Source organism: Aquarana catesbeiana, linkage group LG03 (assembly GCF_042186555.1).
Source record: "Aquarana catesbeiana isolate 2022-GZ linkage group LG03, ASM4218655v1, whole genome shotgun sequence".
Lineage (NCBI taxonomy): Eukaryota > Metazoa > Chordata > Amphibia > Anura > Ranidae > Aquarana > Aquarana catesbeiana.
In genome coordinates this window covers 715,774,075-715,846,163 of record NC_133326.1, presented here as the reverse complement: position 1 = coordinate 715,846,163, position 72,089 = coordinate 715,774,075, and the positions used below count along the sequence as shown (strand labels likewise).

Here is a 72,089-nt window from a genome sequence, read left to right as displayed (position 1 = left end):
AGCATTATCTTCCGGGATATGGTGCAGCTGAGTGACCAGCATGCACCGCCCATTCTCGCACACGCGCAGTATGAAAGGCTTGCAGCGCCCGTAAACTTTCACGTTGCCATCACAATGGGTAGCGTCATCGGAAGTGCCCGCCCCGAAGATATCTTGCGATGGAATCTCGCAATGCTGAGCGGTGGCGATCCACACTGACTCCTGGGAATTATGACACCAAGCTCTCAGGAGACAGAGCGCCGCAGGAAATTACGGGATTAGCTGTGGGTGGGAGAAGGACAGCTTACAATCATGGTAAGTTGACTGAAAAAAAATTAAAATAACGATCAATGAAGAAAATATTGCCATTTATTTAATAATTAAGATTAAGTTAAAAAAAGTGGGTGGAACTCCGCTTTAATATTTTTTATGTAAAATCAGATGAATATCTGCTTTTGATTTGAGTACTTTATCACTGTTTCATATATTATTACATATATTACATTTGTAATGCATATATTGTATTTTTTGTTTTGTTTTTAAATTAGGGGTAGTCATTTTGCTGCTTAGTTTCTTTAATTAGTGCACTTTATCACTGTTTCACATATTACCGCATATTAACGCATAGCACTGCATTAGGGATAGCCATTTATGCATATTTGTCTATTTTTTCTGCATATCTTCTTATATTAGCGCATTTTATCACTGTTTCACTTATTATTGCATATTACTGCATTTTTTTAGTTTTTTTTATATTATGCATAATCATTCATGCATATTTGTTTATTTTTATTTTATTTATTTTTGCTGCATAGCTTCTTGAACTAGCGCCTTTTATCATTGCTTCACAACATTATCGCACTTTATCGCTTATTACTGCATTTATGCCTTTTTTTTGTTAAATAGTTCCTTGAATTAGCGCACCATTTTTATTATCATTATTTGTTTTAGAGTGTTGAGGTCGCTTGCTAATGGTTGCAGCTTTTTCATGTGTATTTTTAGGGTTATATATTATTCTTTGTTTTTTTATTTTGTATATCAGTTTTGGTTGGTTGTGAGGTCCATAGCAGCACACAAGTACTTTATCTTTAATTACACTCACACTGACTGAAATACAGTATCCCTAGATTCACACTAAACTGATATTCTACACTGACAATAGAATCAGAATAGCACACTATAGCACACTAAAGCCTCGTACACACCCTTAGATTTTCGGACGACCGCTCATCCGTTTTTTGTCGAAAGCTAGTCTCATGTCAAAAGTGACATGGTTACGCACAATAAGAAAATTTTTGTACGACAGAATACCACTTCAGAAGTGACGTCATGTGTTGAATAGTTTTGTATGTATTCTTTCATTTCTGAGCATGAGTAGTCTTGCTCTTACGATTTTTCTTTAATGAAAACCGTACTTCGGATGAAAATCGGATGTTGAGTTCACGCCCGACAAAAATTTTATAGTCTGCACATCCAGCTTTTGTCGGACAAAAAAAATGAAATTGGCTGTCGAAAGCACCGTACTAAGGATACGAAAATCGTCAGATCGTTCATCAGATTAAATTTTTCTTCCGATTTTCATATCGTGTGTACGGGCCTTAACTGTGTATTAGCACTGAACAGAGCCCTGTTCTATCTCGCTCCATGCCGATATCACACTGCAAATGGCCGCAATTGAAAGAATACTTTTATAGTATTAAGAGCAATCAGCCATGATTGGATAGTTATGACAATATCCAATCATGGCTCTTAGAGTGCTCTGTGCCCTGGTTGGGCAAAGCTTTAATTGCTTTAGGCCGAACAAACAGTCAAACTCCCCGGCAATTTGGGTGTTTGTTGAACGGGCAAAGAGCCAATGTTCGGCCCGAACTGATGCTCAGAACGATCCCTTCCCCCAACTCTAGTCACAAGTTGCCATGGTGCCATCAGGCTGGCTGCCAACAACATAGTAACAATTGACAGTGTGCATACTGGACTTTCATTTGTTGTTATGGTGCTGGTGCCCGCCTGCCCCATGGCAACTAATGATAATGATGCAGGGCAAACTGGGTCCCATTCTTGTGCGCCCCAGGGGAAAAAATGAAACCCCAATTGAGGAACATTCGTGTCAGGGACTGGATCATCTGCTGGTGGCACTGCGGTTCCTGGACCCAGTGGCGTAGTGTATGTTGTCAGCGCCCAGGGCAAGGCAAGTAATTTGCACCCCCAAACCCGTGGACTCCCTGAGTCCCTTCCACTAGTACAGTAATAAACCCCATATGGTACATTTTAGGATTATTTATACATACAGTATATATGTGGTCTGGGGATGGGCGAACGGTTTGGCCCGAGCATGAGTCCGGGCCGAACATTTGCCTGTTCGGCCGTTCACCGAACACTCGAATTTGCAGGGTGTTCGTCAGGTGTGCACCCCAACAAACACCCTACAATGCACTGAGCACCACACAGTGCTTTCTGCGCCCTGATTGGGGAAAGCTTTGCCCCAATCAGGGCGCAGTGTTAGGAGCAGGGCCGGTAAGTCAGCTGCGGTGTCCTTAACAATGGATGAGTCATCAGCTGTCAGTGGCTGAATAATAATTTTTAAAAAAGTAGCGGTTAAAAAAATAAAGAAAAAATGGGTCCCCCCAAGTTAATTCCAGGCCTTTCGCGTCTGGTATGGATTTTAAGGAATCCATACCAGAACCTTATCTGGGCATGCAGCCTGGCAGGTCAGGAAAAGGGGGGATACGAGCGAGTGCCCCCTTCCTGAACCGTACCAGGCCACATGCCCTCAACATGCAGGGGTGGTTGCTTTGGGGCAGGGAGGGACAAAGGCCTCATCCCAACAACCGTGGCCGGTGGTTATGGGGGTCTGTGAGCAGGGGGCTTATCGAAATCTGGAAACTCCCTTTCAGGGGGCCTCCAGATCCTGCCCCCCCCACGTGAATGAGTATTGGGTATATTGTACCTCTACCCATTCACCAACAAGTAATAAGAACACAGAAACAGTTTTTGACAATTCCTTTATTAACAAATAAAAAAACAGTGTCCCTCGTAAATCCATCATCAATCACGTCGCCCGCCGCACCTGAAAAAAAAGAAAAGAAAAAGATGCTCTCTCTAACACGGAGGCCACTCCAAGTCAGTACATCCAACACGCCCTCTTTGTGACATCACGTCCAGCCAGGCGCCATCTTGCATTTCATGCTGGTTACAGCAGTGTTTGATCATTTCCTAATTTCATCCAGGAGCACAGATTGTGTCCAAGGCTGCAGCAGCATAAGGACGGCTTGGAGAGGCTCCCAGAAGGACGCTCCTACTCCACTAATACTACGCCTGTATTACTCAGCCACTTTGTGAGTTGCTATTTGTTGTTTTTTTATTAAATCATTGGTTTTAAATGCTGCACTTAGTCTGGCGCCCCTCTGTTCCCTGCTTTTAACCCACAGAGTCTACTGCTTCCTACTTCCTACTGCAAGAGAGCTGCTTTCAAGTGCTTAACCAATACCTCCCTACGGACTTTTCCTATGAACTGATAACACATCGTGATGTGTTTTTAATTCTGTGATTCACTATTCACCATTTTATGGACTTTATATGGACTAAGGCAATACATGATATTGGTCATTTAATATATGCTCTTATACACTCCTCTAGCGCCACTATATACTCCTTTCTTATATAGGTAAGGTGACATAGCCAGGTGGCCCCACTCCTTAACTATATGAGAACTGTTAAGAGGCGGAGCCTGCAGTAGGCAGCCAGCCTCCGTGTTGATGAGAACGTTTTTTTTGGGTGCGGCTGGCGGCGTGATTGACGATGGATTTACATCAGGGGATGTTTTTGGGGGTTTTTTTAATAAAGGAATTGTCAAAAACTGTCTCTGTGTTTTTATTGCTTTTTGATACTTTTTTGGTGAATGGATACTGATTCACATAGGGGGCCGGGATCTGGGGGCCCCCAGCTGGCAGGCACCACAACCACCAGCCATGGTTGGTGAGGCCCTTGTCCCCATCAACATGGGGACAAGGTGCTTTGGGGCGGGGGGAGGGCAGGTGCGTGATGAATTTTTGCGCCTGGGGAGCCGCACTGGCTGCCCCCCTGTGCCATGCCACTGCCTGGACTAGAAGGTTGTAGTTCTGGTGTCCACCAGTAAGTATGCCCCAGCAGACCCCAGCAACTAGTCTTTACCTGATTCTGGCTGCTGGGAGGGTAGTTAGTCCCTCCTGTACATTTCCAGTGTTATGTCAGAGATACCAACAGCAGGCATCCAGCAGTAAACATGTGCAATTCGTTTAGTTACAAATTTTTAGTTCCAAGTTTTTTAGCAAATTTTGACAAATTTGTTAATTCCGAAATTTCCGAATTTTTCAATTTTCTAAATTCCCGAATGTCTGAAATTCCCGAATTTCCGATTTCCGAATTTCCAAACTTTTGAAATTCAGAAATTTGAATATTCGAAATTTAATAAATTTAAAAATTCGAAAATTTGGAAATTTGAAAATCCAAGAATAAGGAGGAAATTCTGAGAATTCAAAAGAATGAAAATCTGAAAATTCAAAAACCCGAAATTCTGAAATAATAACTAACTAATAATAAATATTAAATTATAGGTATTGGAACTTCCTTTCAAATTTGGCTGTTAGTGAACGTAACAAGTACAAATTTATCCGAAGTTACGAATTATCTGAAATAACGAATGCCAAACAGCCAAATTTGAAAGGAAATTCCAATACCTATAATTTAATAGTTAAATATTATTTTGAATTTTACTGATTTTCTTTCTTTTTTTCAGATTTTCGAATTTTTGAATTTCCAAAAATCCGGAAATTCGTAAATCCGAAAATTCGAAATTCGGAAGTCCGAAAATTTGAAATTTGGAATTCGTAAATTCGTAAATTCGAAAATTCGTAAATTCGAAAATTCGTAATTTCATAAATTCGTAAATTCGAAAATTCGTAAATTTGGAAATACGAAAATTCGAAAATTCGAAATCCAGAAATTAAGAAATCCGAAAATTAGAGATTCCAAATTTTCGTTTTTCCACATTTCCGAATTTCCGAATTCCGAATTTCTGAGTTTCTGAATTATCTAATTTCTGAATTTCCGAAAAAAGCAAAATAACAAAAACAAACAAATTTTTTGTCAGTGCACATGTCTATCCAGCAGCAAGGATGACCAGGATTGTGTAGCTGCACTTTGGAAACTGAAATTAGATTGTGTATGATAAAGTAAGTTTATTAATAATGAAACAAAACTTATACAAATGTAGCATGGCCCCCTTAAGGACTGCTTGGATTTACCTGCTCATCTGCATCACCATGACCCTGTGAACCTTCCAACCCACCTGACACTCTATGTTCAGACATCTTTCCACAAGCATCTTCAAATGACACGTCAAACAAGTCAAAATGTTTATATTATCTCAGCTTTTACTGGAGTAGGAAGGTAATATGAATTTACAAAGGAAGGCATTCTGAATAACATCCCAGACTCTGTAGAAGAATTCCACAAAACAGCTTAAGAACAGTTTAAGGGCATGAAGATACAGTATACATATGTACAACGAAATACCACCTGAAGCAAAACCTGTAGGACAATAAAGGATTAAGTGTTTAAAGGGTTTGTTAACCCATATAACTCAAACTCTGCCACACTCTATATTAGAGCCTGGCAGAGCACACTGTACCTTTGTTATAGAAAAACGAGCGTTGTAAATACTGCTTTTGAGCAGTCTGCAGGCCGGTCACATGACTCGCGGCCGCTGTACAGCTCTGATGAATGGATACTGCAGGAGGGACCGTGATCTCCCTCTGACGTCAGCCGGGGAGATCACATGGCCGCTCAGTCTCTACTGCAGTAGGCATGGAAACCAGCCAAGAGTCATGTGACCTGCCTGAAGACAGCACTAAAATGGTATTTACAGCTCTCGTTTTTCTAAAAGAAAGGTACAGTGTGCTCTGCCAGGATATAAAAGAGTTGCTGGCAGTGAGCAAAAAAAGATTTTTAATTTTACTAGAAGCAGCGGGGGGGAGACGGAGACACAGACAGGAGCTGACATGCAGGAAGGAGGGGGGTGAGGGGGGAGACAGGAGAGCAGAGGGGACAGCAGCGTATGACGGAAGGCCGCAATTAGACCACGGTGATCAGGGAGGAGCTGCCCTAATTTTCGTGGCCTGTTTGGAGAGGGGATACAGGAAGTGCCAGATTCAGGGGGGTTTACAGTTTATAGGGGAGTAGAGAGTGGTCTGAGGTCCACTCTCTGCTGACGTCACTGCTATCAATCGAGGCAGCGCGTCATCCCAACTTCCGAAGTCTGGATCCGCCAGTTTCCTGGACTGATGGCAGTCTCAGCGTGCCACTGAGACGGCCGCTCCCTGCCCCTCCACAGCTCAGCGCTCCAATGAGCATGGAGGAGCAGAGAGGAGAGCTGCTGAATAACAGTCAGCAGCTCTCCTCTTGGAGATCTGTGAGAACTGAGCCATCAGCAGTGTTCGGTGCCTCGGTTCTCAGTGCAGAGACGGCGGAGGACAGTTGCAGCATAGGTCTGATGCTGCATCCACCTAGGTAAGTATGAATCTAAAAAAGTAAAAAACCCATACTTCTCTTTTAAATACAAGCTGGCACACTCTGTTTGCAGTAGACTGAGAAGATGAGCTCACAGTGCCTCTCCTCACTTCTTGTCAGAGGCACTGAGCTCAATGGACAGCTTGGAGCCAACTGTGTCCATAATATGCAGCCAACTGTGCCCGTCAAATGCAGCCAACTGTGCCCCATCAATTGCAGCCTTTGTGCCAATAATATGCAGCCACTGTGCCCCCCCGCCCACCCGCTGTCTGCCCGGCACTTACCCCATCGTGGTGGCAGGTCAGGCGGCGAGCTGTGGGACGGGTAACGCGGCGATGGCTCCTGTGTCCTCTGTGCGTGTCTTCTTCCTGTTCTGCTAGGCGGCCAATGGGATTGCCTCTGCTTTCAGCCAATAAGGGGACCGGTATTACATCCGCGCCTCCTGATTGGCTGAGAGGGAGTTCTGTGTTAGCAAAGCAAATATGCAGTTGCTTTGCTAACACACCTGGGTGGACTGTGAGCGCAATGGTTTGCGCTCGCAGTTCACCTTTTTTGAAGCCTATTAGAGCCTATGGCTCTAATCAGGTGCTCCAAAAACACCCCCCGCCGCTGTATTTCAGGCGCACAGCATCTGAAAAGGGTCCGGACTCCTGAATAGGAGGTGGCTACAGCGCCCATGGATAGATTCGTGCAATACATACTGCCCACTGTCTTACCCTCCACACTCTTCTCCTGTACATACTGCCCACTGTCTTACCCTCCACACTCCTCTCCTGCACATACTGCCCACTGTCATACCCCCACACTCCTCTCCTGCACATACTGCCCACTGTCATACCCCCACACTCCTCTCCTGTACATAGTGCCCACTGATATACCCCCCACATTCCTCTCCCTCACCTGCACATACTTCCAACTTTTATACGATCCATACTCCTCCCCTATGCCTCTTACCCACAAAAACAGTTCTTTAAAATTATATTGAATATCCTCAATGTTACCAGTTCTAGAGTGGGCACACTTTTGTTAGTTCAACTAAAGGAAATCTTCTCAGTCCTCATATTTATTCTGCACATTATTATTACTCATTTAATTCTTTGATTACTACTGTGATGTATAGAGGAACATAGGGGATCTCAGCTACTCTAAATATACCACTGGTAAAAAAAAGTGTCCCTGAAAATATTTTTGAAATGTTGGCAACTATGCACTTGGGCACTGCCCAAGGGCCACCGGGTCAGTAGGGGGCCCCATGAGAGGCTCCTGGGATCCTGTGATATTAAAGCGGTAGTAAACTTTGCTAACATTACTACTTTATAGAGGCCCTGAGGTAGGTTATGCCATAATGTATAAGTATGCACAGCATATTAGCACATTAGGGTACACATACCTGTCAGACTGAGCCCTCTGAGCACTTCCATCTTCACCCGGTCTTCCTTCAGAGTTCTGTGCCTTCGATCACGTGCCTTGGCTGGGCTGCATTGCTGTCACTCCCACGCATGCTATTGTGCATCCTCTCTCTCATCCTCCCTCCCTTACCCCTCACCCCTCTCTCATTCTCCCTCTATCTATTTAATTTAATTTGTTATAGCAAAAAATTGTTTGCATTTTTATTTATTTATTTTTTATAAAAAGCCCCACCAAAATCCTCAGCACCAGGCCCATGATGTTCTTAGATGATGTCTATGTAGACGCAACACGTTGGGATGGGCTCCACTGCCACCATACATATTTCTAAAGCGCTGTTTACTCTTCTCAAATGTGAGTTTTTTTAACCTCATTAAATTCTTTATTTTTTATACGGAATCACTCTATGTGGCCTTCCTTTTTTCTCCTTTCTTTGTGAATATATGGGAGAAACCATCCATTTGTCTGTGTGGAAATACCTTCTATGGAGATCATTACCTCAATGACTGTATGAGGATTTAGCTTATGTGTCCAAAGTCTCTAGATCCGATGTCTTCAACTTTGGCATTTGCCAATACAAGCCTGTTTGACTCATAGGACGTTTGTCCTTTTGAGTTCAAACCATCTGGTAAGCCTTCATCCTATCGGTGGCGGACTACTCACTTTCACATATTGTCTCATTACCTATTCACCAATTTTTTGATGTCCTAATGATGTTAAGAACACTTGGCGTTTGTCCCTTTAAGGGCCATTCAGTTTCATCACATATTCCATTTCACCTATGGACTTTATGTTTATTCAACCAATTTGTTTTTCTTTTGATTTATTCATACCAAATCACTGTGTTTCTATTTCATTAGAATCCCACATTGTTTTTACTAACCATTGTGAGACTCACCCAGTGATCTTTGTTCACTTAAAGGTTTTAGCGCTGCACTTTTTACCTTTATTACCATATTGCAATTGTCTGTTTGCCGTGTTAGCTGCTTTATTTTAGGGCGTAGCGCGGTGTTATATTTGCATTCTTTCACTTTGTTCTTAATCTGGCCCTGTGTATCATGGACTCTCCATATATAATGAAACAAAGTGCTCCAAAAGTGCAATATTGTTGTAAAAAGTTTATTCTATTAAAACAGCTTCAAACATTGCACTCACATAAGCTCAAATCAATGAAGCCTCGAGGCATCCACTTGCAGCAACAAGTACTGGTGTAATGTGGTCTCAGCGGACACAGCATAGGTGAACTGAATCTCACCAACAAACGATCGTGATCCTCTGAGCGTCACTTCTGGCATAGCTTCAAGCGTGAACAACTGGTTGCCGTACAATCACATCCTGTCATAACAATCCCATGAGTAAGTCATTATGATGAAACGTCGGGATGTGGCTGTACGGCAACCAGTTGTTCACGCTTGACGCTATACCTTACCTCAAAAGGTCACATAACTTCAAAGCTACGGTGAGTTTGTTTATCTGTGCCGGGCTGACAATGCCATGAAATCCTGTGTTTATAGCTCTAAGGCACAGGTGTCAAACACAAGGCCCGTGGGCAGAATCCGGCCCTCCAGGTCATTTCATATGGTCCTCTCACCTCTCCTGCAGCTGCAGGAGAGCTCCAGTCCTCCTCTGGTCCTCCTCCAGACCCTTACTTTTTGCTTTCAAGCAATGCATCCAGCTTCTTCCCACCAGTAGCATAAGGAAAGGAGGGTGCACTGTGATGTAAGGGAGAGTGGGCGACTCAACTTCTGATGGTGGGGTGGCTCTTAACTTCTAATGTAAGGGGAGGGGATGTGCTGGACATCTAATCTTAAAGATACAACCGGCCCTTTTGAGGGCATTGAGAATGCTGATGCAGCCCACGATGAAACTGAGTTTGACACCCCTGCTCTAAGGCATTACTGGCCCTGAAAGAATTCATGCCCACCTACCCCACTAGATGTTCAAACAGACACACCTGCTGGAATTTGGTGGCCATGTAAGTGCTTGGAAAAAGTTCCTAAAAAAAGGTAATTACACTGAGATTTGGTTCCCTCTACTTTAAAGGAAGATTACACAGAGGAGGGTCCTAGGTGCCCCTAGGTGTCTCGTCCAGGAATGAGGTTTGAGGTCATTGCCTCTATGGGTTTCTGTTAAATCATTTGAAGGAGTGGACAACTATATTGTCAGTGTTTGCTGGAGCTGTTAAGGAGAGCTGACAATATAGAATAGACATGTGCATCCGTTTTCATCCGAATGCATTTTCGTCCGAATTTCAGGTATTTTCGTTATCGTTTTAACAAACGATAACGAAAGTGCAGAGTCCGAAAAACGAAAGATCCGACATAAACAAATGCTTTATTTTCGTTTTTGTTGCTACAACAGTTCGATATAGATAGGAGATTCGACATGATGATGACAATAACAATCTGTGTCCATCAAACCTGTGGTCGAATGTGCCTAACCTTAGCTCTATTAGTCCAAGATTATTCTACATAGAGAGAAAAGATTCGACCTAGAGAGAAAAGATTTGACGTAGGGGAGAAAAGATTCGACGTAGGGGAGAAAAGATTCGACGTAGGGGAGGAAAGATTCGACGTAGGGGAGGAAAGATTCGACGTAGGGGAGGAAAGATTCGACGTAGGGGAGGAAGGATAAATAAAAATAATGATGATGATGAATGTTATTGGCTGATTGTAACCAAAGAGGTGGAGCAGTAAAATAGCTAGAACTAAGTACACACGTACTTTGGCTTATGGTGTCTGTTGAAAGTTCTAAGAAGATTTGACGGAGCAGGTAAACTATACGGCATTGTACAGTTTAGCTGCTCCGTCGAATCTTCTTTGAACATTCGACAGACACCATAAGCCTTCAATGACAGATTCGACCTTAAATTGGATTTTCGGACGAATGCAATTTTTAAACGAAAAATGAAATAAATAAAAATGAATTTCGGGAGTAACTAAATAAATTTATTTTTCAGACGAAAACGAAATTCCGAAACGAAATAATTCAGTGTGCACATGTCTAATATAGAAGAGATACTTTTCTTTTTCATTTTGGCATTGGTGCGGTCCCCATGGCAGCCCCCAACTTCCCATGCCTTGTGTTTGACATCAGCTTGCTTCGCCAAGCATGATTCCCAAACTGAACAGAACCACTCATCCCTAATCATGTCCTTTCTGTAGGTCTAATATACTTTCTGGTATGAGCACGGGACAATTGTACATCACGCCCATCATCACTATTATTATTATTATTATATACTATTTCTACAGGTGTTCAGAGAAGTGTCTGGTATGGAATTTGGGGGCCTACACAACTTTTTTTCTGCACGAGGCTCCCCCTTAACACCCATACCACACCCTCACCAAAGAGAAGGGTTTTGCATGTATTTTTAGGGTGGACCCCACACCATTATTTGTGTAGGGGTCATTCATTAAAGGCCGGTTCAAACCAGAAATCACACAAGAACACGCTCACATTCCTGTGCACTTCCTGTGTAATTGAGTACAAAGAGTTTTCAGCTCATTATTTGAATGGGCTGAAATCACACTGCACCTCACCAAAGGCAGGACATGCACTACTTAAAAAAGTCACACTGCAACTGAATTGCATGGTAATTCTGTACCACGCAATCTGGTGTAGGGAAAAGCACTTCATTTGTGACCTGCAATTTTTGTGTCATTAGCTGCATTGACACCCGCTGCAGATCGCTAGTGCACTGTGTTTTGAATGCGATGCCATGGAACATGCATTCTGGTATGAACGGGACCTTACATCTATAGCAGACCCTCATCTAGGATAAGGGTCTGTATAGATGAAGGGAATCCCCGGCCATTTGTCTACAATCAGAAGGCAGAGGCCGGGAACTGCCATAAAGCTGTCTCCCCCAGGGTTGAGGTGGGGACAACCCCCCTCCCCAACAACCAATGGAGACCGGAGAGGGGGCCATGGGGAACAGCAGCCATGGAGCCGGCCGGACGCCCATGACGCAGCTCCAAAGTATGAGGTGTGCACACATCGGACACATGCCCAATTCTGTGAAAAAATGTGAAAAAAGAAAATAAATATAAACTAGATAAACAAGTGATTGAAAACGAGTGGAAAATTTGAAAATGAGTAAAGGATGGGCGGTGTAGAAAACAACAATTAAAACAACTCCGTGTACCCGCAGTGAATGTGTGTATGCATTGCATGGTATGTGTATATCTACACCAGTGATTGCACTTGAACTTATAATAAATGTTAGCAAAAAGTAAGTAAAAAATGGAAGTGATTGAATAATGTGTACACTTCTAAGGATGGGGTGCCAATATATTGCCAATTCAGTAGTGTATGTATGTATGTATGTATGTGTGTGTGTAACTGGGGGGTCTCACAGGACTACACTTACATACACACATACATACATACATACTCTTACATGGGCACACACACACTCTTACACACACACATACACTATTATAAGTTCAAGTGCAATCACTGGTGTAGATATACACATACCATGCAATGCATACACACATTCACTGCGGGTACATGGAGTTGTTTTAATTATCATCCTACATCACCCTTCCTTTACTCATTTTCACATTTTCCACTCATTTTTCCACTGCTGTTCTCCAGGGCCCCCTCTCCGGTCTCCATTGGTTGTTGGGGAGGAGGGGGGTTTGTCCCCGCCTCAACCCTGGGGGAGACAGCTTATTCAGGGCCACCGTCCTATTCCATCACGGGAATTGCTGGGTCATACCTATGGGCTGTTCCTTAGGTAATGTATAAATCGCTAGCTCCTGTTCTCTCTTTTGGAAAGCATGGCACATTATCTGAGACTCTATTTACCCATTCATTTATTTATTTATTCCATTTTGTAGCCATAATTCATGTATCCTCCTCCTGATGATTGGCTGTAAATGCCATGAAACGCGTCGAGTCTTCACTCAAGGGTGCCAAGTCAAGCTTGCTCAAAATCATAAATTCTGTCAATGGCATTTATTGTTTGCATTTATTATGAACAATATGTCTATCTGATTTGTATATTTATTTAATTCATTAATATTTATTGTGTGTTTCAATCATGACTATCTATCATTGATATTAAATATGTCAGTATGATTATTATTATATTTATTACGTCTTTTCTCACTTACAATATGTATTATATATTATTTATATTATACATTATATATTATATTCATTATTGCATTTTATTAATTTAATTTAATTTATTGGATTCATCAGTTTATTAATTCATTATGATTATATGGACCACCCTACGGGGATTGTGACATCCATTCTATTTTCAATTAGGTATTTCTTATAATATCATTCACATATACATGCCTCATGTAAAGTCCCAAAACCCATTCCTTCTTTTTTCCCTTTTTTCAAAAGCAAAAAGTAAAAAATATTGTGTTTTTTTTTTCAAAATTATGGGTCTTTTTTTTGTTTATAGCATAAAAAATAAAAACTGCAGAGGTGATCAAATACCACCAAGATAAAGCTCAATTTGTGCGGAAAAAAATTATAAAAATGTAGTTTGGGTACAGCGTCGCATGAACATGCAATTGTCATTCAAAATGTTACCGCACTGAAAGCTGAAAACTGGCCTGGGCAGGAAGAGGGTGAAAGTGCCCGGTATTGAAATGGTTAAAAAAAAGCATTCCTATACTTCTCTTTTAACTGTTTCCTGTAAAGACTAGAAATTCAGAAAAGCAGCACTGAGGGAGCAGGAGACAGAAGCAGCTGGAGATTGGAAACTACAAGTGCTGCGGTCAGAGTTTTACAAATAGTTTACTAGGGAATGTTTATTTTTCTGTTCTCTATGTAATATGCTAAAATTGCTGAGGGTTTATTATCTCCTAATATAATAATTTTAAGATTTTTAAATTCTCCACCTGGTAACACCCCCCACATCCATCATCACAGACACCTCCCCCCCAACACCCCCCACACTGATCACCACCACACAAATCACATATCATTCATCAATAAATCTCCATTTTATTATTTCTTTGTTATATCACTTCATATATACAATAGAGAAAAACTTAATTCACATTAACATCTCCTTTCCTAATTCTCCTCCCATCACCACATCTAGTGATTATAAGATACACCATCACAATGATACATTATATTAGGATCCATTATAAAAGTGACCCCATAGAATTCTATTGGTGATCCATTCTATGGGGACACATTATATTAGGATCCATTATAAAAGTGACCCCATAAAATTCTATTGTGATCCATTCTATGGGGACACATTATATTGGGGACACATTCAAGTTCAAGTAATCATACATTATTATAGTAATATTATTATATTAGTGATAAATCACATTTTTTCTTTCACTAGTAAATCTCAGGATCATTTCTTCATATGTTTCCTCTGAGATTTTTCCATCAATTTTCATCTCTTTCTAAATGTCTCCAGGATCGGAGGGGGAATCGGGCGTTGATCGCTCAGTTCTCTGCACACGGGGCCTTTCCTTTGCTCCTCTGAACACCTTTTATCACGGCCGGAGAAAAGCGGCGTATCGCTCGCACGCGTTCAGGTGCATCAGGTGTTTGAGTGATAATGGATTCCATTGGCCAGAATATTAAAGGCAAAGTTCACCTTTAATAACATATTACATGTCTCATCCATCCACAAATCAGGGGTGCAATGCTCTGCAACTGGCTTCTGTCAAGTAGTCCTGCTGGAAAGCCAGCACTGGATGATCAGCACTCACAGCCAATGACTGCAGCCCTGATCTGTGTATTCTGGTGGGAGGAGCCTCCGCGGAAATTCAAAAATTCGAAAATTTGGAAATTTGAAAATCCAAAAATAAGAATGAAAATCTGAACATTCAAAAGAATGAAAATCTGAAAATTCGAAAACCCGAAAATCTGAAATATTAACTAACTAATAAAAAATATTAAATTATAGGTATTGAAATTTCCTTTCAAATTTGACTGTTAGTGAACATAACGAGTACGAATTTATCCGAAGTTACGAATTATCTAAAATAACGAATGCCTTTTCTAAACAAATGGAACGTAATGATCTAATAATAATAAATAACAATAATAATAATAAAACCTTTTTATTATTATTATTTATTATTAATTTGTTCCATTCCATTTGTTTAGATGCGGCATTCGTTATTTCGGATAATCCGTAACTTTAGATAAATTTCTATTCCTTACGTTCACAAACAGCCAAATTTGAAAGAAAATTCCTATAATATAATAGTTATTATTTCAAATTTTACTGATTTTCTTTCTTTTTTTCAGATTTTCGAATTTTCGAATTCCAAATTTCTGGATTTTCGAATTTCCAAAAACAGCAATAAAATGAATATAGAAATGTAAAAAGGCTATGGGGGTACCTCATCCTATATAGAATTTATAAAACAAGACCAACAAAACGGACTATCACGGTACCAATGAGCGCATGTTCCGAACTTGTAATGATATTTTTTCCATGTCTTCCTATTAAAGGTATATGTCACACGTAAATGGTTCTGAGGAAGCGGATATGTGAAACGCGTCAACCATTTTTACGGACAACTATTTGAGAAACATGTATTTATGAACCTCAAGAGAACATCTAAATGGTTTTATGTATATTTTTTTATATGTTTAATTTTGTATAAATAAAATTATTGAAAATGATTATGTATGTACTCCTCATTGGTACCGTGATAGTCCGTTTTGCTGGTCTTGTTTTATAAAAGCAATAAAACGAAAACGAACACATTTTTTGTCAGTGCACATGTCTAATATTTGGGCCCCCGGCTTCCATTGGATGATTCCATAAAGATAAAGTAAGACATTAACCCCGTGTTCTCCTTTTCCCATAATACATCTCTTCTTATACAGCACAGTATTGCAGAGTGTGAGTCCCGGAGCAACCAATCAGATGGTGTGACTGTTTGCAGCACTGTGATGTATATTGATGTTCAGCGTGTTCCCCGGTCTCACCTTCCCGTGTATTCTACATATTACCAGACTAATGTATGACGTGTCTCTGTAGAAGATTCCCATTGTCAGTAGACACTTCCTGTCCTGATGACATTTAACCAGACAGGAAGTGATGGGAAATCTTCAACAAGACAGAGATATATAAAAATCTGACCTGGTTTCTGACCCTCCCCCACTCCATCCACAACTAAGAACAAGGTTTTGGCTGGAAATGTGATTTCTATTTAGTATAGATTGTATGGAATAGGAGGAGGAAAGGAAGGAGAGGTGACCACATCCTATCCAATCACAGTGCCCGCACTGCACCCCGCACAGAGCGACTGCATGTGGGGGGAGGGGCAAAGAGTAGGGGGAGGGGCAGGAGGAGGGAGATTGTGGAAGCAAATTGTATAATGTATGGCCAGCCTTATATGTCAGATTGTCATGGGATAGATAGATAGATAGATAGATAGATAGATAGATAGATAGATAGATAGATAGATAGATAGATAGATAGATAGATAGATAGTCCCACCCACTGCTTTATCCCATTGGCTGAATATTCTACCAATCCCATCCCTCCTCCCTGTGACATCATCAGTCTCTGGGACGAGTTCTCACATCTCCTGATTCCCCCCACAGATCTTTACACAACCTCCCCATACACCTATCCCAGCATGGAGGGGCTCAGTGAAGGTGGTGGTGAAGGTGTGGAGATGTCGGATCGGTTCACACAGATCATAAAAGGAGATCCGCCCGGCCTCATAATCCAGATATATCCTGACTCTGTTACTGGAGGGATTGGTGGGTAAGAGGATCTTATTACAGTCGTGTATCTCTGAATACTGATCACCAGTCCTGTCCAAACCCCAGGACTTCTTATTCCTTCCAATCCCTGACTGCTCTCCTCCCCTGTCTATACTGGGGTAACACATCGCGACTCTCCAGCTCTCTGATCCCCCGACATCCACTTCCCAGTAATGTCTCCCTGAGGAGAAACTCCGACTGCTCAACACCTGATAACACTGAAATCTCTCTGGTGTTTTGGGGCGATTCTGGTATCTATCTGACCTGGATACAGTTTTCCTGTCATCTGATATATGAAGATCATTATGAGCTGTGTTTACATCCAGTGATATGTCTGCAGCTCCCTGTATGTAGAAGTATACATTTACCTCTGTTATTATATCAGATAAACCAGTGTGTAAGACCCCAGCCACATCCAGACCCCCTTCATCATGGAGGAGTTCCTCATGTCTCTCTCTGTCCTCATTATCTCCATCCTCAGTATCACACAAGTCACCTGTGTCTGATTCCTGTAAGACAGTCAGTGGATCCCTCATGTTACACAGCTCCTCAATGTGACGTATCTTCCTGGACAGCTCCTCCTTCTTTATTTCCAGATCCCGGATGGAGATGGAGATCCGCTCTGCCTGCACAGATATCTCCCTCAGGACTCCCTTCTCCAGGTCTTTCAGACGTCTCCTGAGATCTCTAAACAGGACAGTGACTCTCTCGGTGTCACCAGCTGCTTCTTCTTCTACTTTCCTCCTGTGTTCCTGCAGACTCTGGACTCTTTCCTCCGTCTCCTCTCTCTTTGTCAGAAGTTTCTGCAGAACATTCCTCAGTGTCTCCTTCTTCTTCTCAGAAGCCTCATCCAGTGTCTCCACCTGGTGTCCCCGATGTTCTCCAGCCAAACTGCAGGACACACAGATACGGGCATTATCTTTGGCGCAAAAATACTTCAAAACTTCCTTATGGACAGAGCATTTCCTGCTCTCCATGGACAAGGTGGGGTCAGTTAAGATGTGTTCTGGGGACTTTTTGTGGACTCTCAGGTGTTTATCACACAGAGAAACCTCACAGAGCAGACAGGATCTAACAGCAGGTACAGGAGAGTCCACACAGTAAGTACAGAAGACCCCGGACTCCTCCTGATCTGGCTGAGCAGACAGGAAATTCTCCACTATGTTACACAGTGTTATGTTCTTCTGCAGTGCAGGCCGATCCTGAGACTTATCTCTGCACTCAGGACAGGAATATTCTCCAAACCCCTCCTGTGTATCCAGCACACGACCAATACAGACCCGGCAGAAGTTGTGTCCACATCTCAGGGTTACAGGATCTGTATAAATGTTCAGACAGACGGAACATTTCAGCTCAGCTCTCAGATTAGCAGACGCCATCGCTGACAGCAGGAATGACAGTGAAGGTCTCGGACACCGGTGAAGAACACAGTTGGGTTGGTCACATCCTCCTACACAGGGTGAAGGTGGACGATGTCTGTAATAATTTACCAGAGATCAGAGTACACAGGAGGGAGGATTTTCTTGCAGTAATAAAGATTAGTATAGAGAAGAAATGCGGCACACTCAGTACACTGAGGTGAAAGGTGGACGTGGCTACATCATGCTGAAAAGGGGTGTGGTTTCAGAGAGCCTCCTCACACTATACATGGCACACATATACTCCAATACTTGTACCCCCAAAATATAGAGAGGGCAATCCTGCACTACCTGATAATATGTGCTCCTTATACTACAAATGTAAATAACACTCCCAATTCTGATTGCTGTGAACAAATAATTGTGTTCCCACAGATTACCTCAAACCAGGATGCACCTGCTATAAAGTCTCAATTTCTATTCACAAATCTTATATGTGCAAATAAATCAAATCAAATCAATCCAAAAGAAATGTGTTTTTCCGTAAACTGACTCAAAACAATAAATAAATCGGTCTCTCGTGTTGCATTCCTTAACCGATTCCGGACCAGCCGCCGCAGTTATACTGCGGCAGGTTGGCTCCCCTGCAGGAGCCGTCGTAGCTGTACGTCGGCTCTTTAACTCTTTAAGACGCCTCCAGCGACACGCACGTGCGCCCGAAGCGTGTCCCTGGAGCCAATGCGAGTGCACGGCAGACATGATGACCGCCGGACACCTGCTCGTTACAGAACGAGAACAGGGATGTGTGTGCGTAAACACACAGATCCCGGTTCTCTCAGAGGAGAGGAGACAGATCGTGTGTTCATACTAAGTATGAACACCAATCTCTCTCTTCCCCTAGTCAGTCCCATCCCCCCTACAGTTAGAACACACCAAGGGAACAGATTTAACCCCTTGATCGCCCCCTAGTGTTAACCCCTTCCCTGCCAGTGACATTTATACAGTTATCAGTGCATTTTTATAGCACTGATCGCTGTATAAGTGTCACTGGTCCCAAAAATGTGTCAAAAGTGTCCAATTTGTCTGCCACAATATCCAAGTCCCGATAAAAATCACAGATCGCCGTCATTACTAGTAAAAAAAAATAATAATAAAAATGCCATAAATCTATTCCCTATTTTGTAGATGCTATAACTTTTGCACAAACCAATCAATACACACTTATTGTGATTTTACCATAAATATGTAAAAGAATACATATTGGCCTAAACTGAGGAAAAAATTAGTTTTTAAAAAAAAAATTGGGGATATTTATTATAGCAAAAAGTAAAAGATATTGTGTTTTTTTTTCAAAATTGTCGCTCTTCTTTTGTTAATAGCGCAAAAAATAAAAACCGAAGAGGTGATCAAATACCACCAAAAGAAAGCTCTATTTGTGGAGAAAAAAGGACGACAATTTTGTTTGGGTACAGTGTCGCACATCCGCGCACTTGTCAGTTAAAGCGACGCAGTGCCAAATCGCAAAAAAAGGCCTGGTCATTGAGCAACCATATCTTCCGGGGCTGAAGTGGTTAAAACCGTTTTCAGTTCTTCTTTAACATATATGTACATCCTCATGTATAAATCAGTCTCTGGTATAAATATCCTCTGCAGGGCGGGGATAAGTGGTGGGCAGGAGGGGCGGCTGCCCTGGGCACTGTGGTGTCATATGAGGTGGGAGGCACCACAAGGAGATTGGGGGGGATCTGTGTTGGACAGGGGAAGTTCGGCAGGGGGTAAGTATTTTTCTAGGAGGGATTTTTTTTGGGGGGGTGCTTAGTGTGGTGATTTAGGGGGATTTGTGTTGGGAGGGGGGATGGGGGAAGAAGATGTTTGCCAGGAAGGGGCATTTGTGGGGAATTTGTGCTGGGAGGGGGGATTTGAAGAGGGGGAAATAAGATGTGCACTAGGAGGGGAAATTTTTAGGAATAGAGGATTTGTGCTAGGAGTGAATTTTTTTTGGGGGGGCAGGCTTTTGAGCTAGGGGGATTTTGGGGTGTGGAGGGGCAAAGATTTTTGCTGAGAGGAGGGATTTCAGCAGGGGGGCGATTTGTGCTGGGAGGAGGGGGGATTTATGCTTAGGGGTAAGCATGCAGAATAGTGCACTGTGATTTTTGGGGGGTTACTGACACATAATGCTCATACATCTTGGGGGAGCATGTTTGCCTGGGCTGTAGATGACCTTGTCCTGGCACTCATCCTCTGTACCATGATTGTTCAAATTCCAACCTTTGTGTCTTCAGAAATCAATCACACAATGTGTAGTGACTCGAACCACCTATCCACCAATGTGCTCAACTTCATTCATAGACCATAGACCTCAAAGTGCACTTTCCCCTTTAAAGGGTCACTCCCAGACTCTACTCCTCTTAGCTTCCCTTCTTGTGATGCCACTTTTTACACATCCATATTCCCCGGTGTATGGTCCTTTAAAAGATCGAGTGTCCCACTACTTTGGTTCTGCAATTCAACTCACATAACACAAGGACTCCTCGTAGTGTAGTATGCGGTAAAACAATTTATTAATATAGACATGCACTTACACTTAAAACATCAAGTATCCCTTTTTAATTACAGAAAGCTGGACTGCGGCTCCCACATCACTTCTGGTTCCAGCTTGTGTCACCTCCCCGTCCTACAAGTGTAGTCACGTGACTTCCTCAGGATCCCCTATGTGGAGCAAAGCTACAGTATTGACCCTGGAAGTATTTAAAGCTTGAAATCAGTGGGCCTATGCGAGTCATGGGATAAAAAGTGTAGTGGGTGCCCCATGGCCCTGCAATCTGCTCTGGCCGCCGCCGCAAAATGTGCAGGTTCTCCTGAGGGAGAGAGTCTGTCAATCCCTGCAGGGAGGAATTTTCCCCCCTCCTTTTTCCTGCTCACTGACTCTGTGAATGTGAGTGGTGCTCACACAGGCATCATCCCACTCTCTGGTTAAGCAATCACAGTGTCCATCTTCATTATTCGGATACTGTCAGTATACCACAGATACACTTTGCCAAGTAGGAGTTTAAGTGCACCAACCAAAGTGGCTAGCCGAAGATCCAAGGCCTCATCCTTCTTCCAAGGGACTGAAGCTACTGGTGTCATACGTGCATGCACACACATGTTCAGGGCTCTGTATATGTGTGGGATAGTTTACCTTGGGAGTTAAGCCATTGAATGTTGATTTGAGTACAGTGTTTGTAGTTGGGCCTGTGGTGTCAGCGGACAGAAGAGAGAGGTCTGACATAAGAGAAGGTCATTATTCTGCTCTCCTCCTGCACTCATAGAACCAATGTATGTAGAGGAAAATGATCTGATATAGAGTTGCCATTACTAAGTGTTTTCCTCTGCTCTTGGGGTTATTCTCAGGTTGGGAATCCGCTAAAAGCAACCAAAACATAGTATTGAGTAGGGATGAGCTTCGAGTTCGAGTCGAACTCATGTTCGACTCGAACATCGGCTGTTCGCAAGTTCTCCGAACAGCGAACAATTTGGGGTGTTCGCGACAAATTCGAATGCCGGGAACACCCTTTAAAAGTCTATGAGAGAAATCAAAAGTGATAATTTTAAAGGCTTATATTCAAGTTATTGTCATAAAAAGTGTTTGGGGACCTTGGTCCTGCCCCAGGGGACATGGATCAATGCAAAAAAAAGTTTTAAAAATTGCCGTTTTTTCAGGAGCAGTGATTTTAATAATGCTTAAAGTCAAACAATAAAAGTGTAATATCCCTTTAAATTTCGTACATGGGAGGTGTCTATAGTATGCCTGTAAAGGGGCGCATGTTTCCCGTGTTTAGAACAGTCTGACAGCAAAATGGCATTTCAAAGGAAAAAAAGTCATTTAAAACTACTCGCGGCTATTGCATTGCTGGTCCGACAATACACATAAAAGTTCATTGATAAAAACAGCATGGGAATTCCCCACAGGGGAACCCCGAACCAAAATTATTTAAAAAAAAATGACGTGGGGGTCCCCCTAAATTCCATACCAGGCCCTACAGGTCTGGTATGGATATTAAGGGGAACCCCGGCCAAAATTTTTAAAAAAATGACGTGGGGTCCCCCTAAATTCCATACCAGGCCCTACAGGTCTGGTATGGATATTAAGGGGAACCCCGGCCAAAATTTAAAAAAAAATGATGTGGGGGTCCCCCTAAATTCCATACCAGACCCTTCAGGTCTGGTATGGATTTTAAAGGGAACCCCGCGCCAAAATGTAAAAAAAAAAACGGCGTGGGGTCCCCCCAAAAATCCATACCAGACCCTTATCCGAGCACGCAACCTGGCAGGCCGCAGGAAAAGAGGGGGGACAAGAGAGCGCCCCCCCTCCTGAATCGTACCAGGCCACATGCCCTCAACATTGGGAGGGTGCTTTGGGGTAGCCCTCCAAAACAACTTGTCCCCATGTTGATGAGGACAAGGGTCTCATCCCCACAACCCTGGCCGGTGGTTGTGGGGGTCTGCGGGCGGGGGGCTTATTGGAATCTGGAAACCCCCTTTAACAAGGGGACCCCCAGATCCCACCCCCCCTGTGTGAAATGGTAAGGGGGTACAAAAGTACCCCTACCATTTCACTAAAAAACTGTCAAAAATGTTAAAAATGACAAGAGACAGTTTTTGACAATTCCTTTATTTAAATGCTTCTTCTTTCTTCCTTTATCTTCTTCTGGTTCTTCTGGCTCTTCTGGTTCTTCCTCTGGTGTTCTCGTCCAGCATCTCCTCCGCGGCGTCTTCTATCTTCTTCTCCTCGGGCCGCTCCGCACCCATGGCATGGGGGGAGGCTCCCGCTCTTCTCTTCATCTTCTTCTCTTCTTCATCTTCTTTTCTTCTTCATCTTCTTCTCTTCTTCATCATCTTCTCCGGGCCGCTCCGCACCCATGCTGGCATGGAGGGAGGCTCCCGCTGTGTGACGCGTCTCCTCTTCTGACGGTTCTTAAATAATGGGGGGTGGGGCCACCCGGTGACTCTGCCCCCCTCTGACGCACGGGACATGACGGGACTTCCCTGTGGCATTCCCCGTGACGTCACAGGGGAGTCCCGTCAAGTCACCGTGCGTCAGAGGGGGCGGGGTCACCGGGTGGCCCCGCCCCCCCGTTATTTAAGAACCGTCATAAGAGGAAACACGTCGCACAGCGGGAGCCTCCCTCAAACTGATCTAATCACCCTTGCTGTATGCCTGCATATGGCATCACTGACAGCTATAGAGCTTCCCAGTGGCATGTAGCCCAAGCATGCCTTGGATAGCAGATGACAGCCCAATGGAAGGCTTTGGCTACGGCGGCCTGGGACAGCCGGGAAACTGTCAAGGAACCCTAACTTTGGGAGCGATCTGGAGTGGCAGTTGGAGGGAATAATGGATTCCAAAGAAGAGATGCTGAACATCTTGCAAGTGCACTGGGCACTGGGCACTGGAAGATATGGAGTTTCTGGCCATTCAGGAATGAGAGCTGGAGATCACCTACAGACAGCTGTTAGACTCTGCTCAGCGCCAGGGCTGGGCTCCCTTTACCTGGGACTATCCACAAGTACCCACCGACAGTCCTGAAATCTCGGCTGAAGTGTCGGCAATGGGGCAGAGTACCAGTGCAGGCAATCTCTGCCTGCAGCTATGGAAGAGGAGGTCTTATGGTAGATGCAGCAAGTGTTGACTGACCTTGACGAACCTGTTTCGGCACAGGATGAGCTTGGATGGAGAAATGCGTCTGTCCAACGACAGTTCAATTGCTGGGGAGAAGAGGAAGCTGTCCTCATTCCCCAGCCATGGATCATAGAAAGCATGGATTTACTTGACTGTTCATCGGAGGATGTTATGGATGATGAGTTACCTGCCAAAGTGTGGGCACTGGGCCCAATGGCCACCAGCCCATGCCCTGGACTTTCAGCAATTCCAGAGACTGGGGATTTAATAGACCTTTCTGTAGAGGAGGAACCACCTAGTGAACCTCCAGTAGAAGTGCTGCCAGCAGGACAGAGTACTGCAAACCCCTGCTCCACACCTGTGGCAGTTTTGGAAGCCCAAAGTGAGAAGGTGGTGGTTTTTCTTCCCCAGTGGATTTCAGAGATGCAGGGAGGGGAAGCAGCCATTCCCCCTCCGCAACAAGGATCCGTGCACCTGGGAGACAGTACCAGAGAAAGGGCATCCTAGCAGCAGACGGCCCCCCAGAATGATAACACCAACCCAGCAGAAGAGCTGGCATCAGGACAGAACATCACTGAGCTCTGCCCAGCACCAACAACAGCTTCAGCCCTCCTGAGAGAAGAGGCAGCCGGCCTTTCTCCCACAACTGACAGGGGCATTGGATTTCCTGCCAGCAGCATCTGTGGAGTTACAAGAAACTTCTCCAGCTGAAGCGCTGACAACTGGACAGAGGGTCCAAGACCTATGACCCTCACCTGCGCAGTTCTGGAGGCCCAGGGTGAGAAGGTGGCAATCAATCCCCAGCAGCAGATCAGGATCAAGGGATAGGAGGTTGTCATCCTCCCTCTCCAACAGCAGAGTAGGGACTCAGGAGGGAAGGAAGTCGTCCTCGCTCTACAGCCAGAGACCGGGAGTCTGGGAGATGCAACAATCAGCTTATCTCCCCAGTGGCTGATCCACAGTCTGGGAGTGGAGGAAGCCGGCCTACCTCTTCAACAGTTAACCAGAGCGGATTATGTGGGGTCCCCAGCAGAAGTGCTGGCAACAGGGCAGAGTGCTACCAACCTTTGCCCAGTACCAGAAACAACTACAGAGTTCCAGGGAGCTGGTGCAGTCGGCCCCTCTCCTCAGCGACAAGCTGAGGTAGTGAAGCTTCTACTCCCGCTGGCCTCTGCCTAGCACCTACAGTGTCTCCACAGCTTATGGTAACTGGGGCAGTCAGCCCCTCTGCCCAACCACAGACCGAGCCATGGAATGGTAAAGACCACCCAGCTGAAGTGCTTGCGGCCGGACAGAGAGTCAATGACCTCTGTCCCACACCTACTGACGGTAACCCTTCCTGCAGCCAACAATGGAAATCAGGTTGTCCACCTATGTGAGTTCACTCTGCTCGAGTAATGCATGCCCAGACAAGGTGGAGGTCTGGGACCTACTTAGTTGACTTTTGATGGGGAAGAAATCTGACAGACCTAACCAAGATAGGGGCTTCTGAAGAGGACTAGGAGCAAGCCTCTTACTGACTATGGCCCAGGGAGAGAGCAGATCATTCTCTAATGGTGGACCACTACTTAATGGACACTGAGAACGTGGTTTGGATTACTTCAGATGGGACAGTAATATTTATCCACAATATTTCCCAGGAAATATATAAAGACTACTCCTGGCTTGTTTGATTCTGAACTATAATTGTTATTGAAAGAGCTGGTCACATTTGCCTCTGAAACTGTGTAGGAGCCAGACAGTCTGCTACTGAGGTCTCCTGCTATTGTCTGAAGGTGCTCTGTGTTTATACTTATGTTAATGTGTATTGTAACTTCTGAGCTTGAAGCCGCCAAGTCTGACCTGCAATGAGACATCTGAGTAATCCAGGTGGCTAATTAATGTAATGTTTATAGTATGTCAGTTGTTGTAATGTATGTTTCTGGTTACAGTTTATATTGTTAGGGTAATATGATCAGGAGGGGGGATGTCCTCCTGTGGGTTATAAAAGTATGTGTCTGAGTTAAAAATAAAGTGTTCCAGTTTTGTAACTGGGCTAGTCTCGCCTGGTTCCTGGTTGCAATATGTGGCTGTAATATCTGGTATCTGAAGGTCCAGACTGGAGGAAGCAGTGTACTGACGGAAGTACTCAAGCGGAGTGTGGGAAGCGATTCTAACGCTTTCCTGTAGAGCTGCACAATTCTGGCTAAAATGAGAATAACTTTTTTTTGCTTAGAATAAAGATCACGATTCTCTCATGGTTCTTGGGGTGTAACATCATCTTTCATATTATACCAAAAAACATTATTTTTTTTTAATTCAACAAAGTGTATTTTTTTCCCAAAAAATTGTGTTTGAAAGACCACTGCACAAATACAGCGTGACATAAAATATTGCAACAACCACCATTTTATTCTCTAGGGTCTCTGCTAAAAAATATATATATAATGTTTGGGGGTTCTAATGGTTTAGTGTTTAAAGGGGCTGTAAAGGTTCATGTTTTTCCACCCTAATGCAATCTATGCATTAAGGTGAAAAAACATCTTGCGATCACTGGCCCCCCAGCCCCCCCATTTTACTTACCTGAGCCCTGGAAAATCTCACGTCGCAAATGCGCTCTTCCTTTGCTCGGTCTTCTCGGCTCTTCATTGGATAGATTGATAGCAGCACAGCCAGTGGCTCGTGCTGCTGCTAATCAACTCCAATGACGCGAGGGCCGGGGGGCAGGGCTGAGTCTGGCATTCGTGTCTATAGACGCAGAAATCTAATCTTGTAAACAAGGCATTTCCCTGTTCTGCCTAGTGACAGGACAGTGATCTACCTGTGAATCTCCCTGTGATCAGGAGCAGTGATCAATGTCATGTCGCTCGTAGCCCAGCCCCCACACAGTTAGAACACATCCCTAGGACACACTTAACCCCTTCTCTGCCCCCTATTGGTTAACCCCTTCACTGCCAGTGTCATTTACACGGTAATCAGTGCATTTTTATAGCACTGATCGCTGTATAAATGACAATGGTCCCAAAATAGCATCAAAAGTGTCCGATGTGTCCGCCATAATGTCACAGTCATGATAAAAATCACAGATCGCCGCCATTTCTAATTAAAAAAAATTAATAATAAAAATGCCATAAATCTATCCCCTATTTTGTAGACGCTATAACTTTTGCGCAAACCAATCAATATACACTTATTGCAAATTTTTTTTACCAAAAATATGTAGAAGAATACATATCAGCCTAAACTGAGGAAAAAATTTGTTTTTTTATATATTTTTTGGGGATATTTATTATAGCAAAAAGTAAAAAATATTGTTTTTTTTTCAAAATTGTCGCTATTTTTTTGTTTATAGCGCAAAAAATAAAAACCGCAGAGGAGATCAAATACCACCAATAGAAAGCTCTATTTTGGGGAAAAAAAGGACATCAATTTTGTTTGGGAGCCACAATTGCACGGCCGCGCAATTGTCAGTTAAAGCGACGCAGTGCCGAATCGCAAAAAATTGCCCGGCCATTGGGCAGCCAAATCCTCAGTGGCTGAAGTGGTTAAGAAAAGACAAGAGCTGATTAATTTGTCTTATTCCCAAATTCCACCTAAGTGAGAGCCCCTGGGTCTACCCTGTAGTGCCTCATAAACGTGTGCTGGAAAGACCAAGTCGCTGCTCTACAAATAGTCTCAAGAGAGACATTTGCACTAGCTGCCCATGATGCAGAGACTGACCTGGTTGAATGTGCTTTTACCAAGGAAGGAGGATCCAACCCATTAGCCCTGTATGCATTATGGATCAGTTTGACTATCCAGGATGCAATAGTTCTTGAGGTTGCCTCTTTAGGCTCTGTTTCCACTACTGCAAGACAAAGAAATAATTCTGAACGGCAGCACTTCCAAAAATCCTTTTTTTGAAGCTTCATATGACAAGTGGTTGACAGATGGAGCAAGGGACAAAGAGGTAGACGAGCTACTGGTAATGACTAAGCGCTAACATTTGTGCAAAACGCGTCTACTTCTTTGTCCCCTGCTCCATCTGTCAACCACTTGTCATATGTAGCTTCAATAAAAGGATTTTTGGAAGTGCAGCTGTCCAGAATTATTTTTTTATGTTACACAGCATGCAAGCTGGGCTAGCACCTGACTAGTGTGTGTGTGGATTAACCAGAGACTCACTCACCTGGACCGGCTTTTCTTGATCCACTACTGTGAGTTGTCATGCGACTTGACACATGTGAAGTCGCATGACAAGTCAAAATCCATGTATTTAAAGGTTTTTGCACTACTTTGTTCTGCCTTCGGTGCAACTTGTTCTCCACAGAAAGTAATTAAGTCGCAATGAAGTCGCATGTAAATGTCACTGCGACTTTGTTGCGACTTGGAGAGAAGTCTGCGGAAGCACATGATCTCTGCTCCTACCAAAGACATCACTTCCTATATGTACGTGAGTGTGGAAGACAGCAAGAAGCATGCCAAGGCCTAGAAAGAACAAGCGACAAGTTCGTGACAATGAAGAAATCATTCGGCTTGTCAGACAACGTCTGGCAATATATGACCTCAGAGACCCATGTTACAAAGATCATGTAAAGAAGGAGAGAGCATGGTTGGAAGTGGCTCGCACATATTATGAAATTATTATTATTATTATTGGGACTCTTTATTAGCTACAGAACGGTCAGCAAAAAGTAAGTGGTTTATATAGCCTGCTTAGCACTTTGCAGCTTGCACCTCTTTATTCTTATAGCGGGGCAGGACCAAAGCTGCTTGGAGGGGAGGACACAGGGTGAGTTGCTGGCAATCGGTGAGTAGTAATAATGTGCAGTAACATCTAGCAACCAATGGGTGTGGTAATAATGTGCAGTAACCTCTAGCAACCAATGGGTGTGTGGTAATAATGTGCAGTAACCTATAGCAACCAATGGGTGTATGGTAATAATGTGCAGTAACCTCTAGCAACCAATGGGTTTGTGGTAATAATGTGCACTGTGTTCTCTTGGTGGGGACTGCTTCACCTGCTTCACCTGATCACAATGGTTTTGCAAGAGGGAATCCCCGATCAACGCTGTCTGTGTTGATGGGGGAATTTAGCTAGTTTCTTTCCTGCAACTTGTGGCTGCAGGAAAGAAACTAGCTCCATCTGTGTGTGTAATAATATTTCCCCAGGGTCCAAACAATATTAAAGATGGCCCTGACCCCATTCTTCAGCAGATTATTCTGCAGGTGTCATGGATATATAGCTTGTGATTTTTGAACTTTGTATTGTCTTTATGTTTTGCACTCTCATTACAAACTCGCTGGAGAAGTCTCAAAGACTGTTACAACCGGTAGCTATGAAAATTAAAAGAAGTAAAGATTAGCCCCATATGCCCATGCCCGGGATCTCAAATTTTTAAAACCGGTGTTGGAAATAAAAGAGTAAAGCCCCATACACACTATTAAATTTTCTTCAGATTTTTTCCTTAAGATTTACCAAAACCATGAAGTGCAAGGGCCTGCCTGATTGCATACAAATTGAATCTCCTAAGGTTTGACCTCATATTATATGGTCTTGGTAAATCTGAAGGAAAAAAACCAAAGGAAATTGGATAGTGTGTATCCAGCTTAAGTTATCAGCAGGCATATTTCAAGGTATTTGACATATAAAACTGTAATGCTTCCTTTAACAATTTGTTATTTGTATTTCAGAACCCAAGCAAGCTAGGAAGACAGCACACAGGGTTTGCCACCAGAAGAGGAGTCAGAGGACACTGCTGCGGAGGAGGAGGAAGAACATTTCCAAGACACTGTTGACCAGGAACTGTTCGTAGATGAAAGAAGGTCAACAACAAACTCCATTAATGAAGAGGAGGCTGAACCAGGACCTAGCAAAGTCTCTAGGCCTTTTCAAAGATCTACAAGGGGAAGTGCTAGGGCTCGGAAATCAGTGAGAGGTCCACTAAAATGGCCAGTGAAAAGACACAGCATTTCTCACTGTAATTTTAGGAATATGTAAACAGGTCTCCCGAGAGAAAAAACTATGCACTCAGGATGGCTATAAAGTCAACTGCTCAATCCTTTATGGGCGAGGAGCCAACAACATCCTTAGCATTTATGCAACCCCCCCATATCCCCTTTATCACCAGTACCCACCCTTTCTAAGTACACAGTATGCCCCACCAATAAGCGGCCCCATACTGTGACAAGTATGGTAATATGCTAAATCCCTCATGGCCACGCATGTTACATCCAGTTCCTGTCCCCACTACCTCCACCCTTGGCCCCCCCCCAACGACTCACCAACTCATGCAACCTACACCCAGTCAGGTTCCGCCTTTTCAGGAAAGGCAATACTACCCAGGAACATCAGTGGATTATCCTGGACCATCCACTAGTTCAGGTTCCGGGACCACTGAACCAAAAACATACCAACAATTGTAAGTTGTTTTTTTTTTTTGGTGTTGTTTTGATAACTGTGAATTTATGTTTTATTTGTTGTGGTTGCCAAAAAACAACCAAAAATTGAAAAATTGGTGTAGTTCATCGAAAACAACTTTTTTTTGTGTATTCTTGCAAAAAGATTTTGCAAATAAAAAATATTCAGATTACGGTATATATTGGGGTTTTTTTAATGCCTTTTTTTTGGTGTTGTTCAAATTGATATATGTTAATTTATTTTTATTTGTTGAGGTTGGCAAAATTAACAACCAAAAAATGGTATAGTTCACCGAAAAACAACTTTATTTTTTATCCATTCTTACAAGAAAAGTTTGCTCTTAAAAAATAGTCTGGTTACATTTTGTGTTTTGTTATTGTCATATTATCATTATTATTATCAATAATATCATAATGACTGCCGACCCAACATATTGCATAGTCAATATGTTTGCTAAGTACTATACAACACATGACAACGAAAGAGGAAGGGGGAAATGATTGAGCAGGAAAAAGAATTATGTCACTATGACGAAATCGCATAACATCAAAGTCGAATTAAATCGCATCAAAAATCGCATTGCAAAGTCGCATTGCAAAGTCGCACTGAAAATCGCGTGACTTTGGGGTCGCAATAGTGGAAACCTTGCCTTAGGCCCCTTTCACAGTGCTGCAACTTAAAAGTTGTGTGATTTAGATGCAATTTCGACGTGATTTCAGGGATTGCCTGTGTAAACTAGAGGTCTATGGCTCTTAACTCAGTACAGGGACTACTTTGAAGTTGGCATGACTTGAAGTCGCAGGTATATGAATGGTTATCATTGGAAATCAGGGGGAACGACTTGTCATGCGACTTTGCAGTCCCAAGTCGCAGGACAAGTCGCACAAGTGCGAAAGGGGCCTTACCCCTGTGTTTGTCCCAGGGAATGATGATTACTTTTACTGAATCCCTGAATGGTGCTGTAGCCTGAAGATAGCATCTTAAGATGTTGGAAACATCCAGTTCATGCAAGGAGCCTCTCTGGTTCCGAAAAGGTTGGTAGTCTGCAGAGTTCTGTAAGATTGGAGGAAGAAGAGACTTTGGGATCGAATCCTTAAATAGTGCGTAATTCTACCCTATCCGGGTAGAAAAAGATATGTTCATCTTGCTTGTAACTCTCAAACGCTTCTGCCCAAAGTGACTGCTATTAGGATTACCATCTTAAGAGTTAAGATTCATAGGGAGGCAGACTCGGATGAGGCAAACAGATGTTTTGCCAAGACCTCCAGAACAAAAGAGAGATCCCAAGTGGGAAAAAAATAGGATTTTTATAACAGCTTACCTGTAAAATCCTTTCCTTGGAGTTCATCACGGCATCCATAGTAATTACTATGTGGGTTATACGCCACCTATAGGTGAATGGACACTGGTACACTCAAAGACAGGAAGTCCCACTCTATATAACCCCTCCCATACAGGAAGTAACTCAGTTTTTGTAGCAAGGCAATATATATATCCCAATAAGAGGGGAGGGACCTCTGTGTCCCGTGATGTACTTCAAGAAAAGGATTTTACAGGTAAGCTGTTATAAAAATCCTATTTTCTTTATCGTACATCACGGGACACAGAGCAGCCACAGTAATTACTACATGTGGGATGTCCCAAAGCAATGCCTTCTGAGGGGAAGGAATCACAAATAAAGGAAGGCCTCCATCAGACGTGAGGACCTATACTGCTGCCTGCAGTACATTGTGCCAAAAAGCGCCATCCTCTTGCCGTCTTACATCCCCCTGATAGAATTTAGTGAATATATGCACTGACGACCAAGTCGCGGCCTTGCAAATCTGAGTCACAGAGGCTTGGTGATGCACCGCCCATGAAGCACTCACTGCTCTGGTAGAGTGCGCTCTAACTTGAAAAGGCAGAACCTTTCTTTTCAAACCATAAGCCTGAATTATAACCTGAGGAATCCACTTTGAAATGGTTGATTTTGACGCTGCCTGCCCTTTCCTGGGCCCTTCCAACAGCACAAACAAAGCATCAGTTTTCAGTATCTGATCTGTCACTTTCAGATAGATCCTAACTGCTCTCACTACGTCAAGAGAGTGTAACAATTTTTCTTCCGCAGAACAGGGTTCTGGAAAAAAGGAAGGCAGGGAGACATCTTGATTCAGATGAAAACTGGATACTACCTTAGGTAAAAAGGTTGGGTGAGGACGCCACACCACCTTATCCTTAATAATAAGTGATTATGGCTCTTTACAAGAGAAGGCTGCCAATCCTGATACTCTTCTTGCGGAGGTTACTGCAACTAAGAACACCAACTTCCTTGTCAAAACGATCAAGGGGATGTGGTGCATCGGCTCAAAAGGCTGTCTTTGTAAAGCCAACAAAACTAGATTCAAATCCCATGGGCACAAGGGTGATTTAACTGGTGGATTTATATGCATTACCCTTTGTATAAAGGCCTGGATCAAAGAATGCAAAGCAAGCGGCCTTTGGAAAAACACTGACAAGGCCGAGATCTGACCCTTGATTGTACTCAGGGCTAGCTTCATTTCCACTCCTAATTGTAGGAAGGCAAGAACTCTACCTATGACATACTTCCGAGGATGCCATCTTTTTGTCTCACACCAGGAAACATAGGCCCTCCAGACCCTATAGTAAATGGTCCTAGAGGCCAGCTTTCTTGCATTAATCTGGGTAGTTACCACTGAACCTGAAAGCCCCTGATTCTTTAAAACGTGGGCTTCAAATAATCAAACCGTTAAATTTAGCGACTGTAAGGCAGGATGGAACACTGGTCCTTGCGAAAGCAAGTCCGGAAGAGTCCACGGCTTCCCTACTGCCAACCTTACGATCTCTGCATACCAGGATCTCCTGGGCCTTGCCAGGGCAACTAGTATCACCAGCTTCCCTTCCTCTTTGATCCTGCGTAGTAGCCGCAACAGCAGCTGAACTGGGGGGAACGCATAAATCAGTGAAAACTGATCCCAAGGGGTTACTAACACATCTGTCCCGCATGCAAGTGGATCCCTTGTCCTTGACACAAAGTTGTCCAACTTCTTGTTAAATCTGGAAGCCAACAGATCTATGTCTGGGGTCCCCCATTTTTGGCAAATGGCTGAAAAAACGTTGGGATGGAGAGACCATTCTCCCGCGAATAATTGTTGGTGGCTCAAGAAATCCGTCTGCCAATTCTCCACTTCCTTCTCTGCCCAAACCAGAATATGATTCACCTCCCTTTGGGCTGCGTGACTACTGGTGGCCCCTTGGTGATTGATGTAAGCCACTGCTGTGGCATTGTCGGATTGTATCCTGACGGGTCAATCCTGCAACCTGAATGTCCAGGTCATTAGAGCCAGTCATGCCGCCTAAATCTATAGGATGTTGATGGGCATGGTTTTCTCTGACTCTGACTACTTCCCCTGGACATTGCTCTCTTCCAGGACTGCTCCCCAGCCCAAGAGGCTGGCATCCGTCATTACTACCTTCCAGGTTACCGGCATGAAGGATTTTCCCTTCTTGGTTATCAACCACCAACTGAGACTCTGGCGCAACCCCGGGGCCAGATACACTGGGTAATCCAAGGCTTGGATTTTCTTGTTCCAAGCAGATAGAATACTGTTTTATAACAGTCTTGCATGGAATTGAGCATAGGGAACCACTCCGAAAGAAGCCACCATCTTTCCTTGCAACCTCATACAAAGGCGAATAGAAGGACCCTTCTTTGCCTTGACCACATGGACCAGATCTTTTATAGTCCTGACTCTTTCCTGAGGCAAAAAAACTCTTTCTTGGGCTGTGTCTATAATGAGACCCAAGTACTCCAGCCTTCTTACTGGTCGTAAGGCTGACTTTTCAAGGTTGAGAATCCAACCTAGGTGTTCCAAATACTTGACCGTGCTGGACACACTCTGGTCTAGCTGTGCAACCGACTAATCGATCAAAAACAGGTTGTCTAGGTATGCCCTTATTGCTTTACCCTGGCTCCTTAGTCTTGCTAGTACCAGGGCCAGAACTTTTGTGAACACCTGAGGCGCGGTAGCTAACCCAAAGGGTAAGGCCACGAACTGAAAGTGGCGCGGTTCTACCCCGAATCTCAGAAATTGGTGAGCGAGGAAAATTGGCACATGCAGATATGCATCCTTGATGTCTATTGATGCTAGAAATTCTCCTCCCTGCAGGGTGGACACAACTGACCGGATTGACTCCATGCGAAAAGAGCGAATGCTTAGAAACTGATTTAGATCTAGAATGGGCCTGACATCTCCATTCGGTTTTGGCACCATGAAGAGATTTGAGTAAAACCCCATGCCCTGCTCTTCTGAGGGAACCTCTATGATTACTCCCTGAGACATCAATCAGTCTAGCGCCTTGGAAACGTTCGATTTTAGGAAACGAAACTGTGGAGATTTCCGAAACTCTAGTTTGTAGCCTAGAGATACCGTGGAGATGACCCATCTGTCCTGGATCTCTTCCTGCCAAGCCCCTGAAAACTGCAGAAGGCTTCCCCCCACTCGATCGAGCGGGGGCGGCCCTTCATAAGGAGGCATTGGGACTCTGTTTTGCAGGCTTCTGCCCCAAGGGCTTCTTCTGGCCTTGAGCTTGGCCTTGAGGCTTGCTTCTCGAACCTGGCGACAGAGGCCTGGAGGCTGTCGCCCCTGGTACTGGAGAGGAAGAACGCTTAAATTAAGGGCGTCTACTCCTTCTTTTAACTGGTAGAAGGGCACTTTTACCACCTGAAATTTTTTGGATGTATTTATCCAAATCATCCCTGAACAACTGTTCCTCATGAAAGGGAAAACCAGCCAATAGCTTTTTGCATGGCAATTCAGCCGACCAATGTTTTAACCAGAGAATTCTATGCATATGCACTGATAGGAGAGCAAGGCGTGACACCTGATGAATAGAATCCTTAATAGCGTCAACTGCAAAACATAAGGCCCTTGGTAGCACAGCTAACTCTCGGGCTGCTTCTCCTTGAGCAGGAACACTCTTAATAACCTGCTTAATTTGGTCTTTTAGGGATTGGCAAAATGCCAATTGCTGCTACTGCAGGCTGTGCTGCTGCACCGGCCACAGCAAATGAGGCCTTCAGTAAAGGAGCGTATATGTATAACCCACATAGTAATTACTATGGCTGCTCTGTGTCCCGTGATGTACAATAAAGAAACTTGTTTGACGGGGGGAAATATCTTCTTCACAACCTTGAAGAACTGAACCACGAGACTTAGACTTAGACCTAGGCCTAAATTTGGGCCTGCCAGGAGAAAATCCAATAGGTGAGAGGCAAAGGTGTAAGACAGAATCAAAACCTCTGCCAACTGCCAATGCTTTAAATTTGGCCCAGATTTAGCATAGACAATGTTTTTTGAAGGCTTTATGGCCTTAAGGAGAGTTGAGAATACTTCTGAGGAACAGCCTTGGGACTGGAACCTCTTTCCATATTTGGAGGTTCAATCTGTGAGGATTCAGATGCAAGGTAATAGACAAGAAATGCGCGCAATCTTGACCAGAGGGCATATGCTGAGGTGCATTGCCAGTGGAAACCATGGGCATCTCGTTTAGTATAGTAGTACCACTTTTACCATCATTGTTTCTATCAAAAATCTCAAGCGAAACCTTAATATAGGAGGCCAGAGAGGGAAGACACAGGCCAGCTTGCATGACCATGGACTAGAGACACTTCTTCTGTCTGAGGAGGAGGCAGACACAAAATTAATCTTGGCAGCTTGGTATTGGTTGCCATAGGGAAAAGGTCTATTTTGGGAAGTCCCTAGAGAATCACAATCTATTTGAACACCAGTGGACGGAGAGACCATTCATCGTTGTCTTGTAACTCTCGAGATAGGCGATCAGCCTCCAAATTCAGGCAACCTGGCAGGTAGACTGCTCTCAATTACGTTAAATTCCTTTCCGCCCATAGCATGACAAGTTCTACTTCCCTCAGTAGAGACCTGCTTTGTGTTCCCCCTGAGGCCAGATCTATGATACCTCTTTGTTGTCCATCTGTAGAAGTACTGGTCTGTTTCTGATTTGAGAAACTAAATTTATCAATGCTAGATATGCTGCCCAAAGAGAACTGGCTGCAGTGTGCCCCCCAGCCTAACATGCTGGCATCTTTTGTAATTATGGCCCAGGAGACATACAACAACATACACAATCTTTAAAGGACGGTTTCCTCTGTCCACCAATGGAGACCTCTGAGCATAGTGCTCATAAACCGTATGATTTGGGACAGGTACTGTTTCTTCCATTGAGACAGGAATCCCAGTTGAAAGTGTCTCAGGTGCCAGTGTGCCCATGGCACCATTGGGATACATTAATTCTATTAATCTTAAGTAATTCAAAACTGTCAAGTGAGAGCGTGATCTCACTTTTCTCATCTTCTGCATGACGGTCAACACCTTGTGAGGCAGAAGAGATACCATTCCCTTTGAAGTGTTCAACAAAGCTCCCAGGTATATCATTTGAGGAGTTGGGCGTAAGATGGCTCTTCTCCTGGTTTATTAACCAGCTGAACTGTATTAGCATTGTCATCAGAAACTTCCTGTGCTCAACCAGCTGGCCGGACTCTGCCAGAAGCAAAATATCATCTAAATAATTATATAATCTGAGTCCCCTCTCCCTTGGAGCTGCTAGAACTGTGATTAGGACTTTGGTGAAAACCCTTAGGGAGGTACACAACCCAAATAGAAGACTTGGTTGACTGCAAACCTTAGATACTTCTAGGATTGAGGACATTGAAATGGGTATCTTGCAGGTTCACAGACAACATCCCACTTGGATGATGGTTTGATAGGACATCATCTTGAAACTTTCCAGTTGTATGTGATGATTGAGCCTTTTTAAATCTATTACTGGCCTCCATCCTCCATTCTTCATGGGCACCAGAAAGAGGGTGGAATAGAAGCCCATATATCTTTCGGAACTGGGAACTGGAATCATCACCTGCTGAGTTTGAAGAGGAAATGTTGAAGCACCTTTGCTTTTTGAGAGACTGTAACTCTTGTAGGTGTAAAGAAATTGTGAGGCGGGTGGCCTGAAAAGTCCAAAAGAATCCAAAATGGGCTGTCAAGACTACCCAGGGATCCTCTGAGAAATGCTTTAGTCTGGCTAGTACTGGGATCACCTGGGTAGACCTCACATCAAAAGGACTTTGTGTGAGTATTGGGTAGAGCTTTTTGTTTGTGAGCATTCAGGAAAGTCCCTTGTGTACTTCTTCAGACTCTCTTGGGGGTCTTTGTTCTGTCAAGATTGTCTAAAATCAGTTCCCTTGATCGATCCTGGTATGCTTTGTGGGTGTAGGCCTGATTTTCCTCCTGTTACATGAGAAATGGCCTTTTAAAGCTTTTTTCCAAAAAGTGCCTTGCCATGAAAGGGTTTTCTACACCAATTTTGTTTCATTGCCGCATTCGCTGCCCAAGGCTTTAACCACAGGGCTCTTTTAGACATTACTGTGTTCAGCATAACCAGGGCTGATGCAAGATTTTTTGACACGCTAGGCGAAACCTAATTTTGCCGCCCCCATTGGCTCCACCCCTGACTCCACCCCTTTAGCCTACCCATGTTACAGGAGGCAGTGCTATACAAGAAGCATCGGCTTCCTCTAGTGCTGGTTTCAGTTCTGCGATGCACCTCTAATTACACCACCAGTCGGACTGAGCAGCTGCCTGGGACTGAGTTAGTTACATGCTGCAGCCTGCAGAGCATGCAGACGCAGAAGGAAACCAGTGTCTGGGGCCCCTAGGCAGCAGTGTGCCCTAGGCAGCTGCCTAGTGTGCCTTGTGATAGCACCGGCCCTGAGCATTACTCTAGCAGAGCATCTAATCGTATCGATACTACCTTTCAGTAAGGATTTAGATCTACTTTAACAGACCTGCTGAAAACTACAATTTCTACACTAATCTCTCCCTATGCACTTTATCAGCACTCCTTATGCTTTCCTGGCTATTAATATTAAGGGGCTGGATTACCCAAAACACTTCTTATTGGCTATTCTTTTTTTTTGTTTAATACATTTTTATTAGAGAAAAATATATAACAGAGATATAATTATAACTCAAAATAGAAAACATTTCCATTTTAACAATAGCATAGAAAAAGAAAGACAGTACTCACATACCGTATCAGTTAGGAAGATTCTGTAATTGCCTCTAGGTAGATACATAGAGTCAGCGTACTAGCCGATTAGGCAAAGAATGTATACTATGTGAGTATTGACTAGAGACACTTCTTCTGTCTGAGGAGGAGGCAGACACAAAATTAATCTTGGCAGCTTGGTATTGGTTGCCATAGGGAAAAGGTCTATTTTGGGAAGTCCCTAGAGAATCACAATCTATTTGAACACCAGTGGATGGAGAGACCATTCATCGTTGTCTTGTAACTCTCGAGATAGGCGATCAGCCTCCAAATTCAGGCAACCTGGCAGGTAGACTGCTCTCAATTATGTTAAATTCCTTTCCGCCCATAGCATGACAAGTTCTACTTCCCTCAGTAGAGACCTGCTTTGTGTTCCCCCTGAGGCCAGATCTATGATACCTCTTTGTTGTCCATCTGTAGAAGTACTGGTCTGTTTCTGATTTGAGAAACTAAATTTATCAATGCTAGATATGCTGCCCAAAGAGAACTGGCTGCAGTGTGCCCCCCAGCCTAACATGCTGGCATCTTTTGTAATTATGGCCCAGGAGACATACAACAACATACACAATCTTTAAAGGACGGTTTCCTCTGTCCACCAATGGAGACCTCTGAGCATAGTGCTCATAAACCGTATGATTTGGGACAGGTACTGTTTCTTCCATTGAGACAGGAATCCCAGTTGAAAGTGTCTCAGGTGCCAGTGTGCCCATGGCACCATTGGGATACATTAATTCTATTAATCTTAAGTAATTCAAAACTGTCAAGTGAGAGCGTGATCTCACTTTTCTCATCTTCTGCATGATGGTCAACACCTTCTGAGGCAGAAGAGATACCATTCCCTTTGAAGTGTTCAACAAAGCTCCCAGGTATATCATTTGAGGAGTTGGGCGTAAGATGGCTCTTCTCCTGGTTTATTAACCAGCTGAACTGTATTAGCATTGTCATCAGAAACTTCCTGTGCTCAACCAGCTGGCCGGACTCTGCCAGAAGCAAAATATCATCTAAATAATTATATAATCTGAGTCCCCTCTCCCTTGGAGCTGCTAGAACTGTGATTAGGACTTTGGTGAAAACCCTTAGGGAGGTACACAACCCAAATAGAAGACTTGGTTGACTGCAAACCTTAGATACTTCTAGGATTGAGGACATTGAAATGGGTATCTTGCAGGTTCACAGACAACATCCCACTTGGATGATGGTTTGATAGGACATCATCTTGAAACTTTCCAGTTGTATGTGATGATTGAGCCTTTTTAAATCTATTACTGGCCTCCATCCTCCATTCTTCATGGGCACCAGAAAGAGGGTGGAATAGAAGCCCATATATCTTTCGGAACTGGGAACTGGAATCATCACCTGCTGAGTTTGAAGAGGAAATGTTGAAGCACCTTTGCTTTTTGAGAGACTGTAACTCTTGTAGGTGTAAAGAAATTGTGAGGCGGGTGGCCTGAAAAGTCCAAAAGAATCCAAAATGGGCTGTCAAGACTACCCAGGGATCCTCTGAGAAATGCTTTAGTCTGGCTAGTACTGGGATCACCTGGGTAGACCTCACATCAAAAGGACTTTGTGTGAGTATTGGGTAGAGCTTTTTGTTTGTGAGCATTCAGGAAAGTCCCTTGTGTACTTCTTCAGACTCTCTTGGGGGTCTTTGTTCTGTCAAGATTGTCTAAAATCAGTTCCCTTGATCGATCCTGGTATGCTTTGTGGGTGTAGGCCTGATTTTCCTCCTGTTACATGAGAAATGGCCTTTTAAAGCTTTTTTCCAAAAAGTGCCTTGCCATGAAAGGGTTTTCTACACCAATTTTGTTTCATTGCCGCATTCGCTGCCCAAGGCTTTAACCACAGGGCTCTTTTAGACATTACTGTGTTCAGCATAACCAGGGCTGATGCAAGATTTTTTGACACGCTAGGCGAAACCTAATTTTGCCGCCCCCATTGGCTCCACCCCTGACTCCACCCCTTTAGCCTACCCATGTTACAGGAGGCAGTGCTATACAAGAAGCATCGGCTTCCTCTAGTGCTGGTTTCAGTTCTGCGATGCACCTCTAATTACACCACCAGTCGGACTGAGCAGCTGCCTGGGACTGAGTTAGTTACATGCTGCAGCCTGCAGAGCATGCAGACGCAGAAGGAAACCAGTGTCTGGGGCCCCTAGGCAGCAGTGTGCCCTAGGCAGCTGCCTAGTGTGCCTTGTGATAGCACCGGCCCTGAGCATTACTCTAGCAGAGCATCTAATCGTATCGATACTACCTTTCAGTAAGGATTTAGATCTACTTTAACAGACCAGCTGAAAACTACAATTTCTACACTAATCTCTCCCTATGCACTTTATCAGCACTCCTTATGCTTTCCTGGCTATTAATATTAACCACTTGCCGACCGCCTCACGCATATATACGTGAGCAGAGCGGCACGGGCAGGCAAAATCACGTACCTGGTACGTGATTGCCTTCCCGCGGGCGGGGGGTCCGATCGGACCCCCCCCGGTGCCATCGGCGGTCGGCGTTTGGCTGGGAGAGTTGAGAGACGAGGGGGAGACCATCCGATCGTGGCCCCCCCCTCGCGATCGCTCCCAGCCAATGAGAAACATCCCCTGCCTCTGTATAGTACACAGAGGCAGAGGATGTGATGTCATCTCTCCTCGGCTGGCCAGTTTCCGTTCCAGCACCGAGGAGAGAAGACATGTAAGTGTACCAACACACACACAACACAGTAGAACATGCCAGGCACACTAAACACCCCCGATCCCCCCCCGATCGCCCCCCGATCCCCCCCCAATCACCCCCCCCCCCCTGTCACAAACTGACACCAAGCAGGTTTTTTTGTTTTGTTTTGTTTTTTTCCTGATTACTGCATGGTGTCAGTTTGTGACAGTTAGCAGTGGTAGGACAGTTAGTATTAGCCCCCTGTAGGTCTAGGGTACCCCCCTAACCCCCCCTAATAAAGTTTTAACCCCTTGATCACCCCCTGTCACCAGTGTCGCTAAGTGATCATTTTTCTGATCGCTGTATTAGTGTCGCTGGTGACGCTAGTTAGGAACGTAAATATTTAGGTTCGCTGTCAGCGTTTTATAGCGACAGGGACCCTCATATACTATCTAATAAATGTTTTAACCCCTTGATTGCCCCCTAGTTAACCCTTTCACCACTGATCACCGTATAACTGTTACGGGTGACGCTGGTTAGTTAGTTTATTTTTTTTAGTGTCAGGGCACCCGCCGTTTATTACTGAATAAAGGTTTAGCCCCCTGATCGCCCGGCGGTGATATGCGTCGCCCCAGGCAGCGTCAGATTAGCGCCAGTACCGCGAACACCTACGCACGCACCGTACACGCACCGTACACCTCCCTTAGTGGTATAGTATCTGAACACATCAATATCTGATCCGATCAGATCTATACTAGCGTCCCCAGCAGTTTAGGGTTCCCAAAAACGCAGTGTTAGCGGGATCAGCCCAGATACCTGCTAGCACCTGCGTTTTGCCCCTCCGCCCAGCCCACCCAAGTGCAGTATCGATCGATCACTGTCACTTACAAAACACTAAACGCATAACTGCAGCGTTCGCAGAGTCAGGCCTGATCCCTGCGATCGCTAACAGTTTTTTTGGTGAACTGGCAAGCACCAGCCCCAAGCAGCGTCAGATTAGCGCCAGTACCACTAACACCCACGCACACACCGTACACCTCCCTTAGTGGTATAGTATCTGATCGGATCAATATCTGATCCGATCAGATCTATACTAGCATCCCCAGCAGTTTAGGGTTCCCAAAAACGCAGTGTTAGTGGGATCAGCCCAGATACCTGCTAGCACCTGCGTTTTGCCCCTCCGCCCGGCCCAGCCCAGCCCACCCAAGTGCAGTATCGATCGATCACTGTCACTTTTTTTTGTAGCGTTTTGGTGAACTGGCAAGCGCCAGCGGCCTAGTACACCCCAGTCGTAGTCATACCAGCACTGCAGTAACACTTGGTGACGTGGCGAGTCCCATAAGTGCAGTTCAAGCTGGTGAGGTGGCAAGCACAAGTAGTGTCCCGCTGCCACCAAAAAGACAAACACAGGCCCGTCGTGCCCATAATGCCCTTCCTGCTGCATTCGCCAATCCTAATTGGGAACCCACCACTTCTGCAGCGCCCGTATTTCCCCCATTCACATCCCCAACCAAATGCAGTCGGCTGCATGAGAGGCATTTATATGTCCTCCCGAGTACCCCTACCCAATGAACCCCCCCAAAAAAGATGTGTCTGCAGCAAGCGCGTATATAGACGTGACACCCGCTATTATTGTCCCTCCTGTCCTGATAATCCTGGTCTTTGCATTGGTGAATGTTTTGAACGCTACCATTCACTAGTTGAGTATTAGCGTAGGGTACAGCATTGCACAGACTAGGACACACTTTCACAGGGTCTCCCAAGATGCCATCGCATTTTGAGAGACCCGAACCTGGAACCGGTTACAGTTATAAAAGTTACAGTTACAAAAAAAAAGTGTAAAAAAAAAAAAAAAAAAACACAAACAAAAATAAAAAAAAATAGTTGTCGTTTTATTGTTCTCTCTCTCTCTATTCTCTCTCTGGTGTTCTGCTCTTTTTTACTGTATTCTATTCTGCAATGTTTTATTGTTATTATGTTTTATCATGTTTGCTTTTCAGGTATGCAATTTTTTATACTTTACCGTTTACTGTGCTTTATTGTTAACCATTTTTTTGTCTTCAGGTACGCCATTCACGACTTTGAGTGGTTATACCAGAATGATGCCTGCAGGTTTAGGTATCATCTTGGTATCATTCTTTTCAGCCAGCGGTCGGCTTTCATGTAAAAGCAATCCTCGTGGCTAATTAGCCTCTAGACTGCTTTTACAAGCAGTGGGAGGGAATGCCCCCCCCCCCCCCACCGTCTTCCGTGTTTTTCTCTGGCTCTCCTGTCTCAACAGGGAACCTGAGAATGCAGCCGGTGATTCAGCCAGCTGACCATAGAGCTGATCAGAGACCAGAGTGGCTCCAAACATCTCTATGGCCTAAGAAACCGGAAGCTACGAGCATTTTAGGACTTAGATTTCGCCGGATGTAAACAGCGCCATTGGGAAATTGGGAAAGCATTTTATCACACCGATCTTGGTGTGGTCAGATGCTTTGAGGGCAGAGGAGAAATCTAGGGTCTAATAGACCCCAATTTTTTCAAAAAAGAGTACCTGTCACTACCTATTGCTATCATAGGGGATATTTACATTCCCTGAGATAACAATAAAAATGATTTAAAAAAAAATATGAAAGGAACAGTTTAAAAATAAGATAAAAAAGCAAAAAAATAATAAAGAAAAAAAAAAAAAAAAAAAAAAAAGCACCCCTGTCCCCCCTGCTCTCGCGCTAAGGCGAACGCAAGCGTCGGTCTGGCGTCAAATGTAAACAGCAATTGCACCATGCATGTGAGGTATCACCGCGAAGGTCAGATCGAGGGCAGTAATTTTAGCAGTAGACCTCCTCTGTAAATCTAAAGTGGTAACCTGTAAAGGCTTTTAAAGGCTTTTAAAAATGTATTAATTTTGTTGCCACTGCACGTTTGTGCGCAATTGTAAAGCATGTCATGTTTGGTATCCATGTACTCGGCCTAAGATCATCTTTTTTATTTCATCAAACATTTGGGCAATATAGTGTGTTTTAGTGCATTAAAATTTAAAAAAGTGTGTTTTTTCCACAAAAAATGCGTTTGAAAAATCGCTGCGCAATTACTGTGTGAAAAAAAAAAATGAAACACCCACCATTTTAATCTGTAGGGCATTTGCTTTAAAATAATATATAATGTTTGGGGGTTCAAAGTAATTTTCTTGCAAAAAAAAATAATTTTTTCATGTAATCAAAAAGTGTCAGAAAGGGCTTTGTCTTCAAGTGGTTAGAAGAGTGGGTGATGTGTGACGTAAGCTTCTAAATGTTGTGCATAAAATGCCAGGACAGTTCAAACCCCCCCAAATGACCCCATTTTGGAAAGTAGACACCCCAAGCTATTTGCTGAGAGGCATGTCGAGTCCATGGAATATTTTATATTGTGACACAAGTTGCGGGAAAGAGACAAATTTTTTTTTTTTTTTTTTTGCACAAAGTTGTCACTAAATGTTATATTGCTCAAACACGCCATGGGGATTTGTGAAATTACACCCCAAAATAAATTCTGTTGCTTCTCCTGAGTACGGGGATACCACATGTGTGAGACTTTTTGGGAGCCTAGCCGCGTACGGGACCCCGAAAACCAAGCACCGCCTTCAGGCTTTCTAAGGCCGTAAATTTTTGATTTCACTCTTCACTGCCTATCACAGTTTCGGAGGCCATGGAAAGCCCAGGTGGCACAAAACCCCCCCAAATGACCCCATTTTGGAAAGTAGACACCCCAAGCTATTTGCTGAGAGGTATAGTGAGTATTTTGCAGACCTCACTTTTTGTCACAAGGTTTTGAAAATTGAAAAAAGAAAAAAAAAAAATTTTTTTCTGGTCTTTCTTCATTTTCAAAAACAAATGAGAGCTGCAAAATACTCACCATGCCTCTCAGCAAATAGCTTGGGGTGTCTACTTTCCAAAATGGGGTCATTTGGGGGGGGGTTGTGCCATCTTGGCATTTTATGGCCTTCAAAACTGTGATAGGTAGTGAGGAGTGAAATCAAAAATGTATGCCCTTAGAAATCCTGAAGGTGGTGCTGGGTTTTCGGGGCCCCGTACGCGGCTAGGCTCCCAAAAAGTGCCACACATGTGGTATCCCCGTACTCAGGAGAAGCAGCTGAATGTATTTTGGGGTGCAATTCCACATATGCCCATGGCCTATGTGAGCAATATATCATTTAGTGACAACTTTTTGTAAATTTTTTTTTTTTTTTTTTTTTTTGTCATTATTCAATCACTTGGGACAAAAAAAATAAATATTCAATGGGTTCAACATGCCTCTCAGCAATTTCCTTGGGGTGTCTACTTTCCAAAATGGGGTCATTTGGGGGGGGTTTGTACTGCCCTGCCATTTTAGCACCTCAAGAAATGACATAGGCAGTCATAAACTAAAAGCTGTGTAAATTCCAGAAAATGTACCCTAGTTTGTAGACGCTATAACTTTTGCGCAAACCAATAAATATACGCTTATTGACATTTTTTTTACCAAAGACATGTGGCCGAATACATTTTGGCCTAAATGTATGACTAAAATTTAGTTTATTGGATTTTTTTTATAACAAAAAGTAGAAAATATCATTTTTTTTCAAAATTTTCAGTCTTTTTCCGTTTATAGCGCAAAAAATAAAAACGGCAGAGGTGATCAAATACCATCAAAAGAAAGCTCTATTTGTGGGAAGAAAAGGACGCAAATTTCGTTTGGGTAGAGCATTGCATGACCGCGCAATTAGCAGTTAAAGCGACGCAGTGCCGAATTGTAAAAAGTGCTCTGGTCAGGAAGGGGGTAAATCCTTCCGGGGCTGAAGTGGTTAAGGGGCTGGATTACCCAAAACACTTCTTATTGGCTATTCTTTTTTTTTGTTTAATACATTTTTATTAGAGAAAAATATATAACAGAGATATAATTATAACTCAAAATAGAAAACATTTCCATTTTAACAATAGCATAGAAAAAGAAAGACAGTACTCACATACCGTATCAGTTAGGAAGATTCTGTAATTGCCTCTAGGTAGATACATAGAGTCAGCGTACTAGCCGATTAGGCAAAGAATGTATACTATATGAGTACCATATATCGAGCGTAATTGAGTAAAAATATAATACATTGGTTTATTGAAAATAGACACTTAAAAGGCAATATTGGGGAATGAGTGTAGAGAAAGAGAGAATAGAAGAAGAGAAGAAGAAAGAAGAGAAAAAAAAAAAAAAATTAAAAAAAAAAGGGAATATAAGAGGAGGGAATGAAGGGAGAAAGGTGGGAAGGGAAGGGGGGTTGAGGGTTGCCGGCATGCAGGGCCATGTATTGAAAGGTGGGTTGCATTAGCGAGGTGAACGACAATGCTAGGGGGCTAAGTCTGATTGATTAGTTTAAGGGGTTTCGGTAATGAGATTTTTATATGAGGAAGTGGTCTGAAATTTTTTCCATGAGTCCCATATGAGAGAATGTTTTTGAGAGGTCCCTCTGAGATCGTGGGTGATACTCTCCACTTATTGGCTATTCTAAGCCAGCTTACCTAAATTCAAAAATTGGCCAGTGTATTATAGATACTCTGGTGATTTTGCATAGCCACTGCAAACCCAAACCCCATCCTTACCCATTGATTAGACGTCATCATATTCCAGTCACAATTTTGGTTACATTTCAAGGCCTGGAAGTATTTGGTGGATTACCCTGTAGTCAGGTGCTGGACTACAGAAACAGGGAGAAGGGGACTTTTCCCCCTTTACAGTCAGTTTACTTTCACTTTCTACTAAGATACTGTTGTTATGCTGCAGCATTCTCCTCTGGCAAGCAGAGGGAGAGCTAAAGCAATGCAACCCCATAGACTTCTATACAGTGCGCTGAGAATCCTGGGAGTTGTCGTTTGGAATAGCAGCCATAGTAAGAGACCCATAGACTCTTTGGACTACAGATCCCAATAGGCACTGTGCAGTACGAGGGGAGGAGAGGTGAATTTTAATTAAAATGCCAGCCTCTGCTTTCCAGCACTGATAACCAGAGGCTTTCAGGGATAGACTAAGGGGGCCATCTTCTACAACAGGCATCCACAGAAGCATCCTGGAAACTGGTGAATAGGCTACCTGCCCATTAGTGACAATGCTAGCAGAGACTGAGCAACTGAGAACAGGACACCAAATACATCCAACCCATACCACATCTATAAGATTGGTACCCACCTCAAGAAAGCGAGTACCCAGCAAACCCTTGACATATTGGACAAAATCAGGGTCCTGGAGGCCACCCATAAACAATCCCTAGCCACCCGGACGCTGATGGATCTCACCACCCTGAGAAACCAACTGAGATCCCTGGCATTGGTCGGGGCTAAGGCTGTTATTGCGAAATGTACACAAACCTTTTATGAACACAGTAAAAAATGTGGTAAATTACTAGCGAGGGCTCTGAGAGCTCAACGTGCATGGGTCTTTATTCCTGAACTAATGGGGAAAGGAAACTCCAAGGTGCACACCACAGATGAGATCGCAGAACAGTTTCGCAAATATTGTACCTCATTGTACAGCTTGCCGCATCAATCCTCTGAGAGAGAGAAGTCCCTAGAACAGGAGGCCATAGGGGGTTATATTCAAAAGTCAGGCCTTCCCCGGTTGTCTGACGAGGCCATTGGAGGCGCCTCTTTCTGGGGAAGAGGTGTCGCTAGCCATAGCCCACATGCAAAATGGCAAGGCCCTAGGCCCCAATGGTTACTCGCTTTTCTACTACAAGACCTTCGGCGACCTTCTCATGCCACTTTCTAGCAGCATATAATGACGTCAGAGAGGGGGTGATTCCCCCAGAGGATACCCTAAGGGCCTTCATTACGGTGATCCCCAAGGAGGGCAAGGACCCTCTACACTGCCAAAACTACAGACCAATATCCCTCCTCAATGTGGACCTAAAGATCTTCACTAAGGTCCTCCCAATGCGTTTGACGGAGTGGATCCCATCGCTCGTCCACAAAGGACCAGGTTGGTTTTGTACCCTTGAGAGAGGTGAGGGACAACACCACAAAGGCAATTAACCTTATCCATGCTGCCAAAACATGGGGAACCCCGATGCTGCTTCTCTCAACCGACACCGAAAAGGCGTTTGATAGGGTGCATTAGCCCTTTCTGTTTGAGACCCTTCGTCAGGTTGGCCTAGGCCAGCGAATAATGACCTGGATATTAGCTATCTAGTCCAGACCCTCAGCTCAAGTAAAAGTGAATGGCCAACTGTCCTCCCACCTTTGGATAACTAATGGGACGAGACAGGGCTGCCCCCTGTCCTTATTGATATTTATCTTATCCCTTAAACCTTTCCTCCATTCGGTGAGAGACAACCCTAACATATCGGGACTCCACCTCAGTGATACTCTGTCTCCAAAAATAGCAGCATTTGCTGACGATTTACTATTTTTCATAACCAATCCCCTGATACCTATACCAAATCTTATGACAGACCTGAAGAAGTATGGGGCGTTGTCCTTCTTCAAGGTCAATTACCATAAATCGGAGGCTTTAAACGTCTCCATGCAGACCTCTTTGGACACTCTGCTGAGGGCAGATTTCCCTTTTAAATGGGCAGGATCATACATCAAATATTTGGGCATCCTCTTGCCCAAACTTTCCCCCCTGTTGACGGACATCAAAAAAGACCTACAGACCTGGCAGAAGGGCATGTTTTCCTGGTTTGGACGATGCAGCATTATAAAAATGAACATTATGCCCAGACTATTATACCACCTGCAGGCCCTTCCAGGTAGGATTCCGAGCGCCTTCCTCGAGCGATAGTCTCGTTCATCTGGGCCCAAAAAGCCCCGCGGCTGGCCCAGTCAATTTTACGTCTACCAAAGCTGCTGGGTGGAATGGCTCTTCCAGATGTGAATCTGTACCACATGGCCTGCCATATGACGAGAATCATAGACTGGTGTCCTCACGGGATGCTAAAACAATGGGTCTAAGTGGAGCGGCTCCTGTCGGGAACGGAGTTGGAAGGGTTGCCTTGGTGCCAGAAGAATCTACCAAGCCGTGCCATAAACCATCCAACGGTGGGTGAGACATGGCGGATAGCCCAAAAAGCTTTCTGCGAGCACTCGGTCGCGCCCAGCCCCTCTCCACTTACCCCAGTAACTGAAAACCCGGCTTTTAGCCCAGAACTCAGTGATCCCAGATTCCAAGACCTGAAAGGGGTCGGCAGAGCTCAGCTCCGTCACTTCACCAGCAATGGAAAGGGGATGTCCAGGGAAAACATCATGGAAGCCCCTCTTTTAGTGAACCTCACATTCTGGCAAAACCTTCAGTTAGCCCACTTTATAGGGTCACAGCCCCCCCCCGGCGCTCTTTGAGAGGGCCTTGACGTCCTTTGAGCTACTTTCCTTTGAGCAAGAGCCAGTACGCCATACAATCTCGTTAACATTCCAACTTCTCATCACACCCCCTAAGGGGTACAGACCTCCTTATATAGCCAAGTGGGAACGAGATCTGGGACAACAGCTAACCGAGAGACAAGTGGAGAGAATATTTCTCTTCACGTATAAGACCTCTGTGTGTGCCATACAGCAGGAATCAGGGTTCAAGGTGCTGTCTCGTGCTATTACACCCCTGCCAGGTTACACCGGACGTTCCCTCAGAGTTCGGACCAATGTTGGAGGTGTGGGGAGGAATCAGGCACTCTCCTACACATCTTATGGTCTTGTCGGTCCCTGACCCCATTCTGGACAGAGGTCCATCGTATTATACAGAAGTTCACGGACCGGGAGCTGCCCAGGACTCCTGAGTTCTTTCTCTTACATCATCATGAAATACAGAGTAAGGCCTACAGGAAATCCATCCTACCCCTCCTGGTCACAGCAGCAAAAAGTTGCATTCCCCTGTACTGGAAGCGGACGGAGCCTCCGGAGATGGCTGTCTGGTTGAAGAAAGTAGCGGAAATAAACAAAATGGAGGACCCGGTGGCAACAGACAGGGGACTTAGAGAGCAGTTCCTCAAGAAGTGGTTCTACTGGCTCGAGTTCTTCTACTCGGAGGAGTATGCAAGGCAGCTGGTATGATTAGCCAGCCATTGGAGAAATCCGGGATGAGTACCAGGAAACCGATGGAGAGACTGGAGGCAAGGTTTCTTTTTCTTTTTATTTTCCCCTAACCCTTCCCACCCCAACCCCTCCCCCCTTTTTTTTTTCCCTTTCCTTTCTTATTCTCTATCAACTTAACTTTCTTCCTTAGTTCCTCTTTTGAGCTGACGACTCAAGGGTCGCACCTCTCTCCTCTTAAGAATAATTTGATGTTTAACGCCTAACTTTACATACAGCAAGCTTCTTAACCTCGAGGTCTGTCACCCAATCTATGATTTTTTTTTTTTTTTGTTATTACCAGTTGTACCATGATGTTAGTTTTACATGGTCTGACCTGTCGAGATGAATCTACAGTACAAATAATATGGTTGTGTTTTCTGTAACCACCGTATGTTTGCTTTTTATTATTCCTTCTCAAATAAAGAATTTATTAAAAAAAAAAAGAATGTGTTTTCTGTCATTCAGGCTTTTTACTCTATGCTGCCATCTACTGGTGATTTAAAAGAAATGCCATGAGTTTTACTTTCTCCATTAGCAAAACTATAATCCTTTTTTATGGGGTACCTGATTTTGACATCCCTTACATACACTCAGCCCGGTGTGTGAGGGGCTGAAGTTCTCATGGAGGTTGAGGCAAAGAACAGAGAACCCATCATAACCAGCGGCTCCTACGTGGCTTCAACAAATTAGAAGGATCAATTCAGAAAATATTGCATTCTGTATTATTCAGGAGTTTTCATATTGTTTTGTCTGCTGTGTAAGAATTCAGCTATAGGAGGAAAGTGAGATGTGAGATGGGAGTGGGAAATTCCCTTTTTTTGTTTCTTTTCATACAGTTTGGACTTTGTTTTCTCTATTATTAGGATCCTGATATGACATTCTGCACATTTATCTTAGCTATTATATGATGGATTGTAAAAAAGTCTGAAAGTCTGCCTACCTCATGCTATTTATTGGTCAATCTCCAATAAAAAAAAACCTGCCCACACTGAATACAGTGCACTTTGCTTAAAGTACTGACTGTATATCTAGACCTAAGAACAAACTACGAAGAAATGTGATAAATTGCAACTTACCAGTCCTTGGATGTGGTGGCTGCATTCGTTTTCTTTTTAATTCCTGGTGAGTAACACACTTCCTAGGGTCACAACACTCCCTCTGTGGAGAGAGCCATGGTTGTCACCTCAGCCGGAAAAGTGTGCACCCCCCCCCCCACTCCTGAGCCATACCAGGCCACATGCCCTCAATATGGGGGGGCTGTGATGTGACGGACCCAATACAGTCATGTTGATATATGCTCAATGACATCACCTGGGAGATCTGCCCCTTTGTTCACATTCTAGAGGTGGGGCTTGGACCTGTCAATTGGCTCCAGGAACAGAATGGGACAAGACATGTATGATTGGTGGTGTTTTTTTATTTTGGTGGGTCAGCAGGCAGCATGATTGATGTGGATCTACCATGTGATTGATGATGGGTGTACACTATGGTACTTTTTTTTTTAAAAGGATTTGTCAGAAACTCTGTGTGTATTTTTCAATGTTTACATTTCTTTGTGAATGTATGGGGTCACTATGTACCCATTATGCATTCACTTGGAGGGTTGTATCTGGGTGCCTGCTTGCAGACCCCCCTCCACCACTGGGCCAGGGTTGTGGAGAAAAGTCTCCCCCCTGGCAAGGTATGCCCCATTTTCAGGACATGTGGGGGGAATTCCTTGGGAACCCTCAGGTCACCACAACTAGTGTCCATATTGAAAACTTTATTTCCCCTCTATTAATTTTCTGGGGACAACCCAAAATTTTGGGTTTTCTTTATTTAAAATTACTTTTGATGATAATGATAAACAGGGCAAAGAGGGTGAATCTCCCTGCTGGGGGCACGAACAGTATTAAAAACCTAATAGGTCTTGTAATCCATCTCCACTGTGTCGAAAACAAAAAAAGGTTTTGCCTTTTGTTATACTTAAAGCGCACCATCACTTTCTAAAGGGCCCCAACGTAAGCCAGCAGGAGAACAACATATAGGACTGCCTCTCCAGCAAAACCATCCTAAAAAGTCCCATTTAATCCCTTCTCTCCTATCTTTAATTTTTAATGGACAGGGCACACCCAGTTGGTCTAGGTCCAGCATAGTCACCATTAATGTATTTCTGCAGTATAGTCTCCTGTATTTGGTAAATCAAGCTTTGTTGCTGCCCACTGCTGCACTTTGGGTGACCTTGCGACTGTTTATGCTGATCTGGATGTCAAGTGCCAGCTTATGCCTAGTCCTTATTACTAATCACCCTGTATGCTGAATTGTATTATTACCTTTGTTAATCCTTTTTAATGCTTGCCTCGTTACCCACCATACCGGTTAAAAATATATTAAGTTTGCCCTTACTAACTGGTTCAGTGCTTGTTTATTGGACATGGTATAATTACTGGTTACCAGGTATTATTTTCAGTGATTTCTGTGATATTGCATGCTTTGTACACTCAGCCTCTGTTCTCTGGGTCCTCTGTTCTTTGCCTCAACCTCCATAAGAAATTCAGCCCCTCTGGTGTGTCAGAAGGGCTGAAATTCCTATGGAGGTTGAGGCAAAGAACAGAGGACCCATCTTAACCAGTGGCTCCTATGGGGGAAATGCTTCAACCCATTAGGGGGACCATCTCAGAAAATCTTGCATTCTATAGTATTGTTCTTATTGTTTTGTCTGCTGTGTAATAATTAACAGCTTGCCGACCGCATCACTTAGATGTACGGCGGCAAGGTGGCTCTCCTGTGCTGAATAAAGTATGTAGTACGAGATCCAACACTTCCAGGAAGGGAGCGCGTATGCATGCTGCTGGGGCCGCAGCTGTGATTAGACCCAGTACAAGCCGACCAGCAGGTATCGGCCAAAGTATGGCACCCAGCGGTCGATGTGGAGAGACATAGAACAGAGCTCTGCCTTCAGGAAGGATGTGAAGAATTTTCCTTCTCTGCAATTCAGGGAAAGAGGATCCATCAGATCCCTTAGTAAAAGCAGCACACATACTGTATTACACAAAAACACTGGCGAGGCACACAGTTAACCTTTTGATCGCCCCTGATGTTTAACCTCTTCCCTGCCAGAGTCATTAGTACAGTGACAGTGCATATTTTTAGCACTGATCACTGTATTAGTGTCACTGGTTCCAAGAAAGTGTCAAAAGTGTCAATAAGTGTCCGATTGTCCGCCTCAATATCACAGTCCCACATAGTTGCCAACATTGTAAAAAAAAAATTCGGGACACTTTTTTGGCTGTAGGCGGAGTCTTATCATAATTAGAGGGCGGGGCATGTGTTTGTAGGCATGGCTTAGGGGAAAATAAAAAGCGGGGCAGAGGGTGGGTGGCAACGCAGGAGCTCCCTCTCTGTTGTAGCCACCCAGCCGTGTTCCTGGTCTTCTTAAAAATGGCGGCCAGTGGGGACCTCTAGCGGCGGGGGCGGCGGCGAAAAATTGGGAAAAAACTGATTTTTCTGGACATTTCCTGGGAAACAATAAAATCTGGAAAAGAGTCTAAATCCTGGGAATGTCCTGGGAAATTTGGGACAGTTGGTAAGTATGGTCCCACTGTCACGTACCTTGTATCAGAGCCCAATAGTGGAAGGAGACCTCTCTTACAGCCCTGGCTCGGGGACCACTGGAGTTCCAACAGTGGTTATGAGAGCTCAGTGAGGTAGGAGTGCCTGTAAGATCTGTAGTAGCTGACACCGATCATGTGTAGGGATGATCCACCGGAAGAACTGGACTGTAGAAGCAGCTGGAGGTGGTAGCTACAGGTGCGGGTCAGCGACCCCTGGATACTGGCAGGAGCAGGATCAGGAACAGGCTGGAGCAGAGTGAGACAAGCCGGGTCAGCATGGGTAACAGGTAAGTAATGCAGCAGGCAGAGAGTAGTCAGCGAACAGGCAGAGGTTTGGCAACGGAAGATCAACAGGTGCAGGTATAGCATGGTCAAGGCAAGCCGGGTCAGGATAGGAGAAGGCAGCAGTAGTCAAACAGAGCTGGGTCGGTAATAATAAGCAGGTACAGGATCAGACTCAGGTAAAGCTGCAGATCAGACAGCACTGCACTAGAGCAGCTGCTGTCCCGCCTGCTGCGTGTTCCCGTGCGCGTACACGCACCGCTGCCCAATCCGGCGAGTCACCGTAGGAATATGTGTGCGCATGTGCGCACGCCCCAGCATCTGCCTTGCTACAGGGTATTCTTGACACCCACTGTAAGCCGCTGATCGCCGTCATTACTAGTATAAACAAAAATAAATATTTGTCATATTTTGTAGTCACTATAACTTTTGCACAACCAATCAATATACGCTTATTGGCATTTGTTACCAAAAATATGTAGCAGAATACATATTGGCCTAAATTTATGAAGAACTTGACTTTTTTTTTATTTCATTGGATGTGTTTTATAGCAGAAAGTAAAAAATATTGTTTTTATTCAAAATTGACGCTCTTTTTTTGTTTATAGCGCAAAAAAAATAAACACCGCAGAGGTGATCAAATACCACCAAAAGATAGCTCTCTTTGTGGGGAAAAAAAGGACATAAATTGTTTTTGAGTACAGGGTTGTACGACCGCGCAATTGTCAATTGAATTAACACAGTGCCATATCGCAAAAAAAATGGCCTGGTCATGAAGAGGGGTAAATCTTCAGGAAGGTCAAGTGGTTAAGTTATGGGAGGAAAGTGAGATTAGGAAATTCACATTTCTTTTTTTTTTTTGCTGCTTTTCATACAGTTTGGACTTTGTTTTCCCATTTATTAGGATTCTGATATGACACCCTGTACATTTATCGCATCTCCTATATGGCAGATTGTAAAAAAAGGCTGAAAGTCCGCCTATCCCAAGCTATTTATTGGTCAGTATTCAATAGAAATTCCCGCATTGAAAAACAGTGCACTTTGGTTAAACCCTTCACGGTGACAGTACGCAAATATGCGGCCCCATTGCACTGAGCTTTTTCCCCGTGGGGCGGCATATTTGCGTTCCTCCCTTTGTGCTGTCTCACGGGAGCCCTGGGCACCATTCTAATGATAGGGACCTGGAACGTTCGGTTCCAGGTGACCTGCTCGCTGTGATAGCCTCTGATTGGCTATCATAGTGATCAGTCATGGGTGAAGCCCGCCCCCGTGTTTTTTGTCTCTGTGAATGGATGAGAGAGATACATTGTAACACTCTCTGTCCTTGTAGAGATAGAAAAAAAAAAGTGCGCGAAGAAAAAAAAAAAAATAATGATAATAATTTAAAAAATAAAATAACATAAATAATTTAAAAAATACCTAGATCAAGGTTTGATCTAGGTCAGTGCCAGAGTTAGTGTTTTGGTCAAGGTCAGGCTCAAAGGAATTTTTTTTTTTTGTAAATTAGTGTTAGTGTTTTTTAGGTAGGATTTTTAAAAAATGCACAACGCTATCTCTATGGAGGGAGTCATGGTTACCTCCTAGACTGGAAAAATGTGCACCCCCCCTCCTGAACCATACTGGGCCAAATGCTCTCGACATGGAGGGGGCCTGTAATATCATTGACCAAAAACGGTTGTTTTGTAGGGATGAGCTGAACACCCCCCGGTTCGGTTTGCACCAGAACTTGCGAACAGGCAAAAAATTTGTGCGAACACTGTTAAAGACTATGGGACACGAACGTGAAAAATCAAAAGTGCTCATTTCAAAGGCTTATATGCAAGTTATTGCCATAAAAAGTGTTTGGGGACCTGGGTCCTGCCCCAGGGACATGTATCAATGCAAAAAAAGTTTTAAAAACTGCTGTTTTTTTCAGGAGCAGTGATTTTAAGAATGTGAAAAGTGAAACAATAAAAATGAAATATTCCTTTAAATATACTGCCTGGGGGGGTGTGCTTAGTCTGCCTGTAAATTAGCGCATCTTTCCCGTGAGAACATTACCACAGCAAAATTACATTTCAAAAGGAAAAAATGTCATTTAAAACTGCTCGCAGCTGTAATGTATTGTCCCCCCCCCAGTCCATTACCAGGCCCTTTGGGTCTGGTATGAATGTTAAGGGGAAACCCTGCACCAAAATTTAAAAAAAAATGTGTAGGGGTCCCCCCAAAATCCATACCAGGTCCTCCAGGTCTGGTATGGATATGAAGGGGAACCCCAGGCCAAAGTTTAAAAAAATGGTGTGGGGGTCCCCCCCATCCCACGACTGCAGACTTTTTGCAATGACAGCTGTTATATAGCTAAACGGGTGACCTCGCCCCCTTCTGAATTCATGCGAGACAGGAGGGCCTGGAAAGGTCACAGAAGGTAATTAGAAGGAAGCTAATTACTCACCAGAATTGCTTATACAAGAAAGACAATCATCGGCTGAAAAAAACAATACCAGGATGATGTCTGCACAGGCACAGGCATCACCCCAGTATAACCACTGGAAATCCCATGATGTACCCATTCCTTGCACGGTGGCAAGTGGATAAAGGATTTGCCAACAACTGTATGGGGTTCTATGTACCCCTTACTCATTCACTTGGGGGGTGGTATTTAGGTGCCTGCCCACAGACCCCCTCTACCACTGGGACAGGGATGTGGGGAAGAGTCTCCACCCTGAGAAATCCCCCTCACTGTGTTGAAGACATGCGACTTGGTCTGGTTCAGGAGAGGGCACATGCATACCCTCCTTTCTTGACCTACCAGACTGCAAGCTCAGATACGGGTCTGGTATAGAATTTGAGGGGATCCATGCATTGTTTTTGTGTGTGTGGTCCTCTTGACGTTACACTGAACCTATACACTGTTTGTGTTTTCTTTTGATTGTGGTCCCCCAAAAACATCTATTTAAGACCTTGGTCTTGGATATCTAGGATAAGTGCTGGTATAGATTATTGTTTCCCAGCAAAGTGGCCAAGAGCAGTAATCAGAGGAGGCTTTGTATTCATTCATAAAATACAAAGCTTCCTATAAATGGCTGACCAAATTTCCTTGCGGAATGGGGTGGGAAGTCCTTGTACCACTGCCGAAACACAGTGCTGTATACTGTAAGTGGCTGATGCTACAAAGTTCATACAACGTTGGCAGTGGATGAACTTTTTAGTTACGGAATGTTTGTTTGGGCCAGCTTGGCCTGGACAAACTGTTTAAAGTTAAATAAAACCCAGAGATAGACTTTAACCCTTTCTCACCGACCGTACGCAAATATGTGACCTTTCCTTGAAAGGGTTGTACTGGGGTGATGCTTGCAGCTGCAGACATCACCCCGTTACCGTTTTTAGAGCCAGCGGTTGGCTGTTTTTGGGATAACAACCGATGTGGCTAAGAAGCCGCTCAGCTGTTACCCCAAGCAGCGGGAGGTGATGTCCCCCTCTATCCCGCTTCCTTCCGCAGCTTGTCCGGACTCTCCCGTCCCAACGGGAGACCAAGCGACCAGCCGGCACGTCTTCCGGCTGGCCGGATACCCAAACAAAGCCAAAATCAGCTTTGATCGGGTTCCGGATCTAGTAACCTAGTCATGACATCACTTCCAGTTTACAGAAGACTTATAGGCGCCAAATTTTTAAAAAATGACAGCATTCAAAACCGACAAACTTGGCGTTTTGAATGCTTTTAAGTGCAAAGGAGGGATTTGGGGTCTTATAGAACCTAAGATCCCTCCATAAAGAGTACCTGTCACTGCCTATTACTGTCACAAGGGATGTTTACATTCCTTCTGACAGCAATAAAAGTGATCAGAATTTTTTTTTTCAAGGGGAAAGTGTAAAAATAAAATAAAAAAGTGCCCCACCCCTTCGTGCTCACGTGCAGAAGCGAACGCATACATAAGTCGCGACTGCAAATGTAAACATTGTTCAAACCACACATGTGAGGTATCGCCATGATCGTTACAGCACAAGCAATCATTCTACCACTAGAACTTCTCTGTAACTCTAAACAGGTAGCCTGTAGAAATGTTTAAAGTCTCATCTATAGAGATTTTTAAGTACCGTAGTTTGTTGCCATTCCACGAGTGTGCGCAATTTTAAAGTGTGACATGTCAGGTATTTATTTACTTGGTGTAACATCATCTTTCACATTATACAAAAAAATGTTTTTTTTTAATTCATGAAAGTGTATTTTTTCCAAATAAAATTGCATTTGAAAGACCGCAGCTCAAATACAGTGTCACATAAAATATTGCAACAATTGTCATTTTATTCTGTAGGGTCTCTGCTAAAAAAATATATCTAATGTTTGGGGGTTCTAAGTAATTTTCTAGCAAAAAATACTGATTTTAACTTGTAACCAACAAATGTCAGAAAAAGGCATAGTCATGAATTGGTTAAGGAGGGTATATCTGTTCAGTCCCATACAGCTACCACATCTAATGCCGCGTACACACGAGCGGACTTTACGGCAGACTTTGCCCGGCGGACGGGATTTCGTCGGACAATTCGATCGTGTGTGGGCTCCAGCGGACTTTGTTTTCTCAAAAGTTGAACGGACTTAGATTTGTGTTTTAAATTAATCCGTTGAAATCGAGTCCGGTCGAAAAGTCCGCCGTCTGTATGCTAGTTCGACGGACAAAAAGCCACGCTAGGGCAGCTATTGGCTACTGGCTATGAACTTCCTTGTTTTAGTCCGGTCGTACGTCATCACGTACGAATTCGATGGACTTTGGTGGATTGTGTGTAGGCAAGTCCGTTCATTCAGAAAGTCCGTCGTAAAGTACGTCGAAAAGTCCGCCGGGCAAAGTCTGCCGTAAAGTCTGCTCGTGTGTACGCGGCATTAGGGTTGGTAAGCTACAACGACTTACATGTTTGTTTTTAGGTTTAGATACATGCTAAAGGTGTGGCTGCAATAGCGTTTGTTAATATTTGCAATAATTGAGCCGTAGCATAACATTCCAGAACTAGTTTGTAGGATCTTTCTGTTTCGAAAATGATGATTGCAATACACTTTTAAGAGTTGGTGATGTTATCTGCTTTATTTTTCACCCCAGGTAACAAGAGAAATTTTCTGTGCCAGAATAAATCAGCATTTCTCTACCTTTTTTTCAGCAGCACTAATACAACTAAAATCACCTCAATCACCTGTAAAGAAATGGAAAATCTTGAAGCTCCCCAGTCTAAAATGTAAATAAATTTAAACATTACCGGAGAATGGGACGATGCACACAACTGCCTTGATGAAATTAACCTCACACCAGAAGTCCTCCTACAGATCAGAGGTCCCCCCATTACATCAAAAGCCCCCTTTCACATCAGAGGTCCCCCATCATCTCAGAAGTCCCCCCATTATATCATAGACCCCCCTTCCCATCAGATGCCCCCTGTCACATCAAAGGTCCTCCCATCACGTCAGAGGCACCCCATCACATCAGAGGTCCCCTTATCACATCAGAGTACCCCAGTAACATCATAATACTAATAATACATAAGAGTTGCCCCTATATGCCAAAGTGCCCCCATATATTAAAGTTCACCTTTATACAGTACATCAGAGTCCCCCCATTTCTGAGTCTTGTCATTACATCAAGATCCCTCCATTACAAAGCCCCCCAAATCACAGAGCCCACCAATCACACAGTCCCCTCTTCACAATAATACCCAACTTTTTTGGCTCCAGCAGGGATACAAGTCTGGAGGAGTCAGATTTTCATCCTTTGCTAAATGCTGGGGGTGTCCCTCCATGCTCTAGATCAGTGTCACAAGTTGCCATCTTGTGGGCAAGCTGGCCACCAACAACATAGCAACAGTTGGACATACTGCCCTAGACTTAAAGTAGTGGTGCTGGGGCCCACCTGCACCATCGCAACTCATAATACCGATGCAGGGCAAACTGGGTGCCATGTTTGTTGCAACCCAAGGGGACCCAAATGACACCCCAATTGAGAAACTCTGGTGTAAGGATCTGGATCACCTGCTGGCTGCACTGTGGTTCCCAAACCAGAAGGTTGTAGTTACAGTGTCCACCAGTGGGTGCCTCCCAGCAGCCAGAAGATCCCAGCTATTAATTTTCACCTGATGCTGGTTGCTGGTAGGGTATTTCCTCCCTCCTCTACATTTCCCTCTTGCTTCAGTGTTATGTCAGGGATATTGAGAGCAGGAATCCAGCAGCATAGATGACTAGGTCTGTAGCTGTACTTAGGAAACTGAAATCAGACTGTGTATAATAAAGTTAATTTATTACTAGTGAAACAAAACCCATCCAAACACCAGAAAACAGAATACACAGCGAGCGTGAAGATATAAGTGAACAATAAACCAAGTGACAAAATACCTAACTAGCAAACTAAGTCACAGAAAACCTAACTAGCAAGCTGACTATCAAAAAAAAAAAAAAAAATGGGAAACATGGATTAAAAGGGTAAAACTGGCGGTGCAAGGAACAGTCAGGAAAGGGGCCAGAACTGGGAGCAAGGGGAGCAGGTACAAAGCAGTAGGGCTGCAATAGCGTTTGTTAATATTTGCAGTAACTGAGCCGTAACACAACATTCCAGAACTTGTTTGTAGGGATTTTCTGTTTCCAAAATGATGATTGCAATACACTTTTAAGAGTTGGTGATGTTATCTGCTTTATTTTTCACCCCAAGTAACAAGAGAAATTTTCTGTGCCAGAATAAATCAACATTTCTCTACCTTTTTTTCAGCAGCACTAATACAACTAAAATCGCCTCAATCACCTGTAAAGAAATGGAAACTCTTGAGGCTCCCCGGTCTAAAATGTAAATAAATGTAAACATTACATATCAATGAGAAACTGGAGAATGGGATGATGCACACAACTGCCTTGATGAAATTAACCTCACACCAGAAGTCCTCCTACAGATCAGAGGTCCCCCCATTACATCAAAAGCCCCCTTTCACATCAGAGGTCCCCCATCATCTCAGAAGTCCCCCCATTATATCATAGATCCCCCTTCCCATCAGATGCCCCCTGTCACATCAAAGGTCCTCCCATCACGTCAGAGGCACCCCATCACATCAGAGGTCCCCTTATCACATCAGAGTACCCCAGTAACATCATAATACTAATAATACATAAGAGTTGCCCCTATATGCCAAAGTGCCCCCATATATTAAAGTTCACCTTTATACAGTACATCAGAGTCCCCCCATTTCTGAGTCTTGTCATTACATCAAGATCCCTCCATTACAAAGCCCACCAATCACACAGTCCCCTCTTCACAATAATACCCAACTTTTTTGGCTCCAGCAGGGATACAAGTCTGGAGGAGTCAGATTTTCATCCTTTGCTAAATGCTGGGGGTGTCCCTCCATGCTCTAGATCAGTGTCACAAGTTGCCATCTTGTGGGCAAGCTGGCCACCAACAACATAGCAACAGTTGGACATACTGCCCTAGACTTAAAGTAGTGGTGCTGGGGCCCACCTGCACCATCGCAACTCATAATACCGATGCAGGGCAAACTGGGTGCCATGTTTGTTGCAACCCAAGGGGACCCAAATGACACCCCAATTGAGAAACTCTGGTGTAAGGATCTGGATCACCTGCTGGCTGCACTGTGGTTCCCAAACCAGAAGGTTGTAGTTACAGTGTCCACCAGTGGGTGCCTCCCAGCAGCCAGAAGATCCCAGCTATTAATTTTCACCTGATGCTGGTTGCTGGTAGGGTATTTCCTCCCTCCTCTACATTTCCCTCTTGCTTCAGTGTTATGTCAGGGATATTGAGAGCAGGAATCCAGCAGCATAGATGACTAGGTCTGTAGCTGTACTTAGGAAACTGAAATCAGACTGTGTATAATAAAGTTAATTTATTACTAGTGAAACAAAACCCATCCAAACACCAGAAAACAGAATACACAGCGAGCGTGAAGATATAAGTGAACAATAAACCAAGTGACAAAATACCTAACTAGCAAACTAAGTCACAGAAAACCTAACTAGCAAGCTGACTATCAAAAAAAAAAAAAAAAAATGGGAAACATGGATTAAAAGGGTAAAACTGGCGGTGCAAGGAACAGTCAGGAAAGGGGCCAGAACTGGGAGCAAGGGGAGCAGGTACAAAGCAGTAGGGCTGCAATAGCGTTTGTTAATATTTGCAGTAACTGAGCCGTAACACAACATTCCAGAACTTGTTTGTAGGGATTTTCTGTTTCCAAAATGATGATTGCAATACACTTTTAAGAGTTGGTGATGTTATCTGCTTTATTTTTCACCCCAAGTAACAAGAGAAATTTTCTGTGCCAGAATAAATCAACATTTCTCTACCTTTTTTTCAGCAGCACTAATACAACTAAAATCGCCTCAATCACCTGTAAAGAAATGGAAACTCTTGAGGCTCCCCGGTCTAAAATGTAAATAAATGTAAACATTACATATCAATGAGAAACCGGAGAATGGGATGATGCACACAACTGCCTTGATGAAATTAACCTCACACCAGAAGTCCTCCTACAGATCAGAGGTCCCCCCATTACATCAAAAGCCCCCTTTCACATCAGAGGTCCCCCATCATCTCAGAAGTCCCCCCATTATATCATAGATCCCCCTTCCCATCAGATGCCCCCTGTCACATCAAAGGTCCTCCCATCACGTCAGAGGCACCCCATCACATCAGAGGTCCCCTTATCACATCAGAGTACCCCAGTAACATCATAATACTAATAATACATAAGAGTTGCCCCTATATGCCAAAGTGCCCCCATATATTAAAGTTCACCTTTATACAGTACATCAGAGTCCCCCCATTTCTGAGTCTTGTCATTACATCAAGATCCCTCCATTACAAAGCCCACCAATCACACAGTCCCCTCTTCACAATAATACCCAACTTTTTTGGCTCCAGCAGGGATACAAGTCTGGAGGAGTCAGATTTTCATCCTTTGCTAAATGCTGGGGGTGTCCCTCCATGCTCTAGATCAGTGTCACAAGTTGCCATCTTGTGGGCAAGCTGGCCACCAACAACATAGCAACAGTTGGACATACTGCCCTAGACTTAAAGTAGTGGTGCTGGGGCCCACCTGCACCATCGCAACTCATAATACCGATGCAGGGCAAACTGGGTGCCATGTTTGTTGCAACCCAAGGGGACCCAAATGACACCCCAATTGAGAAACTCTGGTGTAAGGATCTGGATCACCTGCTGGCTGCACTGTGGTTCCCAAACCAGAAGGTTGTAGTTACAGTGTCCACCAGTGGGTGCCTCCCAGCAGCCAGAAGATCCCAGCTATTAATTTTCACCTGATGCTGGTTGCTGGTAGGGTATTTCCTCCCTCCTCTACATTTCCCTCTTGCTTCAGTGTTATGTCAGGGATATTGAGAGCAGGAATCCAGCAGCATAGATGACTAGGTCTGTAGCTGTACTTAGGAAACTGAAATCAGACTGTGTATAATAAAGTTAATTTATTACTAGTGAAACAAAACCCATCCAAACACCAGAAAACAGAATACACAGCGAGCGTGAAGATATAAGTGAACAATAAACCAAGTGACAAAATACCTAACTAGCAAACTAAGTCACAGAAAACCTAACTAGCAAGCTGACTATCAAAAATAAAAAAAAAAATGGGAAACATGGATTAAAAGGGTAAAACTGGCGGTGCAAGGAACAGTCAGGAAAGGGGCCAGAACTGGGAGCAAGGGGAGCAGGTACAAAGCAGTAGGGCTGCAATAGCGTTTGTTAATATTTGCAGTAACTGAGCCGTAACACAACATTCCAGAACTTGTTTGTAGGGATTTTCTGTTTCCAAAATGATGATTGCAATACACTTTTAAGAGTTGGTGATGTTATCTGCTTTATTTTTCACCCCAAGTAACAAGAGAAATTTTCTGTGCCAGAATAAATCAACATTTCTCTACCTTTTTTTCAGCAGCACTAATACAACTAAAATCGCCTCAATCACCTGTAAAGAAATGGAAACTCTTGAGGCTCCCCGGTCTAAAATGTAAATAAATGTAAACATTACATATCAATGAGAAACCGGAGAATGGGATGATGCACACAACTGCCTTGATGAAATTAACCTCACACCAGAAGTCCTCCTACAGATCAGAGGTCCCCCCATTACATCAAAAGCCCCCTTTCACATCAGAGGTCCCCCATCATCTCAGAAGTCCCCCCATTATATCATAGATCCCCCTTCCCATCAGATGCCCCCTGTCACATCAAAGGTCCTCCCATCACGTCAGAGGCACCCCATCACATCAGAGGTCCCCTTATCACATCAGAGTACCCCAGTAACATCATAATACTAATAATACATAAGAGTTGCCCCTATATGCCAAAGTGCCCCCATATATTAAAGTTCACCTTTATACAGTACATCAGAGTCCCCCCATTTCTGAGTCTTGTCATTACATCAAGATCCCTCCATTACAAAGCCCACCAATCACACAGTCCCCTCTACACAATAATACCCAACTTTTTTGGCTCCAGCAGGGATACAAGTCTGGAGGAGTCAGATTTTCATCCTTTGCTAAATGCTGGGGGTGTCCCTCCATGCTCTAGATCAGTGTCACAAGTTGCCATCTTGTGGGCAAGCTGGCCACCAACAACATAGCAACAGTTGGACATACTGCCCTAGACTTAAAGTAGTGGTGCTGGGGCCCACCTGCACCATCGCAACTCATAATACCGATGCAGGGAAACTGGGTGCCATGCTTGTTGCAACCCAAGGGGACCCAAATGACACCCCAATTGAGAAACTCTGGTGTAAGGATCTGGATCACCTGCTGGCTGCACTGTGGTTCCCAAACCAGAAGGTTGTAGTTACAGTGTCCACCAGTGGGTGCCTCCCAGCAGCCAGAAGATCCCAGCTATTAATTTTCACCTGATGCTGGTTGCTGGTAGGGTATTTCCTCCCTCCTCTACATTTCCCTCTTGCTTCAGTGTTATGTCAGGGATATTGAGAGCAGGAATCCAGCAGCATAGATGACTAGGTCTGTAGCTGTACTTAGGAAACTGAAATCAGACTGTGTATAATAAAGTTAATTTATTACTAGTGAAACAAAACCCATCCAAACACCAGAAAACAGAATACACAGCGAGCGTGAAGATATAAGTGAACAATAAACCAAGTGACAAAATACCTAACTAGCAAACTAAGTCACAGAAAACCTAACTAGCAAGCTGACTATCAAAAAAAAAAAAAAAAATGGGAAACATGGATTAAAAGGGTAAAACTGGCGGTGCAAGGAACAGTCAGGAAAGGGGCCAGAACTGGGAGCAAGGGGAGCAGGTACAAAGCAGTAGGGCAAAGGATATAGGTACAGGTCAGTGGCAGTGCGACCATAAGGGCGCAGGAGCGCCGCCCCCCCCCCCCCCCCCCACTCTCCTGTCACTCTCTAATCATCATAGATAGATTCATGCATTGCATGAATCTATCCATGGTCACTGCTGACACCTCCTATTCAGGTGTTCAGGCCTTTTTTGGTCACCTGAATTACAGCACCTGAATTACAGCGGTGGGGGTGTTTTTTGGAAGCACCTGATTAGAGCCTTTGGCTCTAATAGGCATCCAAAAAAGTGAGGAGCGGGCGCAACGCTGTGCATTCCTTCTCACTCAGCTCAATGTTAGCAAAGCCGAAGGATTTTGCTTTGCTAACATTGACCCGCCTCTCAGCCAATCAGGTTGCCGGGTCTGTTACCGGTCGCCTGATTGGCTGAAACGTCAGGCGCTGTGATTGGATGCCTATCAGGCGTCCAATCATAGGAGAGGATGGGAGAAGAGGAGGATGGGAGAAGACACATGGAGGGGAGAAGACGCACCTGCTGCCCCACCAAGACAGGGAAAGTGCTGGGCAGATGGTGAGCGGGCGGGGGTGGGGGGATCACAGTGGCAGCATTGGATGGCACAGTGGCAGCATTGGGAGCATTAGATGGTACAATGGCAGCATTGGAAGGCACAGTGGCAGCATTTGATGGCACAGTGGCAGCATTTGATGGGCACAGTGGCTGCAATTGATGAGCACAGGGGCTGCGTTTGATGAGCACAGGGGCTGCGTTTGATGGCACAGTGGCTGCATTTGATGGCACAGTGGCACCTTTTGATGGGCACAGTTGCAGTGGCTGCAATTGATGGGCACAGTGGCTGCGTTTGATGGCACAGTGGCGGTATTTGATGGCATAGTGGCAGCGTTTGATGGCACACTGGCGGTATTTGATGGCACAGTGGCTGTGTTTGATGGCACAGTGAGGCTGCAATTGATGGGGCTTTTTTTAGAATTTTTCAATTTGTTTGCGCCCCCCCAAAAATTTTGAGCACCAGCCACCACTGATACCGGGCAGAATCAGGAGCAGGAATAAGTCTCTGGATACATCTGCAAGTGGTATCTGGCTAGCAGGCAGAACACTAAACCCAGAGCAAAATGTAGATAAGGGACTAATACCCTCCCAGCAGCCAGCAACAGGTGAAGACTAATGCCGCGTACACACGGTCGGACTTTTCGGGTACAAAAGTCCGACAGTCTGTCCGACAGACTTTCGACGGACTTTTGGCGGACTTTTGGCGGACTTTTGGCGGACTTGCGGCAGACTTTCTAACGAACGGACTTGCCTACATACGATCACACAAAAGTCCGACGGATTCGTACGTGATGACGTACACTGGATTAAAATAAGCAAGTTGATAGCCAGGAGCCAATAGCTGCCCTAGCATGGGTTTTTGTCCGTCGGACTAGCATACAGACGAGCGGATTTCTGGGTCCGGCGTAGTTACGACGTAAAGATTTGAAGCATGTTTCAAATCTAAAGTCAGTCAAATTTGAGGCTGGAAAAGTCCGCTGAAAGTCCGCTGAAAGTCCGGGGAAGCCCACACACGATCAGATTGTCAGCCAGCTTTAGTCCGTCGGCGTCCGTCGGACTTTTGTAGACGAAAAGTCCGACCGTGTGTACGCGGCATTAGTGCTGCGATCTGCTGGCTGCTGGGAGACACCTGCTGGTGGACTCCGGAACTACAACCTTGTGGTCCAGGAACTACAGTGCCACCAGCACGTGATCCAGTTCCGGACAACTGGTCTAAATCAGTTTCCTGATCTTGTGCAATGTTTAACTGACAATGTTTCCCTTTGTTGTTTCATAGCAGGTTTTCATAATTACATTTTTTTATGTAAGATTAGAAAAAGACACATAACATAAGAACTAGTTTAAACCATTGAGTGTGACTTCAACAACATATTTATAAATAAAACCTTATAAAATCTCCCACATATATACTTTTAAGGTGATATGACTTATAGAATTTGGGGTGTGAAGACCTCTCAGTTTAGTAGAGATTCTCCTGTTTGATGATTTCACACAGCTTGTGAGCAAAATCCATCGACATTAAAGTAGAAGGAAAGAAACACAGTCACCTACCTTTTAAATGTTGCCTCCCCACTTATCTTATATTTCCTGTATACTGTTACTAGTACGTTTCAATGTAAATATCTATTTTTTTCCATGTGGTCACATGACTGCAAAGGTCCAAAAAGTATGTCCATCTGTGCTGGGCTGACAATGCCCTGACTTTATATCTCTAAGGCATTAACGACCCTGAAAGAATTCATGCCTTCCTGCACCACCAGCCGTACAGACAGACACACTTTTTGGAGCTTGAAGGCCATGTAAGTGTTCTTAAATAAAGGTAATGGAGTTTATTATTACCTGTACGTAGGAAATACAAGAATAGTTTCCTTCTACTTTAAGGGAAGATTACACAGAGAAGGGCCACATGCCTTCAACATGGGGGTGGGGGGTTTGGGGCAGGGAGGCTGCAGCCCCACCCCCAAAACATCTTGTTCCCATGATGATGGGGACAAGCGCCTCTTCCCCACAACCATGGCCGAAGGTTGTCAGGGTCTACAGCCAGGGGGCTTATCAGAATCTGGAAGCCCCCTTTATCAAGGGCGCCCCCAGATCCCCCCATGTGAAAAAGTATGGAGTTTTGTTCACCAAAAAACCTGTCAATAAATAAATCAATAAAAAAACTACAAGTGGTTTTGACAAGTAATTTATAAAAAAACTGTTTTTAAATGTCCCCTGATGTAGTTCCATCGTCAATCATGAAGCCCTCTGGAACTCCAGACCTGAAAAAAAAAGTTCTGCCTGCAACAAAGACCAACCACCAAATGCCTCCTCCGCCGGGTGACTTCACATGGTGGCCCCGCCCCTTGTGACGTCACCAACCTGGAAGCCCGTTAATAACTCATCCGTTGTTAAGGACACAGCAGCCAGCTTCCCAGCCCACTCCTTAACAACATATTGACTGTGCAGAAAATTTGGGTGTTTAGAGAACACCCAAACAGGCGACATTTGGGCTAAACTTTTGCTCAGCCTGAACCGTTCACATAACACTACTATTAATAAAATAATGTTTTGATTTTTATATTCTCCACCTGCTAACCCCCCCCCCCACACACACACATACACTCACACACACACCCACACCATACACACTGATCTATCAGCACAGACACCTTCACCCCCACTCACTGACACCCCGACACGCCCCACACTGATCAGCACCACAGAAACCACACAGAATTCAATAAATTTACATTTTATTATTTATGTCTTATATCACCAACACTTCACATGTACAATAGAGAAAAACTTTATTCACAATGACATCTCCTTTCCTAATCCTCCTCCCATCACCAGGACACATCTAGTGATTATAAGATACACCATCACAATGATACATTATATTAGGATCCATTATAAAAGTGATCCAATAGAATTCTATTGGTGATCCATTCTATGGGGACACATTATATTATGATCTATTATAAAAGTGATCCAATAGAATTCTATTGGTGATCCATTCTATGGTGACACATTATATTAGGATCCATTATAAAAGTGATCCGATAGAATTCTATTGGTGATCCATTCTATCAGGACACGTTATATTAGGATCCATTATAAAAGTGATCCCATAGAATTCTATTGGGGATCCATTCTATGGGGACACATTATATTAGGATCCATTATAAAAGTGATCCAATAGAATTCTATTGGTGATCCATTCTATGGGGACACAATATATTGGGGAAACATTCCAGTTTTAGTAATCATACATTATTATTGTAATATCATTATATTAGTGATAGATCCCATTTTTTCTTTCACTAGTAAATCTCGGGATCATTTCTTCATATGTTTTTAACAAGAAATTGCGCTCTAAGTTCAGGCTCATCAAACCTTAAATCCTGAAATAAGGATCCACGGTTAGAAGGGACTTTAAGATGTAACACAGAGACTCCATGTCCAGTACTCCTATGGAGTCTTGGCTACAGTTGGATGGATCAGGGTAGAATATATCAATTAGCAAAATGAGAAATGGCTGCACCTCATGTGGGCTCCAAGTAAAGTTTATTGGAATATGAAAATATCCAAAATGACACCAGAGGACACCAGCAGTGGTCAAGGTAGACGCGTTTCACAAAACAGAAATGTGCCTAATCAATTATCACGGTAATGAGTATAAACATTTCTGTTGTGTGAAAAGTGTCTACCTTGACCACATCAGTTACACCTAGAGTGGTGAGTTCTTTTCATTTGGACTATATCAATCAGCAGCCTTGGTGAATGTCAATGTGGGAAATATCACAGGACAGAGATATATAAAAATCTGACCGGGGGTTCTAACCCCCCCCCCCCCCCCACTCCATCAACAATTAAGAACAAGGTTTTGGCTGGAAATTTAATCTCTATTTAGTATAGATTGTATGGAATAGGAAGAAGGAAAAAGAGGAGAGGTGACTACATACAAACCCATGACAGTGACTGCATTGCACTCTCTGTGTCCTCCTATGACTGCCACCCAGTGTGGTTGCACATGGGGAAGGGGCAAGAGGAGGGAGATTGCTTATGTCATTTTACGCACGTGATAATTTTCCGGGCAAGTACTACAGACAAAGTAATATGGCCGATTGTCCTGGCATACAATAGATAGATAGAGGCTGTACCTATCCTCAATAATCATTAGGAACATGTCCAGCAGTTGGACAGATATTGTATCCATTCACAGTGATTAGTAATAGAGGGAGAAAACTCACTTATATTTATTTATAGTAGAAAAGCCTGCAGGACACCAACCGAAGTCCCACTCACTGCTTTAATCCCATTGGCTGAATATTCCACCAAATCACATCTCTCCTCCCTGTGACATCGCTGGAGTTCTCACATCTCCCGATTCCCCCCACATACCTTTATACAACCTCCCACTACCCATATCCCAGCATGGAGGGGCTCAGTGAAGGTGGTGGTGAAGGTGTGGAGATGTCGGATCGGGTCACACAGATCATAAAAGGAGATCCGCCCGGCCTCATAATCCAGATCTATCCTGACTCTGTTACTGGAGATATTGGTGGGCAAATTGATTTGTTTATTGTCAGGTACCACCCCATATTGATTTCCAGACCTGACCAAACCCCAGGACTTGTTGTTATTTCCAATCCCTGAATTCCATCCTCTCCTGTCTATACTGGGGTAACACATCCCGACTACCCATCCATCTGATCCCCCGACATCCACTTCCCAGTAATGTCTCCCTGAGGAGAAAGTCCGACTGCTTATCACCTGATAATAATCCTGAAATCTCTCTGGTGTTTCTGGACGATTCTGGTTTCTATCTAACCAGGATACAGTTTTCCTGTCATCTGATATATGGAGAATATTATGAGCTGTGTTTACATCCAGTAATATGTCTGCAGCTCTCTGTATATAGAAGTCTACATTTACCTTTGTTATTATATCAGATAATGTGTGTAATGTGTGTGATATCCCAGCCACATCCAGACCCCCTCCATCATGGAGGAGTTCCTCGTGTCTCTCTCTGTCCTCATTATCTCCATCCTCAGTACCACACAAGTCACCTGTGTCTGATTCCTGTAAGGCAGTCAGTGGATCCGTCATGTTACACAGCTCCTTAATGTGACGCATCTTCCTGGACAGCTCCTCCTTCTTTATTTCCAGATCCTGGATGGAGATGGAGATCCGCTCTGCCCTCCCAGAGATTTCCCTCAGGACTCTCTTCTCCAGGTCTTCCAGACGTCTCCTGAGATCTCTAAACAGGGCAGTGACTCTCTCGGTGTCACCAGCTGCTTTTTCTTCTACTTTCCTTCTGTGTTTCTGCAGACTCTGGACTCTTTCCTCCATCTCCTCTCTCTCTGTCAGAAGTTTCTGCAGAACATTCCTCAGTGTCTTCTTCTTCTTCTCAAAAGCCTCATCCAGTGACTGCATCTCATGTCCTTTATGTCCTCCAATCATACAACAAGACATACAGATGCAGGTCTCATCCTCAGTGCAGTAATACTCCAGGATCTTCTTATGGACGGAGCATTTCCTGCTCTCCATGGACAAGGTGGGGTCACATAAGACGTGTTCTGGGGACTTTTTGTGGACTCTCAGGTGTTTATCACACAGAGAAACCTCACAGTGTAGACAGGATCTAACAGCAGGTACAGGAGAGTCCACACAGTAAGTACAGAAGACCCCGGGCTTCTCCTGATCTGGCTGAGCCGACAGGAAATTCTCCACTATGTTACGTAGTGTTATGTTCCTCTGCAGTGCAGGCCGATCCTGAAATTTCTCTCTGCATTCAGGACAGGAATATCGTCCAAACCCCCCCTGTGCATCAATCACACGACCAATACAGACCCGGCAGAAGTTGTGTCCACATTTCAGCATTATAGGATCTGTATAAATGTTTAGACAGAGGGAACATTCCAGCTCAGCTCTCAGATTAGCAGATGCCATCGTTGACTGAGGAGAAAAATGACAGTGAAGGTCTCTGACACCGGGGAAGAATGGAGTTGAGTTGGTCACATTCTCCTAGACAAGGTGAGGCTGGGCCATGTCTATAATATTTGATCAGAGTACAGAGGAGGGAGGTTTTTCTTGCAGTAATAAAGATAATCATATCTCCCAACATTAGAAGAGAGATAAAGATTAGTACAGAGAAGAAATGCGGCACACTAAGTGAAAGGTGGACGTGGCTACATCGTGCTGAAAAAGGGGGGTAGTCTGAGTCTCCTCACACTATACACGGCAACATATACTGCAAACCTGGTACCCCCAAAATATACAGAGGGCAATCCTGTGCTACCTGATAATATGTGCTCCTTATACTACAAATGTGAATGGCTGCAAACAAATAATTGTGTTCCCGCATGTAGCACCCTCTACCATAGGTAGGTGCTAGAGGTGTAGTGTTTGTAGGTTCTGTCAGTGCAGGTAAATTTAAGCAGGCCTATGCTGCGAGCTAGGCCTGTTTGTTTTTGATCTGGGGGCAGGGAGTGGTTAGTGTAGCAGTGGGTGTGACT

General features: G+C 44.1%; 1 protein-coding gene across 1 annotated transcript; it reads right to left on the bottom strand.

Moving 5' to 3' along the window:
- Positions 1-16,472: 16,472 nt before the first annotated feature.
- LOC141134363 (uncharacterized) lies at positions 16,473-71,523 on the bottom strand. The gene is made up of 2 exons (XM_073623930.1): positions 69,950-71,523; positions 16,473-18,138 (listed from the first exon to the last, which is right to left on the bottom strand). Exons 1-2 carry the CDS (start codon positions 71,521-71,523, stop codon positions 16,473-16,475), a joined length of 3,240 nt encoding a protein of 1,079 aa, XP_073480031.1.
- Between the last annotated feature and the right edge of the window lie 566 nt (positions 71,524-72,089).

Bases quoted from the DNA above. Each gene is read 5' to 3' on its own strand.
- LOC141134363 (XM_073623930.1), bottom strand. From the start codon at position 71,523: ATGGCATCTGCTAATCTGAGAGCTGAGCTGGAATGTTCCCTCTGTCTA. The intron at 18,139-69,949 runs GTGAGAACTCCA...AAATTATTACAG, and splicing joins TGTGGGGGGAATCGGGAGAT to ACATCGTCCACCTTCACCCT.